A 69,466-nucleotide genomic window follows, 5' to 3' on the forward strand; every position below is an offset into this window, starting at 1 on the left:
TATAGAGGAATTATAAAGAAGATAATATACAGGGTGGTTCACCACATATTTTCATCTAGATATATGTCATTATTATTATACATAGCGAAAAATATTTCGGATGAAGTTGAATAGTTTTGAGAGAGGTACTAGTTTTCTTGTATATGGACGTGTAAAGGACACATGAAGATCATTAAAATTTTTTAAAATGGAATCATATATTTTTTATTACATCATCTGATGTTCCTTCATATTCTTTACAAAAAGGTATTAACCTATTTATATTAACCCTTTGCACTCAGCGATTTTTCCGTTACAGGAAAATAGTAATTCGAAGACTTTCTATCATAAACTCGAGGATATTTTTAAAAGGGTAAATAAGAAATCGTATGCAAATTAAGACGTAGATTTATTTTACTTTGATATTCCAAACATTGTTGGGTAATTGTAAATTTGATATATTAATTAACATCCATCTTTAGAATTTGATTAAATGGTGACTGAGGGTCACCTCTCGAGTGCAGAGGGTTAAAAAGTCATTGATTTAGGAGATATTTTAATTGTACTGTCTATTGCCAGAAAAGGTCCATTGACAGAATATGGCGACCATTTGCATCGCAACACTTTCTGAATCGATAAATGATTCACTAACACTACGTAGTGTATCTGATGTTATTTTGTTACACTCGTTGATGATACCCCCATATTGGCCATTGTAGTCGGAGGCTCAGCGCACATATTATTTTTCAAGTAGCCCCACAAGAATCTTTATATAAAAGGAGAAGAGTCAGCAATAAATTTGAAAGCTATTTAACAATTTTCTCCATTTTGCTACTCGTTGTACTTGGTTAAATATAACTACATTCTATAGGCTATCAAACTACCGAGTGTCATCAGGATCGATGATATCATCTCGATCATCGCTGGATGTAATAATATACTCGTTATATCAATCGAGCCAATTATCCTCCCATAACCTGGGCAGCTCCCCTAACCGCGAAGAAATTCATTAGACCATTATTCCCCATATGACGATAATGTCGATCACCTATTAAGACCCAAAGAACCGATAAAGGAAGAGTCGAAAGTCCCAGATATAACACGACCAAATAATTGACAGCGCATGGAAGCTATAACACGATGCGATATAATAAATATGGATAAAATCGCCATAAATCGGTAATATCGATACTCATGGAAGATTACCCTGAAAGAAAAGAAGCTTTATAAAGGTGACGACAATTTTTCGGCTGGACCTCGTTGACAAGAAGCAAAGACCATCTCCAGACATCTATTTACGATCGCATTTTGGTAGCGTCGGTTTGTGTAAGGTTTCGCGAGGCCATGCTAGATCTCGATCTATTTCCTGATCGATCTGCTTACGCAAACCTTGCCCAAACGCTAATCCCTGTGTTTCGCGAGAGCCGCCGTCGATACGATACTCTTCTTAATCCTCGAGCTCACGCGACTTGGCAGAAGTTTGCGTGTCACTGGTGATTAGGGAGGCTGTGGTGACTTGACACGATTTGGGGCAGAGATAACCGTGAATAGAAAGAATCTTGGCATTTGGTAATATCTTGTCAAAGATTTACATCGATATTCGATACGTTGACTATAGTGCTTTCGTTGGTAAAAAGAGTTTTGCATCGTGATATCTTCTACTCACGTCAGCAGAATCTTCCTGTATTCCTTTAGATCGTGCGTGATGCAAGAAGACTTATAGGTGACGAACAGAATGCTATTAATTAATATTCTCTGCTCTTAATAATTCGTAGTGAACTATAATTCATAGTTAAATATAATTCATAGTAACCATAATTGATGGTCAATTCCTAGTTTCCAGGGAAAGTGTCAAACGAGGGGTTGGAAATAAGGGTGGCTCGAAGGATGAAAGTTCGGGCGAGGAATACGGGTTACCCTAGTCTCTCAAGTGTGGTATTGTCCAGCTTTTTCAGCCGATCTCACCATAGCTCTACTCTCTGTCTAGATGTGTTTTGATAACTTCGAAAGATGTAACGAGTTTTTTCCCAGCAATTTTTCACAGAAGGGAGTTATTCGAGAAAGTTATTCGAACTTTAATTTTGGAACGGCGATGGACGGCGCAGAGGAGGAACGTATAATGGAAGCGTAAAGCTAAGTACCACTCCGGAAAAATCGAAGGATACAGCTCCTCGGTGAGAGACGTTTTTAGATTTTATTACCCTTTCGCGGGGAATAAAAGATAGGCTTAAAATAGAGGATCAAGTAAACACGGCGAAGCGAAATTAAAAGGTACCTAATGACACACAACGCGGCGTATGGACTTTTCTGTGGAGGTGGAGGTATTTCGGAGCTTCCAAGGTCGATTCGACATCGTTAAATGGGACAAAGCATTCTTTTCCAACTGCGCTAATTGATTTATTTAGCCTATATTAGCGCGCAGGGAAAGACACTGGGTTCCATTTAGCGAAACGGGACGGACCTTGAAATCTCAGAAATATCTTCACACAAAAAGAACCATACATCACGACCCGTGCCACATGGGATCATTTAATTTTGCCTTATGGAATTTATTTCTGTCTTCGAACCGTTTGAAACGCCGTCCAGTTACGTGAGCCACCCCGTGCAAATGGCCCCTCTATAATGCGACATACGATATTCATGACGGAAAACAAACTTGTCTTACGCGAGTCAAATTAGTTTTAACTTTGACAACCCCTAATCGTGCTCTTAATAACGGTACACGCAATTGTACTTCTATTCTGATTTTATCTATCACTGGCAAGTCATCTCACCCTGATAGAAGAGTACAAACAAGGGTGATAATTAAAAAAGAAAAAATGGCTGTCCTAGGTATCTCGAATATAATTATCTAAGAATACTAGTATACCCAAGTATACTATTCCATGTATTATTTACACATCGGTAGATCTAATTATTACACCCACGATAAAGTTTCGAATATCCCGCGAATAATACAACCTAATTTCGATTCTATTTTTCCGTAAAGAAAAATTTCCTGATCCGTTAAATTTTCTCTTTTTCGCGGAATCTGCCGATTATAATTGGCACGACGTTACAGGGGGTTGAACGGAAGCTCATAGGGAGACGTCCACGGCTCGTCATTTATCGATTGCACACGCGCCACACCTCGTAAATCCGAGTGAGTATAAACAAGGCGATTTTCGCTTACGTATACAAAGGGAGTGGTTGCGATTGAAATCACCGGGAAAAGAACGCGTTCCCGACGCGGACGTTCGCGAGAAGGAAGCTGGAGGATCGACGATGGGGGATTTAGGGGGTGAATAGGGTCGAAGGGGGAATTAAGCTGATGTTTAATGGCCTATTTGCGGTGCTTTCGGGAGCTGGCTAAGAAGTGTCTCGTAAATCACGAGTTAAAACAATGTTCGAGAGATTTCGGAGGTGGTAATCGTTGATTGGGCGGTTATGAATGGGAAACACGCCCGTCTTCCGGTTTGGATTCGCGAATCCCGGGGAGAGATCGTGTTTGAGTAAAACGTTTCACGTGGGGGAATTAATTTCGATTCCAGGCGAAATATTTGATTTTCGAGAAACGAATGAAATGACAGGGAACCGTATAATTGGCGAATTAAATAAAATTTAAGTAAGATTAAATTTTTAAAATAAAAACAATTTTTATTTGAGTTCCTGCAGGTGACCTCGTTGCATTTTAGTAACTCTGTCTATCCTTATATTATTTCAAATAATAAAAGAAAAATGGCGTAAAGTAGATATTAATAAATAATAAGTATTATTAATTTAGGAAAGTTATATGAAAAAAATAATTCAGCTTCGAATTAATTTTACGCTTCCAATGAGGACACTGAATTCGTTGTGATGGAATTGAATGAATATTTCATCGAATCCTCTACTGAGCTTTTTCTGCCGATGCAGTAAATTCCGCAAGTTACGGAATATTGAATATCTAAGAAGCTTACTGTCACGAAGAAAATCGTGTAACTTTGATAGTTAACGAGAAAATGCAAAAGAAGGATGGTATTAAGCAACATGCAAGAGACCGACCAAGAAATCTAACATATCGGAGTTTAAAATACTTTACGATTTCAGCAAGCACTCCACGAGAAGGTGGACAGAAGTCTTCCATTAAGTTCCATTAAGTGCTTTCGTATTCCATAGATTGATATGGCGTATAGAGACCCTGGGAACAAGATCTACGAGCTGAGTTAGCAATATCTTAGCGAGAAGAAATTTTCTGAATGATTCAGCGACAAAACGGGACTTAAATCGATTTATCGAAATAACTCGAATTTACACGCACCGTTACGAAATGAAATCATCGATACGAAGCTCTCAAGCTGAAATGGACGAAGACTTTCCACCGGATTCGCCATTTTGTCGAAGTACCAAACACCCAGAATGCAACTCGGCGATCCAACATCAGACTAGCGACGGGTGGTTACATCGTGTAAAGTTTGCTGCAACCATAATTCAAAGTTTACGAGAAGACAAAGTGCCCACAACTATTTGTTCTCGGGCTTAACCATTTGTATCATTGCTACGAAAATACCGCAGCGGCCATCGTAAATTCTGTTCACCCGCAAGTGAACCAACTCACCCAAATATCCAACCAGTATGGTCGCCTGTCGCTGGTTCGAACTAAATTTAGGGATATATATAAATATCGAACTCAAAATTATTCGACGATTAAATTTATTAAGAATCTCTGATAGCATCTCGCGATTAACGCATCACCATTTCGCTAATAGGATTTCCTATTACGGGACACAAAGTCACTCGTAATTCCGCCAGATGAGTCGTTCCTGCGAAATGAATTACAACGTAGCTTCAAAACTTCCTTTAAGAAGCATTAACGACTGACAAGAAACAAATTTGTTGCGAGACAAATTGCCACTCCACGATACGGAACGAATTTGCAAACTTGAAATCGTTAAGATATAAGTATAAATCGTTAAAACATAAGTCGAAAAAATATAAAAGGTTTTGTGGAACGTGATCAAGTAGAACTTGAGAATGGCAATCGATCTATGCATACGCGTAGGTGGATATTCCAGAGAATATTTTCCCCTGGAAAGGTCGCCATTCCGCGTGCTTTATTTCCATATTTACTATAGAAGCGCAGCCATCTTGGTTCCAACAGCGAAAAATTTGCATTTCCTTGTGATATTTTATATTAAAATTGCATCAAGGATGATATCTCCGAATATTTTGATATTTACAGTCATTTGTTACTCGCGTAATTTCGTTTTTGATACGCAAACGAAGTTTGAGGTTAAGTCGGTGGGACCAAGATGGCGTCGCTGATTGGAGTCCGAATCGAAATAGGGATAATAAATATCGTGGCAGTTTCAGTCGAGGAACTGTACTTAATCGAATTGTTATGACATCATTAAGAAAGTGAGGAGTAGAGAAGGTGCCAGTTACATTAGGAAAGAAGTGTGGTATTGACAGGTACACGAGCAGATTTTACTAAGAGTGGGCGTCGTAGGAAAAATTGTCGGCTATTTATGCTCGATTGAGAAGGTGGACGAGGTCGAGGGGAAAAAGAGAAATAGAAAGAGCAACGTGAAATCTATAAATTCTGCTAAAAGTAATAATTCGAAATAATTTAAAAAATACAGGAGTATCAAAAACGATACCGAAGATAATAAAATTATTTGTCTCCATAATAAGGCTGGTATTTAACACTAGGTTTACGGACATTGTCTGTATACTGAGGACACTTGTCAAATTGACAGGTAAAAGAAACCACGTGCATATAATTTTAAAACAATTATATATTATATTAACAATTTTAATATAAGCTAACTAAATCTGTTACCATCGTATAATTAGAGTAACCCTTCCGTCAAATTCACGGATTTTATAAATCTAGTGTTGAACTGATAAGGGAAAGAATTATGCATATTACATCATTATTATATTATTAGCATTGTTATATACAGCATATGTTACAGCATTCACACGAGAGATTAACAAATTAAAAATAAAATCAGAGGTAAAAGAAATAAATTGAAGGATCATATAAAGAGCAAACTATAGCTTCGTTTAGGTCGATTTGAATAATGGAAGATATAAGGGACGTTGAATGACCTCGATCGGATTTCCATGTTCCCTTTCGTTCGCGAGATCATGGATCGTTTCACTCGTCTCGATATCGTTGTCGATACAACAGGATACGAGGGTCGTGGTCGCACAGGTCCATAAACTACCCGAAATCACGAGGTCGTACGGTTTTACGAGCCCACCTTTGTGATCTGCTGTGCGGACGAGCACCTAGGAGCGTGCACGCGCGGCTGAAAAAGCCTCGAGATATAGTTGTTCGGGATCCATGGCGATCGAATTTACGATCGTCGATTCAGTCGTCGGCCATGTTCCTGGTTATCAGTCGGACCAGTCATTTCGCTTGGTTTTTTCGCAAATGAGAATTTCGAGGGAACGATCGCGATGAAAGAACTCGATGAGAAATCGATGAGATGAGAATCCGCTAGGAATGTAAGGAGGATTCGATGAGAATGTGCAGGATATTCGATGCGAATTGAATCGGAGCTATCTGGAAGCTCGCTGTGATAAAATTCGCGTGAAAAATCGACGGGATATTGGTGGACATGTTACGGACACTCGAATATGATATCGAGTACAACTGGATGAAGAAGAACACTTATTTCCAAAATTTTTATCTCGAAATTTAAAAGACGATACGATTCCGTGCGAATAGTCCGCGATTTTCGTTTCTCGCGATTTTATAGCGGATGTATTCGTCATTCGCAAAGGCGACTGGGAAATACGTAAACGATGTGACGTTGGTGGACGACTTTCATAGAAAACGAATAAATCCGGTGAAAAGAGAGAATATCTTCGATGGAAGACACGTTTCTTGAAATAGAAATTTTTTGATATATTCTGCTATTTTGCGCATTGTCATCGTGAAGCTCGATGAGAGATCGAGAATCGCGTTACGAATTTATTGTATAGGACATGTCAAAACAGATGGTATTACTATTGCAAGATGGCGGAACTAATCTTGAGACACCGAAAATTCACGAAAGAACAAGAACACGATAACGCAAACTCAAAACTCGTAAACTGATTTAACTAAGGGAAAGAACACCAAGATAACGAAAACACGCAAAGACGCACTCTTTTAAAACTCTCTTTCCAACACCAAGCGACTCACGCTTGTGCTGGACACAACCGATTTCCAAGGACTCTGTTTTGCTTGTCAAGTACCACGCTTTTATGCTTTTCTTAACCTACGCTTCACCTCCCCGTAGAGGAGTCACGCAACTTAATTTTGTTATATAGAATAACGTTTCGATTTGCTTCTAGAAGATATCGATCGGTTTACAATTTGTTTTTGTTGGCAATAGCCGATTCGCGATTTCTTTTGGTATCCTACACTATGCATGATGTTATACTACGTATAAAAACGAGTCGAAAAGTAAGAATAAAATTTTATCGTTTGTGGCCTCGTTTCCGATAAAATCGAGATTGAAATAGAAAGCGCAGATACCCCGTCGGCGGCCATATTGAAAGCATTTAGTGGAGGTGCAGTGGAATGCACACATTTTCAAACTCGATTTCCTCGAAAACGCAGCCCCCGAGGAGAAAATTGTACTCTTCTCATTCGATTTATTTTAGATCGTAGAATCATCTACTGATTCATTGTGCCATCCGTCTTGAGTCATCTTGTCGACAGAAAGACACAGCTTTAAATATATCCAGGTTAACCTCGCCGATGTTTCATTTAGACATCTTCTATCTTTTATACTTTTCAAGGAATAATTCTAGATAAAATAAAATAATTTCCCAGTAGAAAATTATTACAGAAACAATGTCAGAAACGTCTTCTTCTTGTTCCCTTTGTAACTTCTTGGAAAGGATGGGAATTATTTAAGAGTTCAAGATGAAATTCGCGAAATGTCAAGTATATTCTTTAGAACGAAAATTTAGCAGTGATGGTAGCTACAACTTTCTTCCATACTGCAAGAGCCTTTTCATGCCTTTTCATGTTATTAACAGTCATTTCTCGAGCCATTTCATCCCTTCCAACCATGCTTTAATCGCCCTTCAAACGAGCGATTATCGCGACGATTCGAGACACAATGGGAGACTCTTCGAGGCGAGATAAATTTTTCGCATGATCCCAGACCGATTCACCAGTCGTAAAAGAATTTATCACCGAAGGAACTATCTTCATGGGTCGTAAAACAGCGAATCTCCGCGACATCGGACGGATTAAGCTTTCTCCCCTGGCGAGCGCAGTTCGATGAACAATAAGTTAAACAAACGATTACAGAAACGAATCTCGGATGTCATTTGTCTGTCTTCCATGTCATTTCCTTTTTCTTCCTTCTCTGCTAATCCACTCGACGATTGCTATTTCTAAACCGGTTTTACGTCTTCATAAAGTGGCTGCGATTTTTATTACTACACCTTGTCAGCGAAATTGCAAATGGAATTGTTAATTAACCAAGATGACATTTCTTCGCAGAATTTTTCTCTTACCGAACATGCTATATAATTTACGTATAATTTGTTTGCGATTTTAAGTCGTTTCGCATCCATTTCGGAAGCTCCTTGTTTCGTAATCCTCCGTTGAATTCGGAACTCGTTTATTTTAATGTATTCGAGTTTTAAAACATTTTCAGACGTTTTATTAATTTCACTGCTCGATCGTTTATTTTATATATTTCTCGCGTGTTTTATAGTCTTTCGGTAGGAACGAACAGGCGTTGATGCTTGCATAATTTTTACGATGGTGACGGAATAATATATTTCGCTGAAGTAAAAGATTTTAGGAAGAATATCGTCACTCACATAATTCATAAAGACTTCCTAAAACGTATAGATCGTATGATAAATCTGTGCAAAATTTTGACGAAACGTTATTCGCGTGTTTCAAAAACAATATTCAGAAATACGTACTATAAATTTCTGTGTCGTGTACGTTTTAGAGAAAGCATTATTATTCGTAATTTTTACACATTTCCGAAGTGGTATATTACAAATCTACGTAAGAGCTTCGGGAAAAGTATTATTATCCCTATCACACTTTTTCGCGGGAAATTTATGAAACTATAAAATTTGTAAAAACGTAAACCTCCGACAGAGCCTTAGCGAAAATATGATTTATATTTTCATCGAAAAGTTAGCACTGTCTCGTTACTCCTAAATATTACCGTTCTTTTTTACGGGAAGATTTATGTCTTAAACACCATACTTCTAGAAATACGCATTATGCATCGACATAGCAAACATTACTATTTTCGGAATATCTCTCGTGAAAAATTTCCACGGATATTCACTGAGAATTAACACGGTGCTAATTCTATATAAAATCATTCAGATCTACAGAAAATATGTGCAGATCCAGAGATAGTATATCCAAAAGATAGTATTCATTCTTTCCCTTTTCACAGATATCATTCTAAATTAATAACAAAATTTTATATTCCTCGCAGAAAGTATCTCTATTTCCTAGTATTTTCTACTAGTATCCACTATTTGCAGAAAATTGTCCCGCCCCAAAAATTCCAAATTTCTTAAAGGGATAAAGTGTAAGCCATAGTAAATTTAATCTTTTATAAGTTATACGTTAACCACCCCAAAAATTACAAATTTCTTGAGGGGTTAGCATATGAGTCACAGTAAATTGAACGTTAACCACCTCAAGAAATTCCAAACTCCTAAGTCAAGGGGTTAAAATCGGCCATTTAGATCGTAGTTGGCATCCCTAAAATTCTAAATTCCTACGTCAAGGGGTTAAAATCGGCCATTCAGATCGTAGTTGGCATCTCTGAAGTTCCAAATTCCTAAGTTAAGGGGTTAAAATCGGCCATTTAGATCGTAGTTGACATCTCTAAAATTCCAAATTCCTAAGTCAAGGGGTTACAATCGGCCATTTAGATCGTATTTGTCACCCCTAAATTTCTAAATTTCTTATTCAGATTCCAAGAAAAATTCCAAACGAATCACACCAGTGTTTTAATCCCCTGGTTACATATAATTAGCAAATGGAAGCACTGCTTACCCAACATTCGAATCACGTTCCTCTGCGAGGCGCTTCTACTCCTTCCGGTGTCACAGTGGTTCTGTCCGCTAGGCAAGTGGTTCCTCTTGACGGTAGCCGTGAGCAGTCTCGATCTTCTCAGCTTGATCGCGATCAGTATGTAGAGAACGATGATGATAGTCATCGGAAAAACGAAGAACAGCATCGTCGATATCTCGAAGGCGTGTTCGATGAGGATCTGCTTCATGGAGCATCGAGCTGTGTCCAAGACCACCGAGCCGTTGCTGTACTCGTAGATGATGCCAAATTGAATAGCCTGTGGCACCGCTAGGCACAGTGCCAACAGCCAGATCACTATGACGAACTTCACCGCTCGGGACAGCTTCGACATGGTGTGAGAGATAAAAGGATGACAGATCGCGACGTACCTGAAAGAACAACACACGTCGGTTCAGTTTTTCCGTCGAGCTCCAAGCGTTTGGAGGCTTGTTAGCAGTCTCTGGCCAAGCCTCTCCGATGGGAACACGTCGGTGGAGTGGAAAATTGAGATTAATGGGAGAGACGGATTAATGTACCATATATACCTTAACCTATTAATATTGGAATATTGCACTTCGCGTGCTGGCTGGATTTTTATTTAATTTTTTTACCCCTAGCTCGACTTTTTTGGTTAATTAATTTTAGTTTTAATTTTAATTTTAATTGATTTTAGAATCAGAGGTTTATAAAGAATAAATAGAATAGGACTTCCTATAACGCGAGAGATTATTTCACAAATATCTCTTTAGAGATACTCTACAAGAAATCAAGAGTACGAGTCATTAGAAATAAATAAAGCATTATCTTTTATTTTATCTTGGAACATTTTTAAAGGTAAAACCCACTTCATTTTTTAATCCGTGAAGTCCTATGAAATTATTTCAATAGACATACTATTAACTATGGTAGGAATGGCTATTTTTAATTAATTAATTAAGCTGCCCTTAGGGTCCATTGATCAGATACACACGAGTACGCTGTTTTAATTAGAAAAACCGAACCTAATTATTTTTGTCCGGAGTTAATGAACCATGTGTCTATTAAATATGCGTATTACCCAATTTGAATAAAGAGTGTACATTAAAACCCGCGAGATTTGAAAAGAGTTCTCAGAATAATTCATGTAAAACACGTACTCGAAGTTCCACGGCATGGGAGCATATTTTACATGAAAATTATTCGTCAGAATACAGGGTCGCTAATGAATAGCCAGTGAACGTATTAATGGAGCCATTCTGAGGACAAAATCCTTCATTTTTCTCAAATTTATACGTTGTATTTATATTAGCCGAAACTGGATGTTTGTATATCGTTTGTTGCATTTAATATTCTTTACGATGTTTCCAAAGATATGTAAATCGAAAAGTCTGCAGCGTAAAGAAAGACGGAATTGACAATTTTATAGGTTTCCGCAGCGTTGCTTAGCATTTCGAAACTGAGCATACACATCGGAGCCTTCTTGGACGGCAAAAAGGACCATAAAGCGAGAAGCCGATAATTCTTTTAGAATGGCAAAAAGGTGAACGTAAAATCTGTTACAGAAAATCGAATCCTTTCTCGAGAGATGACCCTATTTCTGCAAATAAATTTCTGATAAAAACGAAAAGGAATTCGCTGCAATAAAATATAGTTAAAGTAAGTTCTGTGAATCCGAGGAGAAACAATGTTACCTTTATAGAAATATATCGCGACAACTGCGTTCCTCCGGAAGCCATCTTTAAAAAGACCTTTTCAACATCCACTTTGTCAACTTGTCACGATAGAAACGCCTTTTGCAAAGCTGTGGCCCAACAACGTAATTGACGTTGTAAACAGGGAAAAATAGACCAGATAGAAGGGAAGTGAAAGATCTCTTAAATTTCCAGACTGTTACTTAATTCTTTAAACATCCACGGATATTTTTAACACATTTTTTAACCCTCTCGTAAAATCCCTAATTGTTACTCGTTTAATAATCCTGGTATTTAACATAGTAGGAAAAATTAAATTTTTGATAATATATGTTACGTAGATATGTTATGTAGAGGATGAAAAGTCCTAAGTCAAAGATGAAAAATAGTTCTGGTTCGATTTCGGAAGATATTAATCATAATTGTCGGAAAAGTATCGATTCTTCGTTTAACGAGCGTGAAGCGCTCAATCTATCAGCCATCTTGCCACAATTTCCGTCGTAATCGTTCGTCAGAGAGTAGGGTTACACGAGGCAGAGATCGAAGCGTCTCCGAACAGAAAATAAAAGAAAGACGAGGCCCGGGAGAATTTGGACAAGCTTTATTTGCGTCAGCCAGGAAGGGTTACTTCCGTCTGTTCTGGGAATTTCCGCGTGACAAGGGGGTGACATGTAACCATACACCCCGAAAGCTCGATGCTTTTAGTCGCAAACACTTTGGTCTATACTTGTCAAGAGGTCCCAAACGAATTACAACCGCGTGGCAAACATCAAAAAAGCGATTTACCGTACCACGATATTTATCCGGCGTGAAAATAGACAAGGATAATTAATCGCGATATCGAAAGAGTAATTAAAAATAATGTGAAATTTGATAGCTCGGTGTAATATTCTCTTTAATGAAAAAATTAATTACTCGTGGTTTGGGAAACTCTGATTCTAACTACAATCGAAGAAAGTAAAACAGAAGCATTGGAAAAGGAAGCAGAAGAAATAAAGAAAGGGCTAGTTTGGAGATTACGTTTTGGTCTGCCTCTAGAATCTGGAGTAACAGTGATCAAACAAAGTCTGAAACGTCAATTGCAAAAACCCTGCCATTTAGCAAGCCGAACATACAGCACCTTTAACCGACGTCTCGAAGTGATCGAATCCTTAAACACGACTGCTTCGATCAATCACCCATTTCGAAGGAAAGGTAAACAGAAGAAGAAGCCTACAGTTGGTTCACATGTCTCTGCAACCCTTCCAGCCATCTCGAGCTCTTTCAGACCATTACTCTACGTCACTGCTGCCTACCGGTTCAACCCTTAAGGTTATCAAAGTATCATCTTGATAGCCACGTGCTACTTCCAACAAGGAACAATTATTTATCACGATAAGAACGGACGAGTAAAATTCTCGAGTTCGTTTATCGTCTTGTACTACCTTTCTACAATTTTCTGTTATCTTAACGAACTCGTGTGATTTTGTATATTATAGCTAAATAGGCTGACGTAACTTTCCAAGAGCAAGGACCAGCTGCAGCTTATGAAGTTTCTCATCCAAGTCTGCGAATGAGTTAAGTGTAATTTCTAGAACACCCATGTCTAAAATTATACAATATACCATCGCTCTGCAGTCATACTTACATAAACATGTACAAAGAAGAAAAGTTTTCAAGCTTCCCTCTAAGCTGTAAAACTCACTCTGACACCATACTTCGTCGGAAGCTATTTTTTTAAAATTCTACTCGGAAGCTCGAAAGCGTTTGTAAAAGCTCGAAGGGATTATCTATCTACGAACATTCCTGAGGATTTTAACGCTAATCACGTGTCTTTGTATTAAAGGAGGATTTAAAGAAGTATTACAAAAGAAGGACTCATGCCATCGTCATCCTAAACTGCTCACGTAGAATGAGAAATATAAAATGAAAAATAGCTGTGATCAAACCCAAAGAATATTTAGGATTATCATGATTAAAATGTCATAAGCTCACAGCAGCTTGGATACTTTTTATCAGCCATTATGATAATCAAGAAAATAAACACCAAAGGCCAGAAATTCCGAGAAGCTTTCATCGGTCTACCACGTTATTAGTAGCTCAATTTAAATTCGTTTACGAACCTCTCGACGGTGAAGGCGGTAATGGTGAGCACCGTTGCGTTCACAGACGTCTCCGCAGCAAAGCTCTGAATAATGCAGAACACCTCCCCGAACATGTACGGGAATTGCGACCAGATGTAGTACATCTCCGGCGGCAGGCCGGATATCAGCAGCAGTAAATCAGACACGGCCAAGCTGAACAGATAGTAGTTGGTCGCCGTGTGCATCGACTTGTTACGCGCGATCACCACGCACGTGGACACGTTGCCTACCACCCCGGTAAGAAATATCACGACATAGATCACCGTGATCGGTAGAACAATGTACAGTGGATCGCGTCTGGTAGACGAGTCTTCTTGTTGCAGAAACGTCACGATCGGACTCGTGTAATTCCCCAGCTGGTCACCTGGGACCAGGGGATCCTCGCGACTTCCTGTAACGTTTATGGCTGTCCTCATCGCCGATGCTTTCGAATCGACAGACTCGTTCAACGAAATCATTCCTTCGGACCAGGCTTCTCACGAGTTCCGAACAGACGAACGAAGATGACTAGTTTCTATATGATTGACTAGCGGAGAATCGAGGAGACTTTGACGAGCTTCAGAGTGTCGTCGAAGATCCCTCTGGAGGTTCATTTGCGAAGACGTGAGCGACACGACGACAGGCAGGGTCAACGACCGTCATTTTCCGGCCCTTCGAGGGACGAAGAGGAGCTCCTGGTGTCCCTCGGCGACGATTAAGTCAATTTCGGCCAATTACGGGTAAACGATTCGATCATACGTGTCTAGTTGCCTTTGCTATCGATCCGGCTAACCAAGTGACCATCGATGCGTGCTTCTTCTTGCGAGGTCTCCATTTAGGTTCGATAAGTGGGTTCGAAATTCTTCCGTGGTGGAAAAATATCGAGGTATATGGTTCTCATTGGAGAGTTACTGGGTGATATGTCCGGTTCGAAGTGCTCGGATCGATTCGAGGTATTAAAAATAGATCAGTCGTTCGATTAGAACTCTGACGGCCTGTGTATCCTCAGGGACGAAGCGACAAATAGAAAATGTCGTTGGTCTCGGTTGAGACATATTAATAGAAAATCGTCAACATGGACGGGTTTATTATGGTTCCTCAGGTCTGCGAAACGTCCAATCCACGTGTCGAAATCTGAAGACCATCGTCTGGTTCTTCTTCCAGCACGTTTCAATAATTGGATTACTAGTTGTTCGTTATAAATTCAGTTAGTTTAATTATGACGAGTACTTACTTTCTGCTATTTTAATTATCTTCCTTGCTATTGATTTTCTTGCAATTTTCATCAGTTGTGAATTTATCAGGTGTTCCATTAATCACGTACTGGTGGCAGTTTAGCGATCCAGGCAGTCGATTCTCGCGTTCGATTGATCAATTCAAAACTGAATCGTGTCGGTGTAATTGAGATCGAACCAGATTTAATTGTACGTAGATCGTTCAATTCGTCAAATCGTTCTATCGAATGTGAATCGAAATAGTTTGAGCTTCGCTTACTGTTCCGTATAATAGTCGGACGATTCTCGCACGCGTGTGATTAATACCTTTAACGCAATTAACATGCGACATAACACGCGACTCCAGAGACGTTTGATTATCTAATCAGCCGTAAACGCGCCTAAAAATATTTGCACGTGTTAACGTTTCGTATTTTTTCTCGTGTTTTTCACTTTTGTTTTTCCTTTGTCGGGAGTATCAATGACGAAACTATTGCAGCAATTAATCGATCGTTCCGCTAAATTTGTTGAACCATCTTGTTTACGATACTATGTATTATTTCTGACCTAGTTTCCAATGATCCAGATCGTTCTCCTTTTTCCATCCAGCATATGACAGTGAATATCCTAGAAATTGTGAAACGAAGAAATTAAAAATTGCGTAAAAAATTAAATATCAAACAGAAAAATTAAATATCAAAAAGAAAAATTAAAAAAATTATAAAAGTATGAAACGTTGGAGCACGATGAAAAATTGCGAAAGTTGGAAAATCGTGAATCGTTTGGGAAGTATTTCGAATTTACGTTTCCACGGTACCTTGTATAATCGTTGGTGTTATGATATGTCGTCGTAAACGGAAATTAACACCAAGCGAATTTCAATCGGTTTCCAAACGACTTTATGACACAATGATTAATTTATAACTGTTATGGTTACGTCGATTTTCGTATCAATTTGTCCCGGATCATCGATAAACTGTATGATTTATGGCGACGACACGATTTCAACTGGATTTTACAGTTTCCACGATTAATCATGGCAATTATTCATCCAACTATAAATACTGACATATTTTCTAACGTTTATTTGCACTTGCAATAATTAACAGTAATTAATTCATTGTTTCTTGAACTTTAACTCAACATCGTTTTTTTTTCGTGTATTTTAATTATTCGGTTCATTGGAAATTATTTTTAAATTCTTATATCAATCGAGGTTATTATAATTTTTTATTATCTCCATAGTAGCATTGTAATGTCTTCGTAATATTTACAAGAGTGAATTATTTTCTACCAGCACTTCCGACCATTCGTCAAATTAGGTAATAAGTAAGACACTTCAAGTTCGCATTTCAACGTTTCTTGTACAACGACTAATTAATCGCTTTACCCTGTTCTTCGAGCCTCTAAGTCGTTTCTTCTGTATCAGTTACGCGAGCTCATTCGCAATAGAACAGCTCTCAATCACCGAGAATTGGTTTCAAGTTGTCAGATACATCAAACTCGCGTTCAAAACAATTTTTTTATCCAAATAATTAACGAGGCGTTTTAATTAATTCTTATCGTAGAAAATAATATTTACTCTTCGTAATAGTTATCAGCTCTTCGATACACTAATCCCGCGAACCGCTGCATTTCCCGTGGATATCGTTGAAAATTCTTTCCCTTTCTTCCAGGCTATCCATCAATCCTCTTTTTCGAAGTTCCTCTTTCAATTCCAGTAGTCTGTCAAAACGCTGAATCTTATTTCGCTATACGTCTTTATTTTTATTTCACTATATATTTTATTTCGCTATTGAAATAGAATTTTAATACTTTTTACTTACATCATCCGTAATTATGGTTAAACTATTTACTTTTCAAAGTTCTTTCTTCTTCTGTGGCTAAAAATATTACAGAAAAGAAATGTCGGTTCTCAAATCAGAAAAATAAACACGTTTGATAAACACGTTTCCTTCTCACTGACAAATTATGCACTGTTTATTCTAAAATTTACGAAATTTACATTTCGATATCAATAATCAATTTTTCTACCAATAAAAATTTCGCCCAATACTTGTCTCAAAGATTAGTCGAAGAATATTTTAATATCAGATCGTCAGCTGTTAAATATTTCCGTACATACAACTTCCTTATAGAAAGGTAACCTCAAATTTCGCACGCTGCTCCCTCGTTGCACTGACTAGCGACACTCAATAATCGGATCAGGATAAATCTTTTTCTTTCTTCTTATAGTTCGCGTTATCGACACTATGAACATTATTAGCGCGCGGTTCGCTAGCGACTGACAACTTGCGAGAATCTATCAATCGAAGACGTTCGATCTGTTCGCGCGTAAAATCGGAATGTTCAGTCGTCGGAATGTTCGTTGATCGTGTTGCGTCATTTCGAGCGCGAAATGGATCGAGATCCACGGTGTTTCGTCTTTGATTGTTTCGAAAGTGTCGTTGTTTCGCGAGTGAGAATGCTGTTTGGTGTTTCAATTATGGGAATAGTGCATTGGAATCCGCATTACCGCTTCGTTCGTGATAATTGTTGGCCACGCTAATTACGTGTCGTCGAGCGTCAGTGGTATGCAATTTTTCTGGACATCGAGAGATTGCAATGAGTGTTTCAAGCAATGAACTGAAATTTCGATTCTACAAAGGTACGTGGAAACTTGTGTTCGATTGAATACGAAAGATATTCAGGTGGTCAACGATGATCGCTACGAATATTCGTTTGAGGTTATGGGGGAGTTTCTATTCGATTCCGCGGGATATTGCTAATAGTGAAACATCGAACGTATTTACGAACAACGTATTATCGTGATCGACGATGAGTTTCTTTGGATATTTATTTTGACATGATAGAAGTTTCGAGTTGAATAGAGGTACTATTAATATTGAAAATTTGAATTCAAATAAATATCAAGGTATTATGACATTTTATGATTGATTTTCTTCCATATTGCTTTCGAGGTGTAGATTAAAATTTCCGACGACTTTCACTAGCATTTTTGGTTAGGTTAACATTTCGAAATGTTCCTAGGAATGATAAAAAGTGATTGAGCGTAAACATACGTCCCAATTAATTATTTTATTCGGCTCTTCTCTTTTCTAGTCAAAATAAATGTAATACTATTAATACTATTAATATTTCGCGGACAAAATATTATTTATCGAAAGTTTCAGTAGGCTGTGTCGTGCGTTTTGTTCATAATACAGTACGAGTATAGGGCTATCTATCGACGAGTACATTCAGTGTACAGCCTTTATGAAACAAATTGCCATTTATGGAAACGTTTCGCATTTTTCATCGTTCTGTTCCACGTTTCTCTGCAAAAGCAGAAAGCATTCGCGAATCACTCGCTAGGTGCGCAAATGAAGTTCTTTTATGGGTCGCGTTTATATTACAAAATGGCACAGTTGTGGCGCTACTTGTACCTTATAAAAAGCGTAGCAAATTTTTTTTTTTTCTACATCTCTCAACCACCATAAGAGCCAAGTACAAAATAGAACTCATTCGTCATTGTAATATACAAAATTAGCATAGCTATTTAAGAGAATAGACCAAATTCTTAGCTTCGTATTCATAATTTTACAACAATATAACCTCGAATATTTTTTTAAAATTCCTTTTCGAATTACGAATCATTTTACATTTTCTCTACATTTTCTCATGAATTTTTTCATGGCATATATTTTCCAAATGATGCGAAATAAGGGGTTAAAATTAAAAATAAAAATTTCTAAATCGAATGAAATAAACAAAATTATATATTCTTAACGCGTTACTTACCGTACAAGGGCACCAAAAGATCCTATGAAAAATCGTTCGTTTCTTCTAAATACCGAGTTAAACGAGTCAGAAGACGTTTAAGAAGAACTCGAGAAAGCGGCGCCTGGTCGATGAAAATAATTTTGAGTTGTCCCCTTGTCTCTCTTCGCTCACTGACAACGACCGTTGTCCTAACTGGAAGAACTCTTCCTCCCACGAGCTACTCATGACAGCGTGATCAACACTTCTTTGCTCCCGTGGAACTACGTTTACAAGCCTCTCGCGGCGGAAGACAGGAATCGTTCACGAGATACTACTTTATCAAACACTCGTTCTACCCTTAATGTACCCAAATATTTTTCCTGGACCATTGACAACCAACACGTTCACTTCGCGTTAACGGAGTCACTGTCAAACACTCCGACCAGACACACGGATACTCAAATACCACGTAAACTGCCATTCATAAATTCCCCAAAAATCCCCAAAGCTCCCCCTTTGACTAGTTAACAGAAATCTTCTTGCAGTATATCACAGAAAATTCAGAAATCGTGCAGTTCACCACAAAAATTCACACACATGTTACACACCGAGAAACTCCACAGAATTTTTCATTCCACCGATTAGGAAACGAACCGATCGAAATATTTGAAAATAATTTAATACATTTTAAAATATTTTAATATATCTCGGAATATTTCGAAATACTTTCGAGCGATTTACTCGGGCGTCGAATTCGCACAGCGTTGTAGAACACGCGTTCGGAAATGGAGCGATCGTGGAATATTGGCAGAGATAAGGGTGGATCGTGGAATATTGGCAGAAATAAAGGATTCGCGATTTTCGCCGTCGATCCGCTTGCGAGTTTTGCGATCGACCGGTGCCCACGAGAACCGAACGCGTTGTGAGCGCGCTGCGGCGGTGCCGGGAATTTGAAAGAAGCGTCGTTAGGCGGTCCTCACAACAAAACGGTGCCGCCTTCGCACCTGCGTCTTCCGTCTCCGGCTGGCCCTCGATCGAAACGCCACTGTTTACGCCGAGATCGGGATGAACGAGTGGAAAAGCCGCTCGAAGGTGGAATGAATGGACGTTTAATTGAAACGGGGGTGTTAAATCGAATTTGGGGAACGCACTGGTGAAGATCGGAGGAATGTTTAAGCGTATTGTTCGTGGACACGGTTGGATAATTTTGGAAAATTCGAGCAGAAAGGATTGTTAATTGTTTCATTTGTCCGACGGTGGAATTTAGGGGTGTAATCATTGCGAGCATCGGAATTGTACTATTTGTTCTGGAATGAGTCTCTGTAGGTCGACAGGTTTGCTGGAATACTGGGAAATATTTGCCGAAGATCTTGTTTTGGAATTGTTTAAAATTTTTGAAATTCTTTTGGTGATTTGAATATCGTGGTTTAGCATAGGTGTGGAATTTAAATATATTTTCTAATAATTTCTTAATTTGTTGCTGGTTTAGGTCATTTAGGTCATTTTGAAATGGAAAATAGTTAGCATTTGTTTATTTTATTTTATATTATATATAATTTAATATTACATATATTCTTTAATTATTAAGATATTTATTAATTCCTCTATTCTTCCATTCTTTTTATTGTAACACTAAATTTATCACAGTCTACGTGATCGATTAAAAATTCCAAATTCAACGTAATCCTTTAGGCTATTTGATTTCACGATTCTTCTTCGCATACATATTTAATTAATTTTTTCAGTATCTTCTTCTATTCCATTTTTCAACGTTCCTCTTTAATTATTGTTACCACATTGTTAACCCTTTGGACTCGAAGAGTTCTTCGTTGTGAAGATGCAATTCGAAGATCTTCTTAGATTTTTATAAGCTCACTGATACTCCTTATGCTAAAATTAAAAAAAGAAAATCGCGAATTTGCTTGAGAAATAAACGAATAGAATAATTTTATTTCGATGGTCTTAATATATTTATCATCATCCATTATTTAAGTTATAGCATTAAACAAACGGTAACTGAGAGTCACCTCTCGAGTGCGAAGGGTTAATAATTATTGTTACCACTGTTAATAATCTTGAAATTTATTCTATAATACTTTAGTACATTTTTCCTAAGTAAATTCTTAAAGTCCCCACGATCCAATAATGATCACCGATAATTTTCCAATAATGATGGAACTTTAAGCGACTTCTAAAATTCGAGAAAAATATTCGACCAGGCGTTTGAGGAAGCCCTCGCGGAACGAGCGAAAGTGGTCGATGAAGAAAGTGCCTAGGAAAAAGTTGCATCTCACCTGTTGCATGGAGCACAGTCGTCTAGCATGGTTCTTTTAACGTCACGACTTATCGAACACGAACGATCATCCTCTAAACACTTTTCTCGTATACGAAACAGTCTGATTCCAGACAACCGATCGTATCGCTTTTTCTCGCTACCGATGGCTATTCCGAGCATAGACAATTCGCTCCGCTTCCGTTGGTCAGGATTTTAATTCGCGACGGAGGAACCGCGTCACCTGTTGAGTTCGATGCATCCACTGTGTAGCTAGAACAAACAGTGGAAGTTAGTCGAACAGACGACGATCGATTCGATCGTAATAGCCCAGTACCAGATAGCAGACCGGTGCTTGGTCAAAGGAGAAAGGGGTTTAGTGGGTAAACTTGGGTGCATCGTAACCGATCACTGTGTAGATAAAACAAATAGTGGATATTAGTCAAATAGATGACGACCGAATCGATTATCCGAGGTGGTCTAGTTAGCAGATATCGCGTGGGAACTTAGTCAATAGGGAAAGGGATTTAATGGGTTGACTATCAAGGGATTCTACATGATGGTAGATGGCTGAAAGACTGAATGATATAAAAGGAAAATAAATTTCACCAACACGCGAACTTTTAATTTTTATTTTATATCGAAATATCATTTTTAAAGGGACGCTCTATAACCTATAAAGATTGAAAATGAACTAGTTATAGGTTTTTCAAAGGTTTTTCACCCTGTATGTTAGTGAAAGTGGCATAGGAATAAATCTTTTTGCTTTAAATTTTTTAATTTTTATTTTATTTTGAAATATCATTTTTAAAGGGACACTCTATAACCTATGAAAATTGAAAATGAACTAGTTATAGGTTTTTCAAAGGTTTTCCACCCTGTGTGTTAGTGAAAATGGTCATAGGAATAATTCTTTTCGCTTCATTTTATTAAATATTTAATTATACAGAAATTAATAATATCTATTGGAAAATAGGATAAGCCATTCTGCATACAAATTTGAATTATCTACTGGATTTGAGAACAACGAATTATTTATTGGAGCTGAAAGTAGTATAAATTATATATTAATTTGATTAATTAAACTTGGATTATTCGATTATTCGAATTTAAAAGTGCTGTAAATTATTGGTTCGACAATTTGGGAATATACCTGATAAATTTAGAGGTACTTTAGATTACAATTAATCGATTTCAAATTCATTTTTTAATATCCCATGGTTTCCCTCGAGAAAGAATGAAGGTGGGAATGGAAAAATGATCGTAATAGCGAAAATTTCGTATGAATGATTGCAGCCCACGAGTGACAATGAATTTCGACCCTTAGAGATCCAAGAAGGACTCGAGTAAGTATATACTCGGGAGTAGGGTGCGAAAGAAAAGCGTATGGCTACCGAAGGATTCGGATGTTCCTGATCGAATGTGTCTGTTTGCGTAGTTTGTCTGAATGGAGATTGTGAAACCGAGAAAGAGAGTATTTCGAGATAGTTGTTTGGAATAGAAGTCGAGGATCGTTTTATATCACCGACTTACATTGTCCCATCGACTTTCATATCTAAAAATTATTTTAATTTATTTATTTATTTATATGAATTCATCCGTGGAACTTTCCAAAGTCCACGCCTTTTCATCGCACGAAAAACAGGCTACGACTGGAATTCCTGCATCATTTTATTACGTTCACTTTACCGAAGAAACAAATAAAATATAAAAAACAGCATGAAACGGAATTTGTACCCGAATATAGCGTACGTCGATCATATTAATTGAAGTGTCACGATAAAAATAAGAAAAGTGTACGCAATTACGATCCTGTTTAAATGAAAACCAATATTAACCCTTTGCACTCGACGACTTTTTCGTTACAGAAAAATAGTAATTCGAAGACTTTCTGTCATAGAGTAGACGATATTTTAAAAATGGTAAATGAGAGATCATATGCAAATTATGAATTATTTTTCTTCGACATTCCACATATCGTTAGGTAATTTTAAATTTGATATATTAATTAACGTAAAGGGTTAAAGCTGAATATTTTTGATAACTCGAGGAGAATCTCTGAAATCAGTCATTAATACTACCCCTTAGGTAGTTCAGTGTTAAATTCTTTGGCATTTGCGAGTACAATTATCCTCCATTTCAACTCCTATATAAAGATAACCTTTACTGTAAAAAGAAAATTAGTCGTATAATTCGAGAGAACGATAAAATCACAGGCGTATCATTGTGGGTGTAGATCTGAAGTACCCATATGGGTCAGAACTCATACAGCCACCCCTACACACCCCTGGCCGCCTACATCCACCCCCGAGGCTTGATTAACAACTCGATATAACGACTTAATTATACCGTCCAATATGAACATGTACCACCCCCATACCATCCATCGACCGATATTACAAAACAATCTCGGTCCCTCCAAAGCCGCCATTTTCTGTCGTTTGTCTCGCGTGTATTCGCGCAGCTTCGTCGTTCTAAGCGGAAACCGGTAAGAAAAGGAATAAATTGGCCGAAGTAGGCGGTTGAACCGAGGAAATAAATTCGAAACGTCTGTTCGAGCTATCCTTCAACGTCAGGCGAATTTTATTTGGAAAGATAAACGAAATCGCGCGGGATTAAGCGCGAAACCCCCCGTTAGGTTCCATTATTTCGTTTCGGGTGCGAATCATGTGTTTCCGTCTCGACATCTTTTTTCTTTTTTTTTTTTTTTTTTTGGTACGAATACGAACATTCTCGAAGAGATTTACGAGCTCGCTTGTATATTTTGGGCCAAGTCGTAAAATTTCTGGTTCAATTAACACGAATAATGGACCCCTCGAGAAATTATTTAACACGGGGCATTCGATGATCCGAAAATGCTTCAAAGATACTATTTTTATATGTATTTTTATATCTCAAAGACTTAGGTATTCGGACTTTGGTTTGATTAAAATTATTCTCAATTGTCTATTTAGAATTTGTTAGATTCTATTATTAGATTCTTTCGGTATTTTTATATTTATTTTTATATCTCGAAGAGTTAGATATTTAGACTTAGGTATAATTAAAGTTATTCTCAATTGTCTAATTTGAATTTTTTAAACCCTATTATTAGATTCTTTCGGTATTTCTATATTTATTTATATATCTCGAAGACTTAGGTGTAATTCAAATTATTCTCATTTGTCTAATTAGAATTTTTTAAATCCTATTATTAGATCCCTTTGGTATTTCTATATTTATTTTTATATCTCGAAGACCTAGCTATTTAGACTTAGATGTAATTAAAATTATTCTCAACTGTCTAATAAGAATTTTTTAAATCCTATTATTAGATCCCTTTGGTATTTCTATATTTATTTTTATATCTCGAAGACCTAGCTATTTAGATTTAGGTGTAATTAAAATTATTCTCAATTGTCCAATTAGAATTTTTTAAATCCTATTATTAGATTCTTTCAGTATTTTTATATTTATTTTTATATCTCAAAGACTTAGGTCTAATTAAAGTTATTCTCAATTGACTAATTATAATTTTTTAGGTCCTATTATTAGACCCTTTCGATACTTTTATATTTACTTCTTACTCGAAGACTTAGGTTTAATTAAAATTATTTTCGATTGTCTAATTAGAATTTTCGAGTTAGCTGATATTCCTTACAAGCGATAAAGGCTAAGAATTTAATGCTATTTATTGTTCTTATTTGGAATTTAATCTATCCGTTGGATAATAATTTATAGTAGCTGACCGAGTTTTAGGTGTTCAATTTAATCAAGAGATTTCGATTGATAGGGGACTTTATGGCTACTTTTATGGTTGTTTCGTGCCAGATTGCTTCCTAGATTTGGAAGTCTATCAGACACTTTTTCGGGAGAAAGTTAGGTCTAGAAAACGAAGAAGCTTTTCTAAAGACACGTATTTCGTAATGGATCTATTTCTGGCCGAACAAACGTTTCCGTAGGCTGGGAACTTTCCTGACGTTATCCAGAGTTCGATGTCATCGAAATACATCGTCATTTTGAAACATCAGTCCCGGTTCACTGGCCTGTGTCGGTTTTCGTATCTTCAATCTGAGTTGCCTCTTGTCTTCTGCGCCAGGCATCGAAAATTCCATGTATTTCCGGTGTCGAAGGAAATACAGTCTCTGTTCGATGATCGATCTCCCATAATTTCTCTCTCGTAACTACTTTTCCACGTATCGATATCGTTCGATCAAGTAAATTACAAGGTAATCAGTGAAATCTAATTTATTCGAGAAATAAGGAATTAGGAGATTTAAGAAATTTGTTTCTATCTAAACAAATTTTGGAAGAAATAAAATTATTCGAATAAAGAAATCGAAGTGCAAAAATACAGAGCATTCCGCGGATTTTGTGCAGATTTTGCAAATATGTTTCATTAAAAAATTACATTAAATAGGAATCTATGGGGTACTGTACTTAGCATCTGCAGTTTCTAGAATTTTGTCTAAAATTGCAGATTTCGTTCGCAAACTTTCTCAATTTTTAGAATTTCGCACAAACTCGTAAATTTTCTTGCAATTTCTATAATCTTGTCCAAACTCATCAATTTTATCCTCCAATCTTTCGCAATTCCTGCAATTTTGTTCAAAGTAAGAGATTTTGTCCTAAAATCGAAATCAGGAATTCGCGAATTTGAAATTCAAAATTTTGTTGAATATCACGACACGGGCAGATCCAGTAGCCTAATTTTGGTTCTGGGAAATTCTATCTCTGGTGTTTCGCGTTTGAATTTCAATCAACGATGATAGCCCATATTCTGTCATAATCGACTCTTTAGTGGTGCGAGTAATTATGCTGTGATTCCACGTCAAACGACGGTAATGCTCCAGAATTGTCCCGTGAATGATCCTGGAAAGTGATACGTAGCTTGTTTATTAGGAGAGGTCGAGAAAATTGCTGCAGAAAATAGATACTTCCCTTCTTCCTTCGACTGGAATAATTCCAGCTGGACAATGATCGATCGAGAACTCGAGGAATGGTTATTGTAGGCTCGGTCTTAGGTCATCTTCGATTTCGTCGACCTTGATTTTGGTCATATTAGATACTTCTAAATCTGTCAAACATTCCGTTGTATATTATATAACATTACACTTCACACTATTAAATCGACGAGGCCTATTTGGTGGATCAAGGAGCACTAACTTCAACTTCAATTTAAAGGCAAAAATAACAGAAAATTTTCAACGTGATTCGAAAAATAAATTTTTCTTTTTTAAATTATTTCTTGCTAAAAATCTACCATGACGAGATTTTGAATATTCCTATTTTTCCAAAATAATAATTTGGAAGCAATTCTATAGAATATTCCTGTATTTGGTATATTTAATTTTCTCACAGGTCAAACAGAGAATTTTGTAATTTAATATTTTGTAATTCGAGTTTTTCGAAAGGTAGAAATAAAGGATGTTTGTCATGATTTTGGTGCACGATGACAGAGCACGGACGTTATCTGTGCTGGACGTATTATATATAAAAATTTTCGTTATCTGCCGTTAAACGCGATTCGTTATAATTTCTGGATACGATTGGTTGAATATAAATCGCTGCTTTGCCAGATATTTGGCAACACCTGGTCCAGGAAGCGACAAAATGAAACCACGTTCGATGCATCGATACCCGAAAACCGTAAACATTCGCCCTTTCGCGAAATTCGAAACAATTCACGTCGTGACGATACTCGAAATACGAAGTTCGCCGTGTTATTTTATTCAGAAATATACAAGCTGGCTGAAGGTCATTTAAATATCGTTCGTAGATGATCGAAAACAACATAAGGGTCATGTATCCTATGGAGGTCAGGAAAGGTCGAAGCTTCGTCATTCGAGTTCACCATAGGGACATTTGAAAATTATGCAGAATGATACGAGTCGTTCACGTCTATTTAGTATTCATAATGGGTCATTTGACGGATATTGAATGACATTTGAAAGTTATCTACCCTGTTTTGGGTATTTAAGGTTAATTTAAAGGTTAATTAATTTAGGTCAATTAAACTTTAAGGTTATCGAATATCATAGGGATTAATGAAGTAATATAGGGAATAATGTCATACGAATATAATATCATAGGTAATATCAGACGATTATAAATGTCGTATCTATTTTATTACATATCCCAAATACCGAAAACGAAATAGTCAAATATCTTCTGCATTACGAATCCTAGTATAACAGAACATCCATTTCACCCATAAAGCTAAACTACCAACAAACCCAAACAAAGTCAAACAAACATAAACTTTCGACTCTATTACCCAGAATTTGTCCATCTTCTTCACACAAGAGCATAAACAATCATAGATAAAGACACCCAGATATAAAGAGACACGAACAACCATGCACAAACCTAAACAAACATAAACCTTCCTCACCGTTGCCCAAGATTCGTGCATTTCTCTTATACACGAGCATAAATAAGCGCAAACATACACAAACGTAAGCAAACACGAGCAAACCTTGACTTTCGCCTCCACTCGATGAAAGAATCGTGGAAAAAATTCGAAAGAGCATGTTGCAGACCATAATTCGCGTTGCACGAGCAGGTAAAACTGCGTGAAATAGGAGAAACACCTCAACATTCGTCGAACACGCGTGAACCCAGCACGCGCCACGTGACAAAACAGGAAACTTCGCTCCATATTGAATATGCATGTCGTAAGCCGGGCATCCACGTGCCGCTGACCGTCTTCCCAGACAGAAAGAGTTAAAATGGCGACGAAACGGGAACGAATTTTAATCAACCGGCCACGAAGAGGTTTCGCCCAAAACCGATTAACCACGACACGAACGGATTCGTTTGCCTCGTCGTTGGCCAGGGTAAACCGTGACCCGATCGACGCTCGTTGAATAATTAATTACTCGTCGAATATGTCGGGATCGAATCGAAAATACGGTCGAAGTAGCCTGTGATCAATTCACTAAACACGACTGCTAATTGCCTCGTCGCGTTCCCATAAGCACTGGCTCGTGCTCTCGATTGCGTGATCGGTAACGACGACAAAGAGGCAATTCCACCATCTTTCTTCTCTCCATCTCTCTGCATTTTTCTTTCTCTTCTCCACTTTCTCGATTGTTATTGGAAATCGAGTTTGACTGCCCGTTGTTGCTCAATGGATGTTCAACGCGTGCTACCGGGTTCTAGAGTTAAGCCTGAACTACACGGGTGTCTTCTCCACTGCCAGACCTAATATTCTCGATTTCGAAGTTTCAAACACTTATTACTTCATGGATAAATTTCATTCTAAGTACGAAGAGTGAGAAATTGAATTTTCACCACAAATTATGGCAAGGATAAGCATTTTATCAGCCTCTTGCACGCTGCGTATCCAGCTCTTTGACGTTTTTTGGGATCTACGAGGTGCAGGAAATTTTAGGTCGAGTCTGGATGGGGCGAGAATTTGTCTTGGGATACAGATGGGATCTTGAAAGTGTCCAGGATTTTTGAAAATACTCGGGATCTCGTCTCGGTCCAGGTATATACCTATAATATTTTCGGGACTGTGCGCACCACTGGGCTTTTGTTACTCATTCGAGTCGGGAATTCACACCGACGTGATATCGAACGGATATCGAACAATGTATCGCATTTTCTGCGTGTATTATACTTGATGCTGCCTCGTAAAACTCGGCGATTCGCGAGGATATCGGAATCTGGTTAGGTATTGCATAATGTATCGTATCGAAACGTAATCTCTGAAATGCCGGGTGTGGTTACGGCATTACACTCGTTGCTCCGCGAACAGGTTTCCAGAGGCCGATTATCGAGGTTTGAGAGGAGTTAAAGTCTCGAGTTGGCACGTGTTGTCGATGTCTTTTGGAGATGGGAGAATTGGGGTGTGTTATAGGCTATGGAGCTTGTAGACCATGGTTGGGGTTGAACGTGGAGCGATGGAAGTTTCTTCGGTTCTCAAGTGGAATTTAAACCGAGTTCATTGGAATATCGAATATCTTTCTATATCCAATGAAATAACACTGTGATACTAAAGCAGCATAATTTGATCTTCCTGTCCATCCGTATAGACAACTGTTCCTAACGTCCGAACGTTAACCATTGAATTTCACGAGCGATAACAAATACACGTGTGAAAAGGAATCACTGTAAACGTGGAAAATAAACGTTTCGTCTAGTATAGACATCGAGCTCGGCTTTAGTTCCTCGCTGAAAGTAATTACGCAAAAATTATACGAGATCATGCCGTCAGAGTCAGTGGAAGAAATCCATAAATGACGCGAGGCTCGTTTTAGAAACTTTTAAAACAAAAATCACGCGTTCAACAAGAGAAAAGTCGTGTACAATGAAAAGGTTGGAAATTTAAGGCGGATTATAATTTTCTAAATTTTCCTCGATAATTATATCGTGGCGAAAACTTTCCGACGTCGTGAATCTTCCAGCAGGGCAGATGTTCCTTCTGCTGGATGTTTCTTCTCCAGGCGACGATAATTTGAATGTCAACAAACATTTGTTGCTGCAGCAACAGCGGAACACGAAGGAGGAGCTGCATTCCGATTTTAGACGCGGGCAGGCTGCCAATTATAATGCATCGAGGTTCGCGATCGCGCGGAAACCCGCGGGATCCATTGCGTCTCGAGGTGGATAAATCTGTCCGTGATCGTCGGAAGCGCAATTAAAACGGGCAAACGTTTCAATTCGATCGGAATTTATCGGCAGCTCACCTTGAGCACGATGATTTACATATTCCACGATGAACCTTGCGAAAATATGCGTCCAGCCGGAACCTTTTTCGACGACTCGTGGTCTTCACCTTCGTAGGAAGAGGTTTTTGCAAGAGAAAAGGAGTTATATTTGAACAATACTTTTGTTTAGACAGTGCAGAGGAACGATTGGTACTAGTAGTTACGTGACGTTGAAATTATTCGCGAAGATATTTGCGAATTTATAGAAATTTGTCGAGTGGAGATAATTCGGACGATATTCGATTGCAAAGATTGGGAAATAATTTTTGAAAGAGAACGAGAACTATGTTCAAATCATGCTCAGAGTCTGGGACACCTGTGTTCATCGTGTGCAAAATTTTGTAAAGAAGATTAGAGTTTCCAGGCGAGACGCGGAAAATTTGCACCGAATAGTCGAGGTGGATATTACACGCGCGAGTAACGAAGTATCAGAAGGCAAGGACGAGCATAAATAAAGGCAGAAGAGCACGGTGTATGAAGAAGCAACAACGAGCCGATAATTCGTTGCGAAATTTGAAAACAATCGCTTGTTCTCTATTCCGTCGACGAAATTCTACGCGCGATGGCAGCTCAACGAGTCTCCATTTCAGCCCACGAAATAATTTGTTATTTAATTATACGCCGGCGTAATGGGGAAAAATAAACGCGGAAAATGGAGAAATCAAAATACGGAATAACGAGTTCCCTCTTAATTTTCTCCCGCTTTTGCATTCCCGAGTGTAATATTGAAATGAAAGTAAGCGGGGAGCCATAAGTTATTGAAGCCTATAGAAATTTCACGTGTAAGCTTTAATGGAAAACACGAAATACGTCGAAATTATTAATTAACGTGTCGTTAAAAAGTTTACAGAGTCGCCTTATTTTTTAATTATTTTTTCAAGCTTATCGGGATTATTTAATATTTAAGAAAAATTAATATTTAAGAAAATCGGGAAGGGGGGTAGATTCCTGTAATTCTCTCTCTTCTTCTCGCCATATTTTTTCCCTTTATTTTTCCTTTTTCCTTGTCAAGCTTATCGATTATACCATGCTAAGAAATTCTTTCGAAATGTGTTTAACATTGTCGCCATGTTTTTCTTTTTCCTCGAAATTATACATAGGCTATTCGGTGACTAGGAAATGGGGAAAAGGAACAAGTCCGTGTTCACTGTCTGACCTCAGTTTCAGTGGAACGATCGAAAATAGCTGGAACTATAATACGAAGACAAGTGGCTCTGACATGGCTTCCAGGCTTAGCGTCGTGCCAGACCACCTCTGAACCCTGAGACGCCTCCTAGACGCGAAAAGTCGTCGTTAATCCCGACGACCCCTTTATTTTCTCGTATCAGTCAGCTCGGATGAAGATTAAAATTCATCCGGGACGTGTAACGTATAAATCTTGGGGACGGTGAAATTTGAAAGATGAGTTTGGTTCGGTGTAGTTCCCGTTGTTCGCCATGATTTCTCACCGATTAACCCGTCACTTTACCATTTTATGCAGATGTCCGAAGGAAGGCGTAAAAGTCGTCGAATTTTTTCGCACATAATTGCGAGTAAAATATGTGTCACGCGAATAGAAGACCCGTCTTCGATATTTTCCTGTTTATTTATTCCACTCGAATCTTAATTTTCTGCCAAATTTTATAGCCACCGTGGTAAAGCGACGAGTTTATCCGTTGGTGACCTTTAAGATATGAAATGACACAAAGGATATAAAATATCTACTTCAGTTCTGTAATAAATGTCCACAATTTGTTTGCCTGGCTTTTTAAAGGTCAATTTATATTAAATTTCTGGTTACAGCGATGAAACTAGCAATGGCTACGAGCATTTGACTAACGAAGAATAGAATTCGCGATTGTATGGTATATTTTACTCGGTATGATCTTTCAAACAATGTCTTGGAGCATTTTAAACGATGGTTGGAACTTTCCTTTGTATTAGATCACTATATTTTGAAATACTGCATCGTTCCACGACGAAATTATCCGATTATCTAATTATTTTAACATCTCATATTTTATTTCTCAATTTATCAAAATTATGTTTAACACCGAATAAATTTCATTTAACACTAGAACTACCGATCTTTAATGGATGCCTAACTATAACGTGCACAGATTATAGTAATTCCAGCGGTACCATAAATATGAGTGAATATATCGATTGGAGTTCTTTCTTAATACGAGTTGATACCAATTTTATTCTTATAGCAGGTGTATGTGTTCGGTGATTGCAAAATGGAAAATTCTGGGAAAAGTCATTTTCATTGGGTTGGTAGTTCTAGTGTTAATTCGGAAGGAGCCATAAACATTCGAATGACATTTATTAGAACCGTGGGTAAAAAGAAATAACTATCGTTCTTTATAATTATCTTTATTCTGTTCTTAGGAAGGTATACCTTCTGTATTCTAACTGTATGCAGGGAGTAACAAAACTAAAATGACGAAAAAGGGTATGCAATTGCAGCTCGTCCTGGTTTCGTATGCAGTATCAAGCACGAATTTCTTATTGTTCAAAAGATAAGTTTGGTTATCTGCAATAATCAATCTCGAATATACGGTGCGAATAAATAGCTAGACTTAATAAACAGAAATAAATAGCAAGACTTGGATTTCGAGGACGAATATTTATAGAAACGTTAGATAAGAATTGGGGATTTAGGCAAACTGCATCCCGTACCCTCTTGGCCCTCTCTTGCTGGTCGGTCGCTCGCTATAGAGAAACACTCTAGAGAGATGGATATAACTTCCTTGAGTAATAAAAGTAATAAAAGAATTGAAAAGAGAATTATATATATCCTAGTTATTTCGCAATTATAAACCCATAATTCCAATACTTATTTCTATTTGCTTCTTTACTTATTCTATCAAAGGGTGAATTTTCCTATCTTTGCACAACGAAAATTTACAGAACAGAATATTGGGATTGTGGGTAAAAAGAAATAACTATCGTCCTTTATAATTATCTTTATTCTATTCTTAGGAAGGTATATCTTCTGTGTTCTACCTGTACGCAGGGAGAGATAAAACTAGAGCGATGAGAAAGGGTATGCAATTGCAGCTCGTCCTAGTCCCCTAATTCTTATCTACCTTATGAAGCAAACACTTCGATGCATAGTTCGAAAACACATCTATTTCTCCTAAGAGATTGATTTTTGTAAATACGTTAAGACGTATCTTATTTTCAACAACATTGTTCCTGGAAATGTAGCACCAGTAAGATGTAATACCACCAGTCGAGGTGTTTCGATTTCAATCGAATCGTTCAATCCGCCACGGAAAAAGAACTTCCATCTCACAGTACACTTGTTCTCCGAGTTTCGAGCGTTGCAAGTCGCGGGAAATCTGAGCGACAGGAAGCAGCGCAACAGGGAAAACGATCACGCGAGCAAATGGTTGGCGGGTGAACTTTGGAAAGGTCGGCACACGATGTGGAAAACGGGTGGAAGTTGCATGATGGAAACGCGAACCACCCCGGGGAGAGGCTACTCCGATTTTTCAAACTTCCGTCCGGCTGGATGGCTTCCCAATGGAGCGGAAGGAGTTTCCGTTCGGCCGAGTTCGATGCAAATTTCGAAAATCCTGAAAGTCGTTAATCGCCGCGAGAGATCTGAAAATTGCAGAGAAAGCACGAATCTGAAAACTACGGAGAGCGGAGAAATTTTGGGGATCGCGTCGAAAGGAATATCGGGAACTGAAAATTTTTATTTCAGAATCTGGCAATGGAAATCTAAAAATTTGCAAATTTCAGAATAGGCAAACCCGAATTCAGAATTATCGGGATTATGGGTAAAAAGAAATAACTATCTGTATTTTATAATTATCTTTATTCTCTCCCAAGGAAGATGTATCTCGAGTATTCTGCCTGTCGCAAAGAGAGTGAAAACTAGAGTGAAGGAAAGGGTATGCGATTTACAGCTCGTCCTGGTCCCTTAATTTTTATCTAACGTGTGAAATAAACACTTCACGCATTCCCGGACCTCTTCGACGCATAGTTTAAACCATTTGCATCCAAGCGCGGAATATTCCGCGAGCCACGACGGTCGCCTATCACCGAGCGCGGAATATTCCGCGAGCTATGACTGCAACCTATCACCGAGCGCGGAATAATCCGCGAGCTGACTTTTTCCATTACCAGTTGCTGAATATTCTTCATATGCCACAGATCGCGTTTGATCCCTTTTGTGAGCATCTCATCTACATCGGTTCATTATATTCTTGACAAGTTTTACTTTTGTTGTGAAAATCCTTTTAACTGCCATTACGAGTAGGTGCTGATACGCGCGCAGTGATACTGGCTAGTCGCCTGAACATGGCACCTTAAGTAGTTCTATGATGCAAGTGGGTTAAAGATATGTCTATTTCTCTTGACGGATTAATTTTTCTATATTCGATACGTTATGACGTATCTTATTTTCAACAAGAATGTTAAGAATTTAACGTATAAATCACGATTTTTGACAAATTAAATTTTGAAACTAGAGTGTAATTTTGTTATTAAATAATTTTGTTCCAGTGTTGGTAAACAATTTTTAAACGCAGAGGTCAAACAGGGCAAAAGAATAATAATAGTGTGGTAAAAGATCGGATTTATAGAGATTGAACTTTAAACTTTGATTATATTTTATTCTCTCGCGGTACAAATACGCGGAGGCTTGAGGTTTATGAGATGGGTGTTGCAGACGGTGGATTGTCGAAAGAGGGTTCCCTCGAACCCTTCAACCAGGTTCTTATAGGCCCTATGACGACGCATTCCCGTTCCTCGAAGCAAACGTAGATCCCGATACAGGGTGACGCCATCCAAATAAAAACTCCTCTCACTATAGGTCAATAGAAATATACATTCAATGATAGTTCAACAATGACTATTTCTTCGCGTGTAAAAATATGTGACATGTCACGAGTAATCGGTGTAAGTTGGAAAATTAAAAATTCGAGAACGTGCGGTATATGGATAGAACACGGGGCAATCTTATCTATAGATAAGATCCGATAAATGGACAGACTTTCCACGAGCCATTACGTGTATTTCATCCGTGTAAGAATTTTACTCGAGATAATTCTTAAAATGAAAAAATCCGCAAGAAAAATTGACAGGCGCCGCGATGTAGGATAAAGCTGCGCGATAATGACACGCGAGGCATTGTGTGCGTAGAAGCTTCATTGATTTTGTGCATCGAGCTTGATAAGCGTGCTATTTTGGTAAATAGAGACTTCTAGAACTTCGTATCGAAGTTTCGCAAACTTTTGCAAACTTAAAAATTAAATTGAAATCCATTTCGCGTAATCGAAGTCGCATTTGGTTCATCTCAATTACATAAATGTCTACCGAGTAAGTTGCTCTCGAGACTTATTTACGGTTTGCTGTTCTCTCGTATTTTCGCAGCTAATATCGTAATTTAATTCGATATTCGCATTTCGACTAGAATTTATACGTGTTAGCACGAAATAGATTATACAGTCTATCTTAATGTAGTGTAACAAAGGATTAGTGCGAGTGATAAGCATCGTGGGAACAGAATTATGAATTAGTTCCTTGAATAGCTTCCTGAATGAGTCACTTTTATCGGAGCTTCATCGATTCGAAGGAACACTGCGTTTCATTCATAAACTCGTTAAATAGGCGATTCTTGGAGGACTAAATAGGTAACAAAGTTTATAAAACATTCTCCGACTAACCGAAATTAATTTTTACCTACATCCATAGTTAATAAAATTTCTCAACGAAAGGAACGTGCTTGGAACACCGATTATTAACTCGCAGATGATAATATAATTCAACGACCGACCCATTAAGTCACAAAAAGTCGACCAATAGTGCTTAAATAATTAAACACGCCTACCACGGTTATTTCTAAATTCCCTACGCATTAAACGATTGCTATATCCCTACCGATGTGCCGTTTCTTACGATAAATTATTCCTCGGAGTCCATTATCGGTCGAACACGAACTGTTATTTGGAAAAACACCAAGGGCCACTAGAAATAATAATTAATGACCTTTTTCCAATTCGAGTAACGACCATTGACGTTTCATTGGCAGAATCTTGGAAAAAGATGGCGGTACGCGGCAGACTCGTATAGTGGCGCCACCGTCGCGAGCGCGTTTCGATCGGCCAGAAGAGACGTTGGTACGTCATGCTTATCGTTGAACAACGATAAAATTGTAAGACAGAGACCAATAGATGGGAAAATTAACAAGATTACGAAAAAACCAGACGAATCTATCGATTATTTTCTGATAAGAGGGTATAGCTTTCAGATGTATGAGAATAGCGCTTCCTTATAGGCTAGGAACATGGCCGACGGCTCTCTTGCTCGAGATAATGGCTTCTTTAAATGTGATTAATATCTGGTACTGACGGAACACCTGGAATTGAACGAAGGGTATCGAAAGTGTTAAATTTCCCAGTATCTCGCTGTTTCTTCTTCACTTTTATCATCTTTGTGCAAACTCGACAGAAAGTAATTAATTGTAGAACTACCAAAGGAGTCATTTATGACTTGTTTCGGATCATTTACTTTCCTGGAAAACGTATAGATATTTTTGACAAAATTAATATCTCTTTCATAGAAATAGAAATTTTAATTGTGCATAGTTATTTGTCTTTATAATTATAAATATATTATTTATAATATAATATATCTATAATTTATAATTATTATCATTCGAATATAATATATTCGTGCCGATACTTATGAAAGTATTCTAACCCCAAAATCTAAAAGGAATGAATCTTTTATTTATTTTGTATTACATTTAGTAATTTTACAGTAATATAAAACTCATCGAATAGTTTGTAGTTTCTTTGTAATTAATTTTCTAATTTATCGCGATATTTTCCGATTTACTTTCATAATCACTGGTATACTTAGTTATTACGGGTCAGTATATCTAGCGTGAAGGGATCGTCCATCAAATTTTAATCTTCTACGATTAGTTACTCGAGTTTGTCGGTTGATAAATGTCGAGAAGAGCGGATCTTAAATTCGTCGCAGTATATGAAAAATATGTATATTTTGACGATCTCGGATACCTTGACACTGTTTTAACAAGGAAGCAGTCGACTGTTTGCGAGAAGAAACTAGCCTGCGATTAATCGGCTGTCTGCCAGCGTTATCAGAGCCGAATCTTCGCTGATATTCGTGAACTAAACACAGATTACGTAATGGATTATCATCGACCTCGTTCGATGAACGATGATCGAACCTTGGCTCGTTAATTACATACGAATGTTACCTGTTTTGTTTCGCGTACGCGTTTTAGGAGAATCAAAATATTTAATTCTTGGAAACGAACAGCAATGTAAACACTCGTTAATTGTTGAATAATTTACAATGCTCCTCGAGCACGTTATTAAAATATTTTATATGTAATATTTATATTACATATAAAAATATACTGAAGTGAAGTATTCACTGATTTATTTAAAAAAATTGTAACAAATCGTTAAATTCGAAAATAAAAGTTTTAATACAGAATAGGAAATTGTAATTTTGTAAATAGGATAATGAATTTTAAATTTGATAGAAACTGCGATATAGTTTTAAATCGTGTCGAGGTTCAAAGGGTTATTTATACTCGCATGCAAATTTCTTTGAAATAGTAAAAACTTTTAAATTAATGGTGTCTAGTAATTTCTTTTATTACTTTTATCGCATCATGTGGTGCAATTAATTTTCTCCATTAGAACAGAATTAATCACAGGCACAGTCTAGCTCCAATCGTAATCGACAGACATCGATTTGGTATTCTAATCAAAGACCCATTCACCCAACGAATAGGTCGCGAATGACCAAAAATAGCGTTCCAACGAAGACGAAAAAATCATAGTCATTTATCGACGTGTTCCCTCGAAATTCCACGATACTTGTTACTGTTCCATATCTATTCATCATTCGACAAAACCCAACTGGTCGTTGCACCTTTCGTTGTAAAAGAAATCTCGAAAACTTCATTTCGTCGACTTTTTCGAAACTATACTCGAATTCTGACAAAATAATCGAAGAAGAATTTTTCGGAAATTATAAAATCGTTAAATAACATCGTGAGTCTTTTCCATGATGTAATTAAAATCTGCCAATAAATAGATCGAAGAATCGTTTCGTTATTTTTTCCATTAATTAACTAATTCATCCAGATCGACGAATTAACATTTATCTCTTTGCGCAATTGTTTATTCGATTGCTTCTTTTAAACCTGAGCTCTTAATCGAGCCCAGATATTTGCGGAGACTTAATTTCGACCTCTGTTTGTGCAACGAATCAATTTGTGCGGCTCGTTTTGTCAATGACGGATCAATTGACAGATTATAAGACTCCTGGGGTGTCCGGGTACTCGATGATACGAAAGAATAAATAGCTCACTGTGTACATTCGTACGATTGCAAGCATTCGTAGAATCGAGGGGTCCGAATTATTTATTTACTAATCAATTTTCGCCACGTCACTGGTCCCCCGATCAAATTTCGGTTCTTCCAATCAGTAGTCCGAATCTATGTCAAACAAATATGTATTCCTTCCATACACAGGGTGAGCCATTGATTTCTTCATTTCCCAAAGGCATAGTGATCGTGAGATAAAATTGCACGTTACAATTAATCACGAAGTATAATCCATAGCAATGAAATTTTCGAGAACCATGATACTTTCATCTTTTCTCATGCGAAGTCATATATATGGGAAAAAAGAAATATTTTTCATAGACTCCATTGTTTCATTTATTTTATTTTTAGTCGTCAGAAATTACTCTATTTCTCGATTATTTCGTTCCAGAATTATATCTGAATTATAAATCAATTATATCCGAATTTCAGTGATTCCGAGACTATAGAAGCTAACATTTCGTTTAGTGTAACTGCTTTCGATACTTATCCGTTCGGATCTAGACCGACGACATTGACGAATATAGACCTGTTAACCCTCGAGGACACACATAGGTAAAGCACGACGCATAAAACCATAAAAAGGTAGAAACACGTAATGGTCAGGGCGAATTGAAGCTTAGCTGATCTTTCTAGCCAACGATGATCGTGATCTTTCAATAAACGTGAGCCGATCCAATTGTCCGATCCAGGAGGGACAGACAATTATCATGGCTCAATTCGTCCCGTTGATTATCCTTTGATCTGTGAAACAGTGTAACATCGATTTCGTTCGTTCCTCGAAATGACGAGAAAATTCGATTGCTTCAAAATGTTTTATTTATTAAGAAAATGGTGATGTTTCTTACAATAAATATAAAATTCGTTGTGTCGCGTGTATACAAATGCTTCGGTGATCTTTTCCTCTTTTCAGAAGAAGGAATGCTTGTATCTATCCTGTAAAATTTCAGTTTTTAATCTTTCTAAAGAATAACATTAATAATAATAATCTCACAGTTCTCTCTTGGTAATTAAGTTACTAGGAATGAGAATAAGAAATAAACGGTACTCCTTTTGAACAACGGTACTCCTTTACACGCGATGTTTCATTTGCTTCTCTGTCCTAAATTCTGTCAATTAGGACAAAATTGAAGTAAGCTTTCGACATAGATCGCAACGATGATATACACCCTTACAGATTCTGTTCACTTATTTTGCACGTGAGCATTCAACCAAGATTCCAGGCTCTCACGGTTAATAGACAGCCATTTTATATTGTCCGATACGGTCTCTAAAGCTTTGGCACGATTCATGGCACCGGCACCAGCGTCGGGATACTTCTCGAAGAAAACCTTCATTTCGTTCAGTTTTGTCTCTGTGGCGAAGGTCCTCGTGATGGATGGGATCAGCGCACCGAGGTAACGGTCATTCAGGGTGTACCTGTTCACCAGAAACTCCCAGTTCGAGCGCACCCAGTCCCAGACTATCGGTGTTCCTATGGGGTTGTCAGAGATGGCGGTCAAACAGCCGAAGAAGTCCTGGGCGCGGACGTAGTCCTCTTTCGTGGCTGTCACGATGAATCTGTAATCGATGAAACGAGTAAATTATGAAAGGAACCTTCTAAAGTAATTACAAGTATTTTATGCAAATGAATTGACATACTTGGTCAATATCCAACTCGATCGTGATCCAGCAAGTCCACGCATCAGCTTCAATTTTTCTGACGAGTCAGTCTCAGCTATGAATTTCTTGAACATAGCGTTCCATGATGTTTCATCACCGACGTGGTGCATTCCTGGAACAATGGAGTATTTATTTATTTCGTATTTATCGTGGGAAATATCTTTTATACAGCTCACAAGGAGAGTGCACATCCTTCGGGTCATAGATCTAGTTGGAACTGTAGCGACCAAGTTCTCGCTAGAGTTCTAGATGGATTCCTACTTGAAGGAGGTTCGAGGACTTTCTCGCAAGTCCTCGGTAAAGGCTCGACCTGTCTTAACCATTTCAGTCCCAAGCAGCGCGATCGCGCTCATCTTTGCTGATGCACGTACGTCACATAGTACCAACAAGCGCTATTGCGACGACTGGGATTTTTCGATATAAAATTAAACAAGCACTATCGCACCGTTTGGGCTTCTTCGCACTCGATTAAAGTAAGCGTTATCACGCTGTTCTGGGTTTTTCGACCGTGTTCTTCCGAATGCCTCAAGCGCTGCTTGGCACTCAAACGGTTAAATAGAAGTTCCTGTGATACCTAAATATTCCTGGTATAAAGCAGAGCCGGTTAGAAGCAAGCCTTATTGATGAGTCCACCACAGGAATAACCACCACCATAGGAACCACAAAGAAGACCACTACCGCACTTAACAAACTTCTCCCTTGGAGATAGAACATTGAGAGTGGTGTGTCTACAGAAGACCTAGATACTACTATTCCTACAAAACTTTGTAAGTTTGTAGATTTAGTCATCTAGTTCAAGAAAATATATAAGGGCTTCTCTCCCTGTTAGGTATGGAGTATCAAGACAGGAAGTGAGTTTCACAACATGCGAATAAATTAATGAATTTACCGTAATAGTAAACGAGATCACGAATGTCAGGATGCGGACGATTGTCTCTGAAATCCTGAATCCAGTTTTTGAACAATTCCCCGGCCTTTTGTAGGCATTCTTCGTGCTCCACGGCGCAGGCCAATCGCAAGATTGCCGTTCGCAGTTTTCTACAGGAGTCAGAGTAAAATTGAAAAGAAAATGGAAATCGCGATCGAATTAAAGGCGTTAATACGTAATGAATTTTTACTTACCGATGAATACGATCGTCATTGCTGTTTATGTCCCATTCGACTTCGTGGTACACGCTGTCAACCAAGTCTCTCACGTATCTCTAGGAAATAATAATTGATTCGAAAATTAATACTTCGAATTATTGCAATCCGAGCGAGTTAGAAATGTAAATACGAGATTTTGCAAATGCGAATTTGGATTTTAATTCCACTTTTACCTTGAACTGCGACGAGGAGGTAGTGGATGACAGCAAAGTATCGAGAGTCATTAGTTTCGAGGAGGCCACGCTCCATGGAACAGCGTGCTTTTCTTGAGGAAGATAGGCAGTCATGTTCATTGCTATGTTATAATCGGTCATCCGGGCACTGGCCAGACTGAATACATCTTCGAGAAGTTGCACTCTGTCAGATACTGACAAGGTCTAGCGAATCCATAGAAATTTCAACGATAAGGTTAGCCGGTTCAAAAAATAAAATTAAAAATAAATAAAAATACAAACACATATGTGAGTATTTACCTTGTGTTGACATTGAAGCAAGTTGCAGAGAATATTCCACTCTGGCGACTCGTAATTTACACGATAATATCCAACCCCGTTAGCATTAAATTTGACCCAGTCTACTGGTTCCTTGAATTCGATCACCACTGGAAAATTCAGATATCTAATTAATTTAATAGTAGAGAGATATCAATGGTTGAATTTGCTATTACAATTATCTATTTCGAAATTTAACCCTTTGCACTCGAGAGGCGCTCTTCAGTCGCCATTTTATAAAATTTCGAAGCTGGATATTCATTAATTTGTCAAATTTTAGATAATGTAACGGTGTGCGAGGTATCGAAATCAAATAATTCTACGTCTTAATTATTAGATGACTTCTTATTTACTGTTCAAAAAAATATCGTTAACTTTATAGCAGAAAATCTTTGAAATCCTACTCTTCTTTGGCCAAAAAATCGTCGAGTGCAAAGGGTTAATAAGGATTTTGAAATCACGAAAAATGTTAAAGGTACTTACAGTCATTGGCATCCTTGTCGAACCACAGGAGAGTAGGCTCGGACATTTTATTCGTGATGTAAGTGACAGGAATAGTCCACTTGTACCTTCAGTGAAATGCATACCGATTAAATATCACCTGAATTTGATCGAAATCAGAAAAATAGCGAGAATTTATTTGAAATTTATTATATTACCCGTATTCGGACTCTGAAGGATCAAATTGAGCGTCAGGATCAGCCAAGAACCTCTTCTGTGTCAATATATACTTGTTACCAGACTTTCTCACATTCACCACTGGAAATCCTTTCTGTCTGGTCCACGTGTCCATTATGGCCGTCACGTTTAGGTTTTCTGGCGATGATTCTTGCAAAATCTTGAATAGATCAGCTGTTTCTGCGTTGTGATACTTAAATTTGTGCAAATAAGAGTTAATGGCACCGTAGAAGACTCCTGGCTTTATGAAATTCTCCATCATTCGGATAACGGATGATCCCTTGGGAATGGAATAAAAATATAGAAAATATACGACATATAAATTTGTTATTTTTTGAAAGAATAGAAATATCGAGGAGGTTACCTTTTTATACGATATTTCGTCGAATATCGCAGTTATCTCGTCAGGGTTGCTAACAGTTTGCACGATAGGGTGAGAACTTAGTTTTGCGTCTGTTACAAAGACAGAAAACATCTGTTCGACTAGGAAGAGGTCCATCTGAAGAAGAAATGTACATACTCATCGATATCGTCGAATTCGAGTGATATTTAATAAGGTATTAATTATTTTTCAAATACTTTGACGCGAATAAGCATCGAAAGGTTGGTAGAATGTGTTTAAAAATGGAAATTGATCGCGAAATTTTGGATTTCGTGCAAAGTAGGACATGATTAATAAAAATTAAATAGCTAACCAGGCCCCAATCAGGCAGAATTCCATCAGCGCTTTTATATGTCATGAAAGAAGCGAATCCTTCGTTCAGCCATAAGTCGTTCCACCAGGATATAGTGACTGAAAGAAGAATAAAACGAAAAATTAATTAAATTTTTAATTAGTTCAATTAGTTTAGTTTTTAATTAAAAAGAAGAAAGACAATTTTGACCATGATTGTGTATAATTATACACACCTAGGTTTCCAAACCACATGTGTGCAAATTCGTGACTAATTACAGTGACGACGTCGTAGGCATTTGAGGTAGAACTTGTTTCATTGTCGAACAATAATTTCGCTTCTCTGTATGTAACTAATCCCCAATTCTCCATTGCACCGGACACAAAATCGGGTATGGCCGCCATATCTAAAAATTCGAGCATAAGACTATTCACAATTCGCAAATATTTCAACAAAATTGAAATTAAGAATTTAAATATTTTAAATTTAAATATAATATCTCAAATTTAAACATCTTGAATTCTTAATTTCAATTTTCTGATTGCTATTTGATATTTTTATTTAAATGAAACGCTTAATTGCAAACTTCTCTTACCTATTAAATAGCAATTGAATCAGAAAAGCTTGCATTCGAGCATTTCATTCGAACGAATATTTTGAATAGCGAACGGCAAATTTTTCAATTTAACTTTCAACGTAATTTCAAGAGTGTTCGTTAGAAAATTCGATTAAATTTATGAATTCCTAGTTATATCTAAAATTAATTTTATTCGAAACGACAGTAACTTACCTAGTTTTGGCAATGGATAGTCAATGTGGAATAGATTAATGTAATATTCGATGATTTTCACGCCTATGTCAAGAGCAAATGCCCCCTTCTCTTGTTGGGCCCTAGTGGTGTACACACTGACCGGAAACTGGCGGCCATTGAGGCCATTTGCCGTTTTGGTGAGGGCTGCGAAGTCGCTGACTATGAAACAGGCTAAGTACGTCGACATTGGCACGCTTTCCGCAAAAGTCACCGTTGTCAAACCCGGCGATGGTTGATTCATTTGTGAACACTGGAATGTATAATAATCAACTGACATATTTGATAAATCCTCGAACTGCTATAATTTTAATAATAAAAGATTCTACGTCTTTGTACCTCGGCGTTCATGTTCGATAAGGCACTATAGTAATCTCCAGTGGGGTGGACCAATTTCACTGTGAATTTCGCTTTGAAGGCTGGCTCGTCGAAACATGGAAAAGCTCTTCGAGCATAAGTCGGTTCAAACTTCGAGGTAGCAATGTATCTGTAAATACAAATTGCGATAACTATACCAGTAACGTATCAACCCTTTGCACTCGGGCAGTCACCCTCAGTTACCATTTGTCTTAATACCTCGAAGCTTAGATAACGAATATGAAGCAATAATTAGATCAAAAGCAACTGCACGCGAACTATTGCAATAAAACACACGTGATTCTCTTCTTTTATTTCACCACAAATGGTATGATCGAGCTCAGAAAAATATAAAGGAAGCTTCGAATTGTTATATCTTTATGGAAGAAAAATCTTCGAGTGCAAAGTTATTAAAATAATTTTCGTCTAACGCAACATTCACTGTCACTGATAAATAATTCTTATTCTCTAATTTCGATCACGATATTCAGCCATTCGATATCACTATCGTTTGCTAAATCGGTAAAAAAGAAGCTGCAAGTCTTTATTCAATTCTCGCAAAATAATTCCGCTCTGGAGGAATTGAAATATTTTATAATTCAAGAAATTAAAGAAGAAATATTCGAGAAGATACGTGTTGGAAAAATTGATAAATTCGAAATGCGAGAAAAATACACTCGCCTGATTTTATTCTGCGCATCCTTATATTTACTGGAATAGAAGCCAACTATTTTATCCGGCTGCAGCGCGCCGTTGAAGTCGAAGCTCAGGTTATAAAGACCCGTGTGAAGTTCCTTCTTCGTCGATACCACGAACATCTCATACTTGGGTATCTGTATCAAATCCGTCACCTCGAACTCGAAGTTCTCTTCGCGGTCGTACGTCTTCAGCGAGGTGGACGTGATGTTCAGGTCCTTCTGATGAAGCGCTATGTAGCTCCTTTTGCCGAGCACGTCGATCAGGATCGTGACTTTGCCCTGGAACGTGCCTTTCTCGAGGTTCGGGTGCAGGTATATGTCGTAGTGCACGGGTCTCACTTCCTTCGGCAACCGGAAGGACAGATCAGGAACCTCTTCCGCGTTCATCGTGGTGAGCACTGAAAACGAACAAACCGGCTAAACGAGACACATGGCGAAAATATTTTGCATCGTCTCCGATCTTTTGCGCGTTGTTTTCGTCGGTACAGGACGATAAAGGTATCAACAAGACGCGAGGGAAACGATACCGGCGTCAGATCGCTGGAACGCAGACTTGAGATTAAAGCCAGCCGTTGGAAATATTTTATTACGGAATATAAATAAACGCTTTAAGCCCAGCGCCATTTGTCTCTCAAGGCTGGCACGATAAGATTATATAATTCGATGGTTGATTCCAAAGGCTACGCCATGTGCGAGAAATTTGTTGCTCTGTTTGGCGGATGCCAGAAGAGGGACGCCTATGGGCGTCCACCACGTGCGATTTACTGATTTATCGTCGCTATTTGCAACGGAATATTCCGAGTACTGAAAAAGAAAGAGCGAACGTCGCGATACCGTAATATTACAGCGACGTGTGTATTAGAAAAATTTATATAATGACATATGGGGGGGGGGGGCGGAATCGACTTTGAATAATGGAGAAATTTACGCAAGAAAGTGGCAAAAATATTCTCGCACTGGAAGATTTCAAATATGATATATCGGTAATTAATAATGTATGACAGGCTTGAAAACTGTGATAAAAATATGAATAATACACGATCGATAAAAAAAAAGAAATAAGAGGAAAATTTTTAGAGAAGTTTTAAAGAAATGTAGTTAAATTTAGAAAATTTAGAAATTTGGAAAGAAGATTTAAAGAAATTTGGTTAAGTCGCAGTGATAAACGTGTCGATGTCGCATAGCGAATTTCAAATTTCCCGCCACTCGCTATCACGAGGACCGCTGTCACCGGTGGAAATTTATCCGGTTCTTTTTCGCGTGTTAACCGAGATTTAAGCGTTAATTCGTATGCTACGAGAACGAAAGGAATTTTGCTAATGTCTCGGACACTGAAAGCGTGTTTTATAACATAATTGAAAATTATCGAAATCAGTCAATGGACAATGAACAGGTAATCGAGAACTTCTTAGGTATTGATAATACGAATAAAGGTAACTTACGATATTGATAATTGGCAGCTTCGACTTTCTGATCGAGGAGAACCAATAGAGTGGCCAAGCATGTGCAGATTAGGGTTAAAATAAAGCAAACACTGCAGGTGAAACAGAGAAGAGCGCTTCCGCGTTGCAGCTGTGTTTTCGTCGCGGAAAACGCTACTGCGTGGTTCGCAGCGCCCCCAGGACCACGTTTCGTCAGCTTTGCCGCCATTGGAAACGCATGCGCAGTAGACAACACGAGGTAATCAAACTTAAATTCAACCTGGAAGATCACGTACACATTTTTATTAATTTCCCAAGATAGCGAGGAATGAGTTACATAAGAATTTCCTGTGCCACGGTTGGTCACTAAAATTCCTTCTTTATCGACGAATGGACGGGAACAATTTCGCGGGAAACTTGAAATCGAATCACAGAAGAACGAAATTTCCGAAGAGAAAAGAAGTTTAAAATTCTTCTTAGCAACAAATCTTCCACGAATTTGATCGAATCGTTGACATTTTTCGTAAATAGCTTAAAAATTATCAGAAATATCTCTTCCGTTGACTGTTTTAAATCGAGTAAATCGAAGAATTTGTTTTTCCATTTTTCAACAACTTTCTCCGTCGTTTTCTGGTTTAAATTCATCGTCGTTGGAGTGTTCGCGTTTATCGAGATAGCGTCATGCACTGGACGACGAAGTCTCGTGTAAATATGATCAGCCAAGGTTGGAAAAGCGTGTCGGATTACGACATGATTGTTAGAGAAAACGTGTATACTCACGATCTAATGCTGACACAACACGGACGCAAACAGAACTGGTAACATTGAATGAGTTCACCACAGTTATTGAATTAGTTTTCACTGTCTCTATTCCTCTTCCCAACAAGGGAGAATTGGCCCAAGTTAACTCGTTAAATTGAATAATGATCGATCAGAGACGGCTAGGTTAAACGACCCGCTGCTAAAAAGAAATTTATCGTGAAACGTCGATATCGATTGGACATTGGTCGATCTATACGCGGCACCTTATATACGGCTTTGTTTAATCTCGGAGATTGGGAAACTGCCTCTTCTCACCAGCACTTATCATCGGACGCGAGATAAGCTAGTTTTCACAGACACTTTTATCCAGAATGGTTTAATTGAACATCGTCTGGTGTTCTGTAATACCCGTGATACCAGTGAAAGCGTAATCCATCGATGCACGTAACGCCTGTTAATCTCGAGATGACGTTTCCACGAGTCGATGCGATTACTGGTAAATAAAAAGAGCAGTGGTAGTATGCGATGAAGCTGTCAGAGATCGACGTAGACCGATCGAATGATCGAGTTTCGCGTGAAGTTGACTGCGTGGAATTGCTGCATGATCCGTGTCCTTGCTTTCCAAATCGCAATTTCTAAATCGTTGCGTCAAGGGTACTGCTTGGAATTCCAAACTCGTCGCGATTTATGCGTATTCTATGCTTCTTGTTCCTTGACACTTTTATTTGGCTCCATCTATCATTTTTTATTAAATATTCTTCCTGCCAATTTTCCAGACAGTCTCTATTTATCCGTAAGTATTCATTTCTTAAGTAAAACGAGGAAGAAATTATTTAGATAAATTGCCAATCATTTTTCAATCATTTTTAAATAATTTTTGTCCTATGAATATTCCACCAATATTCGTATCATGTTTGATTTGACTTGTATAATAATTATGTAATAATAATAATTCAAGTTATATAAATTGAGCACAGAATGTGCTCTTTCATTCGTTATTCTTCTCCCAGCCAAAGTAATTAAGGAACAATTAGAGATTAATTGACAATCAAGTAATTAAGCTTCCCAATTACCTCTGATTTTCGCCAGGATGATTGACGGGAACTCTTCAACAACTTTTACGTCCTCAAATAGAACTCGAAACGGTCATCAAGTTCGTGTATCTTCTTCGTCCAGCCATCGAATAAAGACTGCGAAAAACGAGTGACTCGTTGACACGACCAGGTCCTGCTCTTAATTCAAATTTACGTAGACACCCAGCTAATTAGGTCGAATTGCAAATTCAATTAACTAACCAGCGAGTTGCCTTCATTGTTCAAATAGATTTTGTTACACACTCCACCGTTCGTTAACACTAAAACCAACTTAACTTTGCAAACCTACCGCAGTGTAAATAGCCATTTCTAAACGTATGATTAAAAATTTTAGCTTTATTACTTTGGTCACCAAATTTCACATACTTTTGTTCTTTTTCTGATATAATTATAATTCTACAAGTTCTTTAACAGAATTTTATTTATCAACAGAATTATTCCTTATTTATACCTCATTTTTCAATGTCTCCTTTTCTTCTATTTTTCTTTAGCTTCTTTTTATTTCGTTCTTCCATTCACAGATTATTCCACCAGGTTTTTTGTTAAATTAAAAATTCTGTTCGATACTAGTACTCAAGTGTTACTGATTCTCGTTTGCAAGTCATTTGTCGTTAAACATTTCATTTAAACAGGTTTATACATATTATTTTCGCGCACACTCTTTACACTGGCTATTTATTCTTCTCCCCTTTTTCCCATTCGTCAGAGTAACGAACTCGCGAAGTGTAAATTTCACGAAAATTACCTTAAAGTGTACACACCTGCGTGGAAACTGGTACACGAGAGGAAGGGTGCGAAACGAAGTTCTGTGAACAAATAGAACGACTAAAATGTCGTATGTATTGTGTCATACCATAGATTAAGTTGGATTCGTGGAATTGCATATTGGAGCTAACGTTACGAAATATCGCAGAGGTGACAGAAAACGCACGTTTCTATGGATAACAATAATTTATTTATAAATACACCGAAAATTGTCAATATTGTCCATAATAAAACATACGCAACGAAAATGACAGTGTTTCTCTTTCGTTCGTAATTAACCACATGTTTATATCCCCTACTTTCTATTTGTAATTTTTTAACCCTTTTTTTTTAGCCTTTTTAGTCGTTTCTTGCGTTAATATATTGATCCGCATCTTGGCTGCATAGATATTCTTCTGTGAGATCTTCGAGCTTCTAGTCAGCTTCCGTTTCATCCATTTCCCCTAACCGCCCGTTGAGAAGTGCTTCTTAGACGCGGAATAATTAAACGATAGAGATAATGCGAGTAATACGGTGTTTCTTCTTTTCCTCCATCTCTCTGCGTCTCGCTTTCAACGAAGAAAATCACGCGATCGTGCTTACAGCTATCTAGAAATTATTATTAAATTTTTCACGCGAACATTACACGATAACTTATCCCGTATGGAAATTAGCGAAATAAAAGGGGGTGGGGCTTAGATATTTACACTACTTTGTTACCAAATTTTTTACAAAACCTCTAACTTAGACTTCTATTCGCCGTATACACTAAGTATTTAAATATTATTCAACGGGGGAAAGATTCGCGTGTCTTTCTATTTTTAATACCTAGTGTACAATACAATTAGTCGAGCATAAATAAAATTCTCTACGATGTAACTACAAATACAAGCATCTTGCGTAAGAAGCAATTTTCAACGGATACATATATATTATCTTACGGGTCTTTGCAATGTTTAAAAACCTCGAGCAAGCTATTCCCTTCTTTACACGATTAAATATGTACACCTTCTCGTCGCTCTTGCTGCGACAATTTCGTCAAAGGAACGTGTACAGACGTTCAGGGCCGCTCGTGAAGTTCGTCGTTAAACAATAATGCTTTAGAAATATCGACGCTATTTCTGCGATCGTTATACAGGTAACTCCCGCTGTAGGAACCCATACCCGAGCACAGAACGATTCGATACCTGTCGAACGCGGTAAATTAGATTCGCAATCGAGACTGGGTCTGGAGGAAATTAACTTTTGCGCGAGCATTTTTTACCTGCACGCAATTCTCTACGACTGTCGGACAAATTTTCGTTTTCTCGCCGATAAATTTACGCTTGCTAGCCTTTTATTACGTGATTCTTACAAGATGGTTTGCTGGTTTCGGTAAATATGCGAAAAATTTCCGTCTTGTCACCTCCCACGTGACACACGACCGCAGCGACCAAGTACCATCGTCACGTGAGAAGTGACTCGCGACGAATAAGGGTTAATAGTACTCGTCGAACAGAGGAAAGACGCGCTCGCGTTCGTCCTTCTTCGGTTCGATCGACGATCAAAGTTCGAGAAATGTGTACAAAATCGATTTGCCAATGTGGAAAGACTTTTGGGTAATTCCGGAAAAGAATTAAGAAAATTTAGAAATTCGTAGGAATCGTTAGAAGAGAGATATGTGTACAATAAAAATTCGAAGGATGAATCCCCGGGCAATGATCTCATAGACAATTAACAGACTTTCAGCCAATATTCAATCTCGCATTTCTGGCGTAGAAAATGAAAATAAAGAAAAATTAAAGTAGAGGAAAATTAAAATAAAGGAAAATTACATGAAAGTTGGTGCATCGCAAAGGAACCTCGTCGGTGTAAAATTTCTTCAAATGTTCAGAAGAATCTCTAAAATCTCCGACTCTTGTTCCGAATTACCCTTCGTGTCACAGACTCTCGCTTAAAAAATTCTAAATAATGGATTCGTGCGACAGGACAGTCTCTAATCATCTCTAAAAGACAGGAGTCTTAAGGCAAGTCGTCGATGTTGGATTGTTGTACTTGTCGCTGTTTTGTGCACGACTTTCGTGAATCGATCCATTTCCACGATCTAATTCTACGTCTCGTTTAATTGACACTCGTCTTATGGAACATTAGCTAGCGACTCGGGCCCGATTTCTTCAGAGACATTTCGCAGGAAGACGAGAGAACGAACGTCGAGCCCGAGTCCTTCTGTTCTCTCTCGATCTCTTCCTCTCGTGTTCGTCTGAATTTTTCAAATGCAGCTCGTCATACTAGTGCACCATGTGTTGAAACATTTGGCAAGATTCGAGACTCCTAAAAACAGAGCATCCTTGGATACTCGGTGAAAATTGTGCTTTGGAACTGCATAGATTATACAGATATTACAGATCGTGTGCGTGATTACATTCCTAGAAACATCGATGGAAGTGGTCCTTTGGAAATGATTAACTCTCATAATTAGACATTCTTCGTATATCTAGGTACATCTAGTAGTCTAAAGGAATAAAAACAATTAGCAATTGGAAATTGTCAATTCTATACATTTGTTTCTTTAGACTATTAGATGTACCCAGATATACGAAGAATGTTTAATTATGGGAATAATTGGCAGTGTTCTCTTTCTCTTGTCAACATCATGATTGAATTACTCTTTTCTTCTACGTTCAAAGTTATTTAGGTCGGAGTAACTTTGCGAAAAGTGAAAATAGTTGATATGGCTTGTAGACCTGATGGACCTGATGGACCTCGTCTAGAACACTTCTAAATTCGGTATACGATTCGATGAGTAACGTATTAATACGTATTAATTTAATTAATACTTTGCATCTGCCTGTACTGTATCCAAGACACGAACCACTAGCTACCATTTGCAGCAGTAATAATTTCCAAACTTTTGCAAAATTCATAGATCGTAGGATTGGGCTCTGCCTACTGTTCGACGAACACGAGGGAAGTTCTCACTCGACTCTAGGCTAACAATCGTCAAGATTCGCAACTGAACGCGCGAAGTGCCTCTTCCGTGTATCTAAATGCCAGTCGATCAATCGATATACATACAGTTCACTCGATTGCTTTGGTTACGTGAAATTTGGTCGCTCGAAATGACATCGCGAAGTCACCCGATCAGCTGTGCAAGGTACCCGATTCCGTCCGGAGACGCTGCAGAATACGAGAAACCATAGACTCGCGACGCCTTCATCGATTGCATCGAAAGACCATGAATTTAATTCGATTCCGCGTGCAAAGAGTCGACTGCTGCGTGGAAAATCCCCAAATTCGTCCTGCTATTCTCTCGTCTTCCGTTTTCTTCTTTTCTATTTTGCACCATCGCCAGACCAAAGTTCGATCCCGATGAAAAGACGCGAGTTAGAATAGACGAAAGTGTCGAATCGTTTTGTGTCCCATCTTGAGAAGCTTGACGAGTCCCTGACAGATGAAACGATTCCAGTCAAACAGCCGACCCTTTACGGAGCAACGGAAACGACAGACCCATGATAGCATGTACAATGAATATTAATTGACGTCGTAAACGATTGATCGCCTATGAATTAGCTTCCATACACGCGGATCCGAGCTAACATTTGTGGTATTTACTGTAAGCGAAGCTTCTTGTTGATGACGTTCACTTCTTTGATCTCTTCTGGCTTCATGTCTTTGTCGCCCCAGCCCCATTTCATGTCCTCGACAGGGTGCTCGTGAGTGTCCTTTTCATTATGGTACCTGCAGATCGACGAAATTAATTTTAGATCCTCTAATTTCAATTTAATTTTAGATCTCTTTAGATTCTAAATTTGCCTCATTGAATTTTGCGACTTTATAACTTCACGTCGATTTCTCAGATTTTAAACGACGGGCCGAGAGACGCGATTGAACGAGTATCACAGATAGATCGTGCAACCGTGAAGTGGCAAGAATTTCAAAGTATCGATAATGATGACATTGGTACCTCGATCCATCGCCAGTTCTGGTTGCTCGTCTTTGAATCGCATCTGCGGGAACGCTTTTCAAGTCGTACGCCAATCCTATCCAAGTGCAGAAATCGATGAACGCGGTAGTAAAGTTCATTCCGTAGTTGCCGAATTCAGCAGCCTTGTAGTCCCATGGGAACACGTGGTGATAATTGTGCCATCCCTCGCCGAAAGCCAAAACGGCCACGGTCTTATTTTCCGTGGGGCCAATGGCTCTGGAAAATAAATGTCTCGCTTTAACATACATTGAACCGAGAAAAATGGCGTAGTATCGTATCCTCCGCGTCGTACATTTTTCTTATCAACATTTTTCACGAGAGCTACGTCGACTCTCTGTCCATCATCGTCAATCCGTTCTACCTTTTTCAAAAGAAATATACTACATTCTACGTAAATAACTGAGTGCAACTTTTGAACGCAATTGGGAAAGTCCAATTGTCTTTAACACTAGGTTTACTGGCGCTATCTGTATACCTATTTCTAAAAACACCTGTCAAATTGACAGGTAAAGGAAACCACGTGCTTTTTTCTTTAACGATTAGTTTAATGTAAAAACAATTATATATTATATTATCAGTCTTAATATAAGTGAGCTAAATCTGTTACCATCGTATAATAGTAGCAACCCTTCCGTCAAATTGACGGGTCCTGTAAATCTAGTGTTAAACTAGCTATCGCGACCTCGTATCGCAATCTCGTTGCCAATCTCGTGGTTCTGTTGAAGAAGTCAAGAAAAGCGAGCAAACGTGACTGCTTACTTGTCGTAAGGCTTCATGCCCCACATATGAGCAGCAGAATTGACCAGCCACGTTACGTTCAAGGACGCGGTGTATCTGAGCAGCGAGGAGTACCAAGAATTCAATAAGGTCTCGTTCCAGAAGTAGCAAGGCACCCACACAGGCAGTATGAAGCACAAGAGCGGTATCAGCAAGATGTACAGCCTGAAAATCGGCAAAGAGAAAGGTTTCAGGCACGTGGAACGTCATAAACAGCTATCACTCGGGTTAGTGACACGCATCAGGAGCAACTTTCAATAGCAAATGGCTTGTTACGCGACATCCAGGACTCTCGCGGCAGAACAAATAACTGTTACTCCGCTATCTTTTTCTCCTAACGTGTAACGGAATCGACATGGATGCTATTAACGTGGAAGAGAAGTACCAGGCTAATCGATTTTGCTCAGTAGATTTTACGGTTCCAGTGAGTAAATCGAAATTATTCCCGAGCGCGCTGCATCTTTCGGTCATGCTCGGTGCAATTATGATACGGCCGAGTGTAACGAGTTGGCTCGTAAATGTTCGTGAAAGTCGGGATTGTACGTTTATACGTTACTTTTTCTGCCAATAGACGATAGGATCCCGTTCCAGATCGCTCATGTCAATAGCGGAGCCTTTCTTTATCACTTCCGGGTGCTTTCGCACCAAGAGCCAGCCTACGTGCGAGAAGAAGAATCCTCTCTTCGCGTTGTGGGGATCAGCGTCGGTGTCCGTGTACTTGTGATGAACTCTGTGGTCCCTCACCCACTCGTAAATGTGATTCTGCGAAGCGATAACAGCATTGGGATCTATATAATGAAACCTCGATTACGCGACACGGGCCGGATCAATCGGAACCCACCGGATAACCGAGATCTGGCCTAAGAAAACCGGGCCTGATAACGTGGCAGCTCGTTTAACGCGTTAAGTTAAGGCCCAGACTCGGCCGTCAGGTAGACGAAGCGTTCATAAAATTCGAAGATACTGGATCAATCGTTATAACAGGAATTACCAAACGTTAGGTCCAAAGATGGCGAAGAATTCTACATCAAAGTTAGCACCTTTTGACCCTAGTCTGGGCCGGGCCCGAACGGAAAGTCTAGCGCCGGTCCCCGAGGACCTGCGTGGCACTTAACGTATTAAAGCTAAACCTAGCACAGCCTAAACGATCGTTTCCAATTTTTCGATTTTCGATTTAAAATTCTGCTTATATTTTTCTTAATATACGATAATATGTCATCGACTTTTCAGTACCTCCTTTCGTTCAATTTTCTTTGAAATTCTGCTCCCACTTTTCCATCCAGCGATTATTCAGCTAGTCGCGGTAGGTCTAGCGTTAAATGTACAATTATCCTCGGTTCCGATTATCCGGCGTTCGATTAGCAGCAATTTTGATTAACCCGATTTCGATTATTTTCGAACAATTTGTAGCGAAGAAAATAGGAACTTACTTGGAAAGCAACGGTCTGGAGAATCATCAGTAGTAGTCGCATGGGCCACTTGGCTTTGTAAGTTCTATGAGCCCAGAGTCTGTGAGCACCAGCCGTGATGCCTAGCGCTGCGGCAGCTGCCAAGAAGGCTCCTGAAAATATCATAGACGATTTATCCTATTTTATTCTCACATATTCTATTTTACGCGTTGAATTTGAGTCTATTAGAATTGGTATCTTAGAATGATTAGAATTATTGGCAGAATTATCATGGATGCATCGTGTATGCATCAGTCATGGTAACGTTTGGTCTCGTTCTACCAAGATCTATTTTACTCGCTGACACGTTCTACTTCGTACTCTATGAATTCTATTTCACCTTGTTTCATTTTGATTTCGTTTAACGAGGCTTTGCTTGGTTACCTTCATCCTATACTACTCTCTCCCATTCGCCTTCGTTCCAGTTTCTTGGTTCTTAGCTCGAGCACCTCATTGTGCCTCATTCTACATCGTCACGTTGATTAACGACTCTATAGCTCATCCCGGATCAGCCTCTTCCTCTTAACCTGTTTCACTTCTACTTTATTATACTTTGCTTCCGCTCGTAGCCCATTTTATCTTTCCCAACCCCATTCCCTTATTTAGTCTTATCGCATTCTATTTTCTTACACATATTCGCTGGTAGCCTGCTTTGCCTACGACTTCCACGCATCTACGATTGCTAATTTCACCGAGATCCTAAAATAAAAAGCTTGGAAACACCGCGACTAACATATGTATCATACCTACCATAATATCGATTAGAATGCATTCCAGGAATTTTTCGCGTATTAAAATCACTGATAATCCATCTTCCTAGCCCTACTTTAGTCACAGAGAGACGTAGAAATTCGACGTTAATGCATTCTGACATTAAGTCCATCTTAATGTCTTGTCCTATTCTACTTTAACACTACCGCGATAGTCAAAATGACCGATTTCTCAAGATAGTTTCAATATTCATCAAATCTCTCTTGCTTTAAGCTTCACTGAATCCGGACATGCCTAAACCGTTGAACCTTCTCGATCTAAAATAGCTGAATCGAATCTTCAGTTCTAACTTGTTTATATCAATATTCATGGATATCGATATCACGGAAGCATGGAAAATCGCTTGATACCGGTATCAGCCTCGCGTGAAATTCTTCATCCACTACGGACGTTTACCAGGCAGCTAGAGTGAAAGGGTTAGAGGTGAGAATGTACATTGATCGAAACAAATTTGCGCGGTTTCACGACTCGCCGCGTATGTACGCTTTCATCCGGTCGATTTCTATGAACAAGAAAGTCGTATATCTTCTTGGAACATCTTCTCGGGGATATTCCCCACGATGCATCGCTCTTACATGCTCAAAAACGGAATGCTAATCGCAACGCGTACTGGACTGGACTGTTCTTTGGAAATCGCGACAACGGATTCGCGGGCCTTCTGCGATTTCTATTTTACATCTTTTTCTTTATATTCGTTCTAGTTACGCACCACTGTCGTTAATAACTGCAATCTCATCGCAGAGAAATAACGGATAAGAGAAAGAGAGAGAAGGATACCGTCTAAACGGGAGAGACGACCACAGGATTGTGCAATCACGTTATTTTTCGTACTATTCATAGGTCTTTGATGAAATTAGAGCGTTAGATGGAGCAGAAATTTAAGTCCCTGTCTCGTTAACTCTCCATAGCTCTGGAGAGCCGTTAGTTCCGCTGTGGCGGCGCTAGTGTAGCTAGGAGTCTCCATACTCAGGCGCCATATTTGAGTTAATTAATAGTTCCGTTACGTATATTCGTGGCTACTAAATTTAGCAACTAGCTAGAGCTACTTTAGCTATAAATTTTAACGAAGTCGAGTTAATTATAGGCAAATAGTTTCTTTTTAAATCTCTCGCGAGTTAAACTCCTATTAGCTATCAAGAAATTCTTGCAGTATTAATAATACTCATAATTTGCGGAAGAATTATCGTCTATGAGTATTCGTACTGTAAAATAGCTTTATGAAATAGCATATTTCATAGTACAAAGCTATCGAACAAGACGTAAAATATTTTCCACTCACCCCATAACGTTGTATACAATTTTGTTCCATTGAAGATCAGGTATATTGCATATAGAGATCCAATATGAAGATACAAGAACGCGATCACGTTTCTCCAAACGATTTGCCATTCATATTTCATTTCAGGCGACGACGATTGCTGGTCTAGCAATTTCTGATTATTTTCGCTCTCTGTCGTCGATTTCTCTTTATGAACGTTCTGCTGCGAGGCCTCCAGATACACCGTCGCCGAGTTACCAAACAGGTTCGGCGCCATCCTGAATAATCTAAAACAAATGTTCGACTCTTGTAACAATTTACGCGTCAACTGTAATTGACAGCGAACTCGGTGAAAGGAAAACTTATTAGCAAGAAATACAGATAAAATTATCGAATTCTGCAAACTTTTACACAAATCGTTCTTCCATACCCCAAGAGAAATTCTCTGATATTAAACGGTATTCTTAGGTCCTCAAACCTGTCTTATATTTAGCTAATACGACCCCAGAAAATTGTAACTTTCAATAGAATTTATAATTTCGATGATTTTTCGATGACTGAAAAATCCCGAGACCCTGATAATCGTTCGATAACTGAGAAAAGTATTCGATGATCGATGATAAAAAAATCCCAAGATTTCAATAATTTTTCGAAGTTTCCTAACTCAGGGGATTTTCTTTAGATCGAATTTGGTGGTAATTAATCGATAATTGTATCTCTAAGCATCTCGATCCTTTCCTAAGTGAAGGATTAATCATGGTCATCGTAAATCATAATAAATCAACTGATGGATCATTTCGTATAATCGCAAACTCGTCGTTTTATCGGTCGATCTCCTTGGATCATTCGAAACTTCGTTAAATCACTTTAATGAACCGCAATTACGTGACAGATAAAGCCTTTACACCGGGAAGTGAGACATTCGAGCGTGACGGTTGCATGTCATTTGCGGAGATCCAACAGCGGGATAGCGAATTGGTACATGCAGAACTATCGGTAGGAGACTTATCGTTGGAAACGCCGGCCGTGAAAGGCCGCGACTAGTTACGTTGAAACATCTTCATGATCGGGACCCAGTGACCTAGTAATATATACTTTCAGAAAATGCAAAATCACCGCGCCAGTCTCGTTCCACTTGCAACGCGTTTTTAGACGTGTGAAAGTTCGCACTTCATTGTGTTTGCCAGACGGCCAATGCGTGTCGGCCTTTGTGTTTCTTATCAGAGGCATGCGTTTGCAAAATGGCCTCTCAGCAGCTATTTCTTTTTCTCGTATCTTTTTCTTCCGTCCGAGAAGATTGAAACTAAAGATTTCTTCGTTTCTCGGCAATTAAGAATCCTTTAATCTTTCGAAAGTTTAAAATTTCCTAATTTTTTTGGAAACGTACCATTTTCTTTCATTTTTCGAACGTTCGAAATTTTTTAATTTTCGCGGAGCTTTAATTTTTGCGAAGCTTTTTAATTTTTGCAAAGCTCTAGTACCCGAAAGACTTGCAATTTTTTAATTTTTACGAAGCTTTTTAATTTTCGCGGAGCTTTAATTTTTGCGAAGCTTTTTAATTTTTGCAAAGCTCTAGTGCCCGAAAGACTTGCCATTTTTTAACGTTCGCAGAGTTACGAATTTTTCGACTTTTGTGAAAATAAAAATTTCCGTATTTGAAGAGTTTCGAATTTTTAATAAAAGATTAGCGCACATTTCGAGTTCATTTCTTCGCCATTTAACTTTCTGTGCTATCACGTCACTCGAAAGCCATACACATCTCCACGCATCTTTACTTTTACTATAAAGAAACATATTTATAACGATTAGTGGTCGAAGTTTCTCCCGTCGGAATGAAAAGCTGTGCAATCACTATAATTCGTGAATCGTGAATTATTTTCCGTCAAGCACTCCTCGACGATCAAAAGACAAATTTATACAAATTATTAAACGAGGCAACGGATTTGCAGAAATGCGCTGGCATAAGTCGAAGTATATAACGGGTGTATAACGAGTATATAACGAGTATATAACGAATGGACCTCGATGAAGATACACGTGCATACAAATTAGAGCAAACATGATAGAAGGTAGTGCACAGCTCGTCTGTTACACAATTTTTCTGTAATTCCACGATTCTCTGACGTAATGGCAATTGTGAGTACAGGCATTATGTGCGAATACTAGACTCGCTGCATTTCTCCAGGATTGTGACTGAAATACGAAGAGGCTCCAGAATCGAAAAGTCAACGACTCGGTTCACCGTGATCCTTTTACGAATGTTCATGGACAATTAACGACCGTCTGATTACTAAGAGTACGAATTAAACTCAAATATCTCTGAAACCACTACTGGAACACGCTTTAATAACTCCATTAACCGACTAATTTCAGAAATTCAACGCATTTTTATTAACGGGTCAGATAAACATCGAAGAAATTGGCTTTCGAAAGTTCCATTTCGAACACGATTGACCAACGATCATTATACCTGCACTATTCGAGTCGTTAATGGATACTGTTAAACACGATTTAACTATCGATAAATTAAGTCATTTCCGACCTTTACCCACAGTCGATTACTTATCTCGCAAACAAGGCATGGCTCCTCCGCATCATCGAAACTGGAGCACCTTTCCCGAGCTCCAGAATCGTTCGGTTTAACGCGAGATCTCTCCTTAAACCGTGTAATTGCATCCTCGATCACTCGGCATCGAAGAAAAGGAACAAAACCTGGACAGAGAGTTTAAGCCAGAGTCAAAGGATCAAACAGCTGGAGGCGATCAGCCTGAACAATCCTAGATCTGGAGTGACCTAGACTCTCGCTCGATCTTCCGATATAATCACCATCGCTAACAACAAATCAACGATAATCAGTCTGTAAATCCGTTCATCGATCAATCCGTTAATCTATTTATTCGTCTGTCTATTAATTCGTCACGGATCACAGATGGAGATCTATAAATCACGAACGGGGAACCGAAAAGAAGAGAAGAGGAAAAGAAGATTCGCACGAGTCATTAGATCTTTGACATCGCATATACCGTAACCGAGCAAATGACCAGTCATAGTAAACAAAGAAATGGAATAAGAAGAAAAACTAATTATACGTATATCACAAGAGCGTTGTTGGTACGCACGTTTTTAATTAAAAGTCTAGACGCAATTTTTATTTCAACGTCTAGACACAGTTTTTCGTCGAAAGCCTAGAGAAAATGCTTTGGATCGAGATAGGTTTAATGGCAATCTTTAACGCACCAAAAAAGGTCTGCCAGGGCCTCAAAGAAGAGGGAAGAAGAGTAATCGTCAGAAAACTGAATCGACGAATAAATATTTGCTCGTTAAAATTACGATTTTGCTAGAATCTGGGTCGGAATCAGTGAAACTGGTATTAAAGTAAGAAAGGTAGAAGTATTTATAGTAACGATAATGAGACAATGTCTCTTTAGACTCCTCCAGGTGACTTTTCAAATGGTTAGGGTGTGGCGACCATCGTTTACACACTCACCACCAGAGAGAATCAAGGAGAATCGAGGTTTCTAGCAAATGCCTCGTTGAATTTTCCAATTTCTATATGTACAAATTCCAGACCTGCCAATAGTATCTCTGCCTAAGGCAAGGGCCTGCTAGGTAGCCTTACCGGTAAGTCCACCAGTAGGTCAGATGGGACGAATGGAAAAGGAAGGGATACGTTTCGTCCTGGGGCCTGCTAGTGGACTCATCGACTAGATGAGACGAATGGAAAAAGAAGGGATACGTTTCGTCCTGGGGCCTGCTAGTGGACTCATCGACTAGATGAGACGAATGGAAAAAGAAGGGATACGTTTCGTCCTGGGGCCTGCTAGTGGACTCATCGACTAGATGAGACGAATGGAAAAAGAAGGGATACGTTTCGTCCTGGGGCCTGCTAGTGGACTCATCGACTAGATGAGACGAATGGAAAAAGAAGGGATACGTTTCGTCCTGGGGCCTGCTAGTGGACTCATCGACTAGATGAGACGAATGGAAAAAGAAGGGATACGTTTCGTCCTGGGGCCTGCTAGTGGACTCATCGACTAGGTGAGATAAATGGAAAAGAAAGAGACACGTTTCGTCCTGGGGCCTATTATTAGACTCATCGATTAGATGGGACGAACGGAAAAAGAAGGGAAACATTTTGTCCTGTGGCCTGCTAGTGGACTCATCGACTAGATGGGACGAATGGAAAGAAAAGAGATGCGTTTCATCCTGGGGCCTGTTAATGGACTCATCAAATAGATGGGACGAACGGAAAAAGAAGGGATACGTTTCATCCTGGGGCCTATTAATGGACTCATCAAATAGATGGGACGAACGGAAAAAGAAGGGATACGTTTCATCCTGGGGCCTATTAATGGACTCATCGAATAGATGAGATGAATGGAAAAGAAAGAGATACGTTTCGTCCTGGGACCTATTAGTGGACTCATCGACTAGATGGGACGAATAAAAAAGGAAGAGATGCGTTTCGTCCTGGGGCCTGCTAATGGACTCATCGACTAGATGGGACGAATGGAAAAAGAAGGGATACGTTTTGTCCTGGGGCCTGCTAGTGGACTCATCGACTAGATAGGACGAATGGAAAAGGAAGAGATACGTTTAGTCCTGGGACCTATTAGTAGACTCATCGACTAGATAGGACGAACGGAAAAGGAAGAGATGCGTTTCGTCTGGGGCCTGCTAGGTAGCCTTATTGACGGATGAGTGCACTAGCAGGTCAAATGGGACGGACGGAAAAGGAAAGGATGCGTTGCATCTTGTGGCCTGCTAATGGACTCATCCATCAGTACGGCTACCTAGCAGACCCCACGACGAAACACATCTCTTTCCTTTACCATTCGTCCCATCTAGCCGATACCCAATCGAAGCAAACTCCATCGCATCGCAAAGGGTACTGCAAGTAAACCTTTGATGGTAATTCTATCCTAACGTCGAAATCCAAGAATTCGCTCAATTATCAAGCAAAACTAACTCATATCCTAACAAAGCTTCGTGCAAAGCTCAGAATCTATTTACCTTGTAATTTTCTCGAAAATTCGTAACAGATCTTGCACTTTGATACCCCAGTACCAGTATTAGTAGAGACACAGAGACAAGATTATCTAGTTATGATATGGTACTGTATTATAGTATACCCGATATAATCAAAAGAAAAGTTTCAAGCTTAAATAGGCCGACGTGAAAGCGGTTTTTTCTTTGAAGAATGTAAAACTGACTACCAACGCGTAGTTCTAGACAATTCTAGATCAGTCATGGAAGATAGCGAAAGTTTCGACCATCTTGTGTATTCGAATATCTCGAACGTGCACTTGAAATCACCAGCATCATACTGAGTCCAACGAGACGAGACGAGACAGAAAGGATAAACAGAAGGTTTACATGATTGGTGCTATGTTTGCTATTAAGTCGCGACCACTTAACTTCGAGACCAAGATGGCTAACACTGTTTCTTCACACTTTTACGTTTTAGCGCGAAAGCTCGGTCTCCACTCTCCAATAAATTTTTACTCTCCTTTTCACGAAGTTCGTCGATTTGGGAAACGAACGGTCCATATAATGCTAGATTTAGGGACTGCCCTATTTGCGATCTCATTATCCGACATTGTGATACAGCAAGAAGATAATTATGCACAGCTAATTGTACACAGATGCTGGATCTTTAAATGTTGAAAGAAACTGTTAAGCTGTTAATTTCTATTTGATTAAATGAAGCTTAGTGCAGGAGAAAGTGCTCTATTATCCGAAAATTTCACAGTTTCGGCCATTTTTGTCTGCCTGTTACTTCGAATACAGGTGTCGGGACTGTACCCAGGACTGAAAATGCTCTGACTTACTGCGTTAATCGTTATCAATCATTTGTTCCAACTATTAGGGTTCAGTTATTATAAAACGAAGCTCCTCACAAGCAACTTCTAACTTATTATTCCTTTACATTTTTGCACTCGACAATCTTTTGGCTAAAGATGACTAGGAGTTCAAAGATTTTCTGCTATAAAGCTGGCGATATTTCTTTCAGTAATAAATAAGAAATCGTATAATAATTAACACGTAGAATTATTTGATTTCCATACCTTGCACACCGTTACATTATATTAAATTTGACATATTAATTAATATCGATCTTCGAAATTTTATCCAATGGTGACTGACGGTCACCTCTCGAGTGCAAAGGGTTAATTACAAACTGTGCATTAAAAAATTACTTAATTCGAGGCATTCGGTATATACCTATTTTCCTCTCGACAAAATTATCCAAATTTTTAGAAGTCATGTAATTTTTGCATTCATTGTGATACGTTAATAATTTTAGTCTTTCCACGAGTGTATCCCATCTCCATAGAGATGAGAACTATCTTGAACAACTCACGACGCAGTGTAAGTAGATAACACTAGCTAGAATTGCGTGTCGATCCCGTCTAGCACACGCGTGGATCACGTGCAGTTGCCTTACCCTGTTTCTCGTTTTATCGACGAGAATAACACAGACTTCCGGGAAAAATAATACTTTAACCCGTCGTGTCTCTTTCATACCCGTCATTTACCGACGAATTTCCATCCGATCGGTACAGCTGGATGAGAACTGGCTTAGGAAACGCAATTACGTGAAAGTTAAAGACCTCGTTCATATTCTGGCCGGCAGAGCGCGCGGCGCTCGTCCCAGTAAAAGTGCTCCAGCATTCGGCACGTAGGAACGGTACATGCCGTGTGCTCGTCGCGGGAGTACCCGCGGAGAAAGGGGCCCAGTGACGAGAAAAGATCCTCGTTCGTAGCCAGAGCGGGGTGCACGAGGAAGGGGACGAAGAAACGCAATTACGAGTCGGGGAAACAGGTTCTCTCGCAAAGGAGGTCAATGGCGCGTTTGAGGTCATTACCAATTGCACCTACGAGGATCTGTCCGGTCTCTCGTTTTCCACGCGTCACCATTGACCCTACGAATCATCCTCCTGTTCTCGTGTCGAGCCAATTACGCTCGTGCACGCGGACGATAACGCGTGGAAGGAAAGCGAGCTTTCCACGATGGAACGCGAGCGATCGGAATCGAGATTACTGTCGATCACGTGCAGCCAGAAGTTCGTCGCCTCACGCGTGGCGTCGCTTTGAAATCGAGATGATTAATGGCGCGCGATACCAGGTGTCGCTGTGTTCGGGCCGCGGAGAGAGTACGAGTCGAGTCTATGTAAAAACGTGGAGGAAAATGCGCCACGTTTTTGGATTCGTGGAAATGAGATATAATGAAATTCGTTAAGATTTTATCTATGGGCGGAGATTATTTTCTTGGAGCGTGAAAAGATGTAGATGGAGTATGCGAATAAGTAATACGACCACGTCAATGATCTTCGATTGTTTAGTTATTGGAGAAACGATAAATTGTAGGGTGTGAAAGAATTTGGAGACGATGTAGTCGTGGATTTTTGTAGATTGTGCATTCTCCAAGGGATGGAGGAGGAAGCATATCTTATGTATTAACCCTTTGCACTCGACGATCTTTTGGTTAAAGTTGAGTAGGAGTTCAAAGATTTTCTGCCATAAAGCTGGCGATATTTCTTTCAGTAATAAATAAGAAATCGTATAATAATTAACACGTAGAATCATTTGATTTCGATAGCTCGCACACCGTTATATTATCTTAAATTTGACATATTAATTAATATCGATCTTCGAAATTTTATCTAATGGCGACTGACGGTCACCTCTCGAGTGCAAAGGGTTAATAAATAGCTTTTGTCTTTTATAATATTTTACATTAAAAAATTCGAATTTTTGAACCTGTATGCACTTGTTAATCAAAATTTAGAAACGTGGTAATAATTTACCCATTTTTGGATATTCTTTGTCCTCTCAGAAGGTAGAATATTTTATGTATCTTATTTCCTATGAATTTCTATCATTGTGAATATCGATGCAATAATTATTTGCCCATTTCCTTGTATTCTTTGAGACACATAATATACAATTATTAACCCTTTGCACTCGACGATTTTTTGGCTAGAGAAGAATAGAAATTCAAAGATTGTCTACTAAAAAACTGACGATTTTCGAGCAGTAAATAAAAAATTGTATAATAATAGAATTGCAGAATTATTTGTCTTCGATACTTTGCACACTGTTACATTACATTAAATTTGGTATATTAATTAATATAAATTAAAGCTAAAAGTAGGACGAAAAGATAGCAGTTTGTATATCAGTGAACAATAAGCTCTTATTGGAGTATTTTACATAAAGCTTATTTTTATTCCCGATATTAATTTACATATATCGAAAATATATCGAACAAATTTGTAATTCAAAATGATTACTTGCAATCAGTTTCCCAACTCGTGTCAGTGAGTGCATTAGTAAGATGTAAAATCTTTTAGAATACGGATGCAGAGAGATTGTGGTAGCTAGCTGAGATATATTTGGAATTTGGAATTCGAGGATGAGTCATAAGATATACAGATATATTGGTGAATTTCCAGGTTATTGGTAATATCGCGTGGTACTATTGCATTACATTTTATGCAATTCAGATTAGCGGATCGTCTGGAAACTTAATGCTTGTAAAAATACTACTATAACTTTCGATGCGCGAGGTATAGACAGGCACTAGAATAGGCCTTGAGCGAGTATTAATGGAAATATATTCGGGTCAACGATTAAATGAAACCTGCTTATAATCGTTGGAGAGTCTATTGAGAAACCTGGGTCATTGAGCTCCGTTATACATCGATTTCATAAACAAGAACAAATTTCTATGCGAGCAATTAATAAATCTAACGATTATGATTATCGATCATCCTTTCTTACAAATTTCCTTTCAGTAGTTTACGACTGACGCTGCTCGCTTCAAATTTTATTTTAGTTGCATTATTTCCATCTATCGCGCGCATTAAATCATCCGTTTCATTCGTATTAGCGTAATGATTATTTAATGTATTTCGCTAATATCGAATAAGATCATTACAAATTACGAGCTTTTGTCTGTCATGAGTGGAGAGAATTTTAATGTAGAATATCTTTAGCTATGATTAACATTTAATTGATGGATTGAGTATAAATATGGATTTCTTTACATGACAAATTTCTCATAAATATTTAAACAGGACTATGAATGCCTTTCCAATCATAATAGATCGTGTTTAATGTAACGAACGAGAGTTAAGGGAAAATTTTTTTCAAAATCTATAATCCAGCTCACTGGCGAGAAATATAAATTCGAAGGGAAAATAAGCCTCACTCGCTCTCGATCCGATTCACGAATATTCGAATAAAAGGTGCAATAAAAATACTCTTAATTCGATAAGGAATAGTTTGTAAAGTAAATTCAATGTTGCATGTTTTAATTATACCGACAGTTTCCTGATAAATGATCAACGAAATTTTCTCGGTGTGCCATTCTAGTCTTACTCGTTGATCGTGAAAGACACTGACGAGACGAGATCTGAATAAAAATTCACGGATCACCCTATATGTAACGCGAAAATTCACGGATCACCCTATAAGTAGTGAGAAAATTCACGGATCATCCTATATGTAACGCGAAAATTTACGTACCACCCTATACGTAACGCGAAAATTCACGGATCACCCTATACGTAACGCGAAAATTCACGGATCACCCTATAAGTAGTGCGAAAATTCACGGTTCATCCTATATGTAACGCAAAAATTTACGGATCACCCTATACGTAACGCGAAAATTCACGTATCACCCTATACGTAACGCGAAAATTCACGGATCACCCTATAAGTAACGCGAAAATTCACGGATCACCCTATACGTAACGCGAAAATTCACGGATCACCCTATAAGTAACGCGAAAATTCACGGATCACCCTATACGTAACGCGAAAATTCACGGATCACCCTATAAGTAACGCGAAAATTCACGGATCACCCTATAAGTAACGCAAAAATTCACGGATCACCCTATAAGTAACGCGAAAATTCACGGATCACCCTATAAGTAGCGCGAAAATTCGCCCAGACATAACCTCGAAACTGACGAAACTCGATGACATCAGAGAATCTGCGCAACGGTAATTTCCTGGGACGCTAAATCCTTTCGACTATCCGGCCTTAATCGCGACTAACTCAGCAGCGCCATCTCCACTTTCGTTGGCCTGCCGCTTCGCGACAGCCATTCCGTTTCACTTTCCAACCACTCCGGGCAGCCGAAATGCGCGAATTATTTTCGACCTCGACTCGAATCGCGATAATTTCCACCACTTGAGATAATTTGCGAAACCCTGGAATCGATTTCTACAGCAAAATTAGGTGTAAATCCAGAACTAGCTCGTGACTAAAGCTTTCACTCACGGGACCTAACCTAAACTTAATCGCGATGCTAGCACAAATTTAATTCTTTTTCGAACAAATTCGATCTGTCTCAATCATCGGATATTTCAATTACGTTAGATGAAAGCGTTAGTTTGAATAAACAGATGGCGCTCAGGGAGAGTCTGTCAGTAATCGAAGTCCTTTGTTCGCGAAAAAGGAAAAGTAAGAGAGCTTTTTCTCACCGAACGATTTCCCTTTCGTGCAATCGCCTGATCGATACAAATATTTCCCATTTGCAAATGCTGTTTATCGATAATTAACGTCGTTTATCGTGCAGGTAATAGGTTTGGCATGCTCGTGAGCGATTTATCATGCTGTTATATTAGCAAAGGGCCAAAAGGATTGCAAAAATTGATAGTCGGCAAGTATTCGGTCTTCTAATATTTTTCTATTCGATTACTATATTGCATTTGAATTTATTAAATGTATTGCAAAGACTAATTGAATATTCTATTGAATTACAACCGTGTGATGCTGTTAGTAAACACCATTATCGCGATATAACGTTACCAGGCTTTTTTCTTGATAATATAGTCTCATATCATGATAAATCCTAGTGGGTAATTTATTTAATTATTTTTATAATAAGCCAAGCATCGTTGTGCTAGTGGAAAAAGTGAATAGAGATAATAATGCAATTCTGTTTATAGTAAAATTACACCGTGAAAAAGATAATGTCTCTTCGTGTTTACAAACTTCTTTTCTTCTGTACTACGCATAACTATAATATATGCATGCTTACAGCATGATTTCTCTGCGAATAAAGAGATTCGATTGTATAATTATATACACACGACATGACACGTCGAATAAGTATAAAATACAAGACAGAGCAATTAACTCCTCTCCTCGAATTTTTCGAAATTTATCAAATAATGGATCGACACCTAATTTTTCACTTTTAAAATTCAATTTTTACTTTTCAAACGATTTCGTCGCTTATTTTATATCTCGTTCGTTCACGGGATAATAATGTCAAATTATTTTTGGCAAAGTAATTTGAGTCGTGATTAATTTTCTTTTACCCTACAACGTATCTAATGTGGGAAATAATTTTTCCCAATATTCCAATATTTTAGAAGGAGATATATATAACTTATGTCACTTTCACAGTCACCGACACATCAGTGATTCTCAACCTTTATTCCTCTTTATATCACCTAGCTAATATATGATCGAGTCACGAACCAGTTTACAAATTGCCTATATCAATTGCAATACCACACTCTGCGCTAAATTTTCAAATTTGAAGAAATTTTGTTCAACTCGCGTAAGAATAATCATTTGGCGTAAGAATAATCAACGCGTCATCAATGGTACCCGTGTCGTAAATTCATAATCACTGCCATAAGTCGCCAAACACTCGAAGTGACGAATCCTAAAATCGGGAAAAACAGGGAAGAAGAAAAAGAAGGAAAGGAAAAGGAAAAAGAGAAAGAGAAAGAAAACGACAGAAACAAAAGCATTTTACGACTATATTCGAATATGATGTAAGAAATAATAATTAATACGATTAATACGATAATAATCGAATACGATGTAAGAAATTTCAAAGGTCTGGGAAGAAAGCTGGTCGATGTAAAGACGAGGAACGATCTCGCTCGAGCTGCGATGATTTACCACGTCGAGGGATCACCAACGAAATTGCAGATGGCCACACTTCTGGTCGTCCATCTTGTCTCGACATTGCGGATCTCCGAGAATTGCGATTAAATTCCACTCTAATAAGCAGACCAACTACTCAGGAAAGTGTGCCGAGCAGAAAGTTTAGCCATATTCTCTGAGACGAAACGGAGATGTTCGAAGAATTCGCGGAAGAGTGGAGATTTTTCGATAGATCGAGAGAAAGGGATAAGAAGAACGATGATCTCTGTACTTTTAATCCAATTGGATGGATGAATCCCGTTCGATGGAGCATTGTCGTGATACGGGTATGAATTAGTACAATCGGTATAATTCGAAATTCGAAAGTCGAAATGTTATTATAATTTAAAAAATTCAAGGAATAGTGGAGATTTTTCGATAGATCTAGAGAAAGGGACAGGAAGAACGATGATCTCTGTACTTTTAATCCAAGTGGATGGACAAACCCGGTTCGATGGAGTATAATTGTGATACGGGCATGAATTAGTACAGTTGGTATAATTGGAAATTCGATATATTATTGTAATTCAAAAATCTCGAGCAAGGGTGAAGATTTTTCGATAGATCGAGGGGAAGAACGACGATCTCTGTACTTTTAATCCAATTGGATGGATAAATCCTGTTCGATGGAGCATTGTCGTGATACGAATATGAATTAGTACAGTTGGTATAATTCGA

General features: G+C 38.4%; 3 protein-coding genes across 4 annotated transcripts in view; all 3 read right to left on the bottom strand.

Annotated features, from left to right (window-relative positions):
- The window catches only part of LOC108548537 (neuromedin-U receptor 2), a 38,329-nt gene extending 24,069 nt beyond the window's left edge, over positions 1–14,260 (bottom strand). Inside the window, exons 1-2 of the mRNA XM_017901542.1 lie at positions 13,782–14,260; positions 9,992–10,398 (exon numbers count right to left, since the gene is read on the bottom strand). Coding sequence (XP_017757031.1) covers positions 9,992–10,398; positions 13,782–14,260 — 886 coding nt within the window. The remainder of the gene's footprint in view (positions 1–9,991; positions 10,399–13,781) is intronic.
- A 24,652-nt stretch (positions 14,261–38,912) lies between these two features.
- On the bottom strand, positions 38,913–47,239 carry LOC108548544 (glutamyl aminopeptidase). 2 transcript variants are annotated; one of them, XM_017901556.1, is made up of 17 exons: positions 47,031–47,239; positions 46,786–46,963; positions 46,027–46,285; positions 44,568–44,982; positions 43,869–44,016; positions 43,512–43,782; positions 42,957–43,127; positions 42,743–42,840; positions 42,412–42,546; positions 42,029–42,327; positions 41,853–41,938; positions 41,352–41,479; positions 41,052–41,255; positions 40,855–40,934; positions 40,622–40,770; positions 39,712–39,844; positions 38,913–39,630 (listed from the first exon to the last, which is right to left on the bottom strand). In XM_017901556.1, exons 3-17 carry the CDS (start codon positions 46,232–46,234, stop codon positions 39,255–39,257), a joined length of 2,901 nt encoding a protein of 966 aa, XP_017757045.1. In that variant the 5' UTR covers positions 46,235–46,285; positions 46,786–46,963; positions 47,031–47,239; the 3' UTR covers positions 38,913–39,254. The 2 variants fall into 2 exon arrangements, with proteins under 2 accessions (XP_017757045.1, XP_017757044.1); XM_017901555.1 differs by having other exon boundaries at positions 46,786–46,966.
- Positions 47,240–51,264: 4,025 nt separating this feature from the next.
- Positions 51,265–57,106, bottom strand: LOC108548538 (acyl-CoA Delta(11) desaturase). The gene is made up of 6 exons (XM_017901543.1): positions 56,845–57,106; positions 54,777–54,907; positions 53,903–54,108; positions 53,329–53,511; positions 52,549–52,785; positions 51,265–52,322 (listed from the first exon to the last, which is right to left on the bottom strand). Exons 1-6 carry the CDS (start codon positions 57,098–57,100, stop codon positions 52,193–52,195), a joined length of 1,143 nt encoding a protein of 380 aa, XP_017757032.1. The 5' UTR covers positions 57,101–57,106; the 3' UTR covers positions 51,265–52,192.
- Positions 57,107–69,466: the final 12,360 nt, after the last annotated feature.

Source organism: Eufriesea mexicana, unplaced genomic scaffold, assembly GCF_001483705.2.
Source record: "Eufriesea mexicana isolate 0111107269 unplaced genomic scaffold, ASM148370v2 scaffold1643, whole genome shotgun sequence".
Lineage (NCBI taxonomy): Eukaryota > Metazoa > Arthropoda > Insecta > Hymenoptera > Apidae > Eufriesea > Eufriesea mexicana.

Coding starts and splice junctions, on each gene's coding strand:
- LOC108548544 (XM_017901556.1), bottom strand. CDS start 46,234: ATGGCGGCAAAGCTGACGAAACGTGGTCCTGGGGGCGCTGCGAACCAC. Junction 43,783..43,868: donor TATCGAACATGAACGCCGAG/GTACAAAGACGT, acceptor TATACATTCCAG/TGTTCACAAATGAATCAACC. Junction 42,328..42,411: donor ACGAAATATCGTATAAAAAG/GTAACCTCCTCG, acceptor TCCATTCCCAAG/GGATCATCCGTTATCCGAAT.
- LOC108548538 (XM_017901543.1), bottom strand. CDS start 57,100: ATGGCGCCGAACCTGTTTGGTAACTCGGCGACGGTGTATCTGGAGGCC. Junction 54,908..56,844: donor ATTGTATACAACGTTATGGG/GTGAGTGGAAAA, acceptor TGATATTTTCAG/GAGCCTTCTTGGCAGCTGCC. Junction 53,512..53,902: donor ATCGTCTATTGGCAGAAAAA/GTAACGTATAAA, acceptor GCCGATTTTCAG/GCTGTACATCTTGCTGATAC.